General features: G+C 38.9%; 1 protein-coding gene across 1 annotated transcript; it reads left to right on the forward strand.

Moving 5' to 3' along the window:
* Window positions 1-1,044: 1,044 nt before the first annotated feature.
* Window positions 1,045-51,625, forward strand: ADAMTS5 (ADAM metallopeptidase with thrombospondin type 1 motif 5). The gene is made up of 8 exons (XM_027101839.1): window positions 1,045-3,026; window positions 14,274-14,406; window positions 26,304-26,471; window positions 34,872-35,155; window positions 36,612-36,795; window positions 37,170-37,345; window positions 39,287-39,462; window positions 44,934-51,625. Exons 1-8 carry the CDS (start codon window positions 1,920-1,922, stop codon window positions 45,499-45,501), a joined length of 2,796 nt encoding a protein of 931 aa, XP_026957640.1. The 5' UTR covers window positions 1,045-1,919; the 3' UTR covers window positions 45,502-51,625.
* Window positions 51,626-72,089: the final 20,464 nt, after the last annotated feature.

Raw genomic sequence — 72,089 nt, forward strand, 5'->3', positions numbered from 1 at the left:
AATACCACTCAGATACTAATAAACACCAGCCTGCGCCCTTCCTCCCCCCAAAAGTCTTCTTTTTCACCTAAAAGGAATTTCTGAGAATGATAGTAGGTCAGGGCCAAGGGTGGTGGTGGTTGTTTTAGGAGAAATAAATACATATATGGGTATTTATCATTTAAATATCATTTTAGACGAAGGAATAAAAGAAAAGTGTGGGCACTTTTTGTTTTTTTTCCTAATCTTATGGGGAGAAAAAAAAAAATAAGCGCAATTCCCTTTAAGAGTTAACTCTCCCCCCCCCCCCCCCCTGCCTTCTTAAAGCAAAGCAAAGGAAGTTCCAGTCATCCGGGATTAAGTGAAAGATCGTGGGCGAGGATGAAAGGCGCGCTTGAGGAAGCGGGGAGCCCGCGGCTCGCACACAAAGGCGCGGAGTTCCCAGGCCTCCCGCGGCCCTGTCCCGGGGACACGCAGCCTTCGGGGCGCAGAGACGCGCCAGGAAGCGCCCGCGGCTCTCCGCCTGCGCGGCCACTCTGCTGGTGGCTCGGAAAAGTTAGTCACCCGAAGACCGAACCTAGCGTGCATCCAAGAACGAGAGCGAAGAGTCCGAGGGATGCGGAGGGAGGAAACCGGTACCGGGAGAGCGGGGCGAGGGGGCGCACGGGAAGCTGAAAGCCCTTGGCTGAGGGATGCGGTTGCAAGGTCTACGAGGCCAGAGCGCACCGGCGTGCACAGGGCAAAAACGTGCTGCAGGAACTTCCTACCGAGGGAAAGAAAAGCAGGAGAAAAGGGGGCAGAGAGAGACTTGAAACGTCTCAGTAACTTTAAAAACATACCAAAACACCCCGTCAGGAGATGAGGTAAGCCGAGGTTAGCCAACCCCGATTGGTTGTGAAATATCAGACAAACCCCAGCCGCTGTGGCTTTAAATGAGGCCAAAGAAATCTTCTGTTTTTCTTACTCAAATACTTTTCTCCCCCTCGCCCTTGCTCCCTCCCCCACCCTCCTTCCACCTCACCGGGTCCCTTCCTCCTCCGCTGTCGCCCTTTCCTCGATCACCCCCCAGGCCCGCCCTCCCCCATCTGATTAGGCGCGGACCAGGAAGGGTGGGAGTGGTGGGGGAAGCTCTCCCTTTAAGAGGCAGCTTGCAGTGACGAATTGTTGAAATTGCCATTGCAGGATGGCATGCCGCTATAAATTCATTGTTCCACCTCCTCGCATCTTCACAGCGCTCGCGCTGCTCTCCGCGCTCGCAGCGGCCGACTGGGGATGACGGCGGGCAGGAAGACACTGCATCAGAAGGGACACGGACGCGCAGCTTCGCTGGCTCGCCGCAGGCCGCCCCTTGCATTTCTGTTTTTCTGTTAATTTTCTGTTAATTTTTATGGCTTTTTTTCTTCTCTTTCTTCCCTTCCTCCCGGTTCCAGTAGAGTCAAGGAAACCCACAAAATAAGAAAGGAAGCGGGCTCCGGAGCTTGGAACCCCTGCTGCTGGCGGGTCCCGAGCAGCAAGGGGGCTGGAGGCAGCACGCACCAGTTGCCCGCCTGGTGCGCGGCACCTTCCTTACTTTTCTCGGTGCCCCAATCCTGGCTGGGGTCGGATTGGGTTTTTTCCCCTTTTCTCCACAACCCGGCTTCTTTTTCTTTTCTCTTCTTTTTTCTTTTCTTTTTCTTTTTTTTTCTTTTATTCTTTTTTTTAATCCTCTTTCGGGAGCACGAATCCAAACATTTTCCAAACCAACAAAGAAAAGTTCGCACGCTGGCATCGCGGCCGGGACAGGCTGGCGCTGCTGCCGGGTCCCCCTCCCTCCGACACTTGACTCAACCTTGCAAGCAAGTGTATGTGTGTCCCCACCTCCCGCCCCGGTAACTTCCAGAGCGAATAACAAACCCCCATAAAGTCCCCGTCGCGCAGCCCCTCCCCGCGGGCAGCGCACTATGCTGCTCGGGTGGGCGTCCCTGCTGCTGTGCGCGCTCCGCCTGCCCCCGGTCGCGGCCGGCCCCGCTGCGGCACCTGCCCAGGATAAAGCCGGGCAGCCTCGGGTTGCTGCTGCGGCCGCCCAGCCCAGCCGGCGGCAGGGGGAGGAGACGCAGGAGCCGGCCGAGCCTCCCGGGCACCCTCACCCCCTGGCGCCGCAGCGCAGGAGCCACGGGCTTGTGCAGAACATCGACCAGCTCTACTCGGGCGGCGGCAAGGTGGGCTACCTGATCTACGCGGGCGGCCGGAGGTTCCTCCTGGACCTAGAGCGGGATGGTTCGGTGGGCGCCGCTGGCTTTGTGCCCGCAGGAGGCGGGCCGAACGCGACCCGGCGCCACCGGGGCCACTGCTTCTACCGGGGTACGGTGGACGGCAGCCCCCGCTCTCTGGCTGTCTTTGACCTCTGCGGTGGTCTCGACGGCTTCTTCGCGGTCAAGCACGCGCGCTACACCCTGAAGCCGCTGCTGCGCGCGCCCTGGGCGGAGGCGGAGGCCGGGCGCGTGTACGGGGACGGGTCCGCGCGGATCCTGCACGTCTACACCCGCGAGGGCTTCAGCTTTGAGGCCCTGCCGCCTCGCACCAGCTGCGAGACCCCCACGTCCCCGCCAGGGCCCCGTGAGCGCCCCCCGGCGCACAGCAGCCCGGACCGACGCTGGGCGCTGGCCCTGCAGCTCCCGGACCAGTCAGCTCCCTCGTCCGATGGGAGTCAGAGACCACAGACGTGGTGGAGGCGGCGGCGGCGCCGCTCCGTCTCCCGGGCCCGCCAGGTGGAGCTGCTCCTGGTGGCCGACGCGTCCATGGCGCGGATGTACGGCCAGGGCCTGCAGCATTACCTCCTGACCCTGGCCTCCATCGCCAACAAGCTGTACAGTCACGCCAGCATCGAGAACCACATCCGCCTGGTCGTGGTGAAGGTGGTGGTGCTGGGCGACAAAGACAAGAGCCTGGAAGTGAGCAAGAACGCGGCCGCCACGCTCAAGAACTTTTGCAAATGGCAGCACCAGCACAACCAGCTGGGGGCTGACCACGAGGAACACTACGACGCGGCCATCCTGTTTACTCGGGAGGTAGGTCCCGCCTGGGGGAGTGGTTCAAGCCCCGGAGTACGGAGGTAGGTCAACGGGACAGCCTTGTTGACAGCCTTGTTTCTCCCACAAACCGCCTGCCCCCATGGGTTTTCTTCCCTGCTTCTTGCAGGAAACCCAGCCAGCCTCCAGATCTGCTCCCGTATTCGGGATAGAGCCGGAGCAATTCAAGCCTTAAATGACCAAGACCTGCTCATACAATCAGTCCAACAGGCAGGATGTCTCCAGTCTGAGATACGCAGTCATAGATGTGTAAATGTGGTAAAATGGAGCTAGAATGCTTGGGGAAATGTGCGTCGTTAAATGAGAAAAGGGGGAAAGCAAGTTTGTCTTTGGAATCAGGGATCATCTACTTTCCAATGAACCCAAAGATATAACTTTGTCTAACCTAATGGCAAGGGCTGATGATTCATTCACTGTAGTCACTTTTACCCACCATCTTCCTTTGTAAACGTCCATACCTTCTTACTTGAACCCCTTTCAAGACATAAGTCAAGGCAAGGCTTTCCAAAGGAAGGACTTGTTTTCCAGTCTGGCTTCCTAATGGAGTTCTTACATACCCAGCTTGGTGGAATCTTGCTTCCTTGGATGGAAGGGATTGGGGATGGCCAGGAGGATATAGAAACCCAATCTTCTGAGGTTCCTTAGCAACTCCTTTGCCTAGTCCTCCAATGCATGGCAAGAACTGCTCCGTCCTCCACAGCTGCCAGTCAAGGGTCACATCCAGCTTGCATGTTTGGGTTTTGGATGAATGTTTCTGAAGCCCCAGTGCGGAAAGATCTGGGCAAAGAGTCAAGACATGAAGGAATGTTTTCCCAGGATTTCCCTCTTTTAAGGAAGGGGGTTACAGGAAGGGAAAAAATACTGATCTTTATAGGCCCAGAGGTTCTGGGAGGAACACAATATCTATGTAGACCGTCACAAAAGTGTGACATTCAGATACAGAGTCTGGACTGGTTTTGAGCTTGTTTTGCTCAGAGCTTTGAGCCTCAGTTTTCATAGCTGTACTCTGATTGGCGGGTTTGAGTCATGCTTTCACATGCCTGGTAAGAATGGACTTTGAAAGCTCATTCTTTAAGTGTTTGAGATCCATCCAGGATAGAGAGAAGGATTAGAAGCTTTGAAATATTATGCAAAATCATGGTGCAAAGGGAGCAACCAGAACTAGGACAGGAAATTCAATGATGGCTTGCAGGAGGTTTCAGAATCACATAGCTCCACCACCTAATTCTCCTATTTTTACTAAGGCACCTCTGGTATGAAGGAAAAGTGTTGATAAATTTGGAGTGGAGAAACACTTGTGGTTCACAGGGTGGACACAGATGTAAACCACATGTAAATAAAGATGCCGGAGGGCAGCAGTTTAGGGAGAAGTGGGCAACGCACAGTGCTTTGTACAATGGAAAACCTTTCTCTTCATGAAGTGATCTCCTGGAAACCATCCTTTAATTTTTCTGCACAACATTAATCTTTAAAACGGAAGAACATTCATTTTTGTAGCCTTCCATATGAAGTGAAGTTCTCCTGTAAAACTATCCCTTTTTTATTTGGTTTCCAAGTCTTTTTTTTTTCTTTCTTTCTTTTTTTGGTTCACAACTTTCCATGTCTGGATTTCTTGCTTTGCTACATCACTAGGGGCTGCCAAGAAGGAGGCTTCAGAGAGTTTATGGAAGGAAGTTCTCTAAAGACTGAAGAAAAAATACTTTTGTAGGCATACTACTGCAAAGTGTTCACTTTGAACATTTTCATGGTTCACTTTCATTTTGGAATAAAAATGCACATTCCATAAACATTAGTAGAAGACCCCGATACTCCCTATTTCCTGCCCCATAATTTTCCTAATTGCTTCTTAGAAAAAAAAGGAAAACTAGTCAGTGATTCAAAATGATCTGTCTGTTGCTTTTTCTGGATTTGTTTTTTGTTTGGGTAGTTAACGATTCCTATTTTCCAAGCTTTGAAATATATCAGTTCCTTTAAATAGATAAAGCAAGGGGGAAATAAGTTAACATCTATCTTAATTTTAATAAGTATTATAAGAACATTCATTTTTCAAACTAGTCTACACATGGAAAATATTTTACATGGGCCCTCCCTGGCCTCCTTGCCAAGCAGAAGCATACTTTTAGTAAAGTAAATCTCATTTAGTTTGTGGTTGGCCCTCTGGTATATACATCTAACTTGATGAGAACCAAATATTTGAAGAGCATGTGATTATGAATGTATGCACCTAATTTTAAAAATGCAATTAATTAGGGGGCTGAGGAAAATATTACAAGACTCATGTAGCATTCATTTGAGAGTACTTTAAAATATAATGTTAATCTCTGCCTAATACTTCAGAATGTGGAAACCAAGAGAGCTAGAGGAGAAATGATCTGAGATCTTCAGTTTCATGGAAATCAGATATCTGGGACCTAAAGAAAAACTTTCATGGCTATTTTTTTTTCAATGAGAAATACCCGGAGTTGGCACCAGGATCTACTTTTACATCTCTGTTTTGAATGTAAGAGGTACGTTGCTTAGCAGCCAGACGCCAAGCCATGAAATCCATGTTTTGATGGGCTCTGAGCACTGTTCAAATTCTGTATCCAGATGTCTTCTCCTAAATTACTTGTTTTTCAGGCATGAAGCAAATGTGTGAGGATATGTTTTCCACCCATGTTGTCTAGCCGAGGGCACCTTGAGCATTATGTCTAGGAATCAGCAGAATAGTGCTAGTAATTCATTTATCAAACTAACAGGCTTCACTGTCAGGACTGTACCCCAGCACAAGGCGCTGTCCTAATTAGGGAAATATAGCACCAGTCACTTTTTTGCAAGAGGAGCCATTTTCATTCCAGAGTGGCACTTACGCTGGAATTCATACCACTGCTACCATCAAACAGTAGAAATCTGATCTCCCCAGGATTTATGTTTGCTTTCCAGAATCCTTTTCTGGTTCCTGGCTTCCTCTTTTCTTTTAAGATAGTTTCCTTAAAGGCACACTCCTAAATCCATTTTGGAGATGATGCACTCTCCTTTAGAAACAAAACACCTACCTGCTTGAGAAAAAAAGTGGGAAATTGTTTAACATTTCCTGTCTGTGACCATACCACCCTGAACTTGCCCGACCTCGTCTGTTTAACATTCCCTCACCCCTGCACAACAAAGCTTAATGAAAGCTTTACTTTTTCATGGCTTGAAAGCATTGGATTGAAACTGAACCAGCTACGAGACTACATAATAGAAAAGGTTCATTCATTTTCATTAATCATCAGTGTGCCAGTTAACAGGCAATTGTGTGTCAGCTAACACCTCACTTCTATATTCTGCCTTTTTTTTTTTATTTTATATTGGAGTATAGTTGATTAACAATGTTGTGTTAGTTTCAGGTGTATAGCAAAGTGATTCAGTTATACATATACATGTATCTATTGTTTTCAAATTCTTTTCCCATTTAGGCCATTACAGAGTACTGAACAGAGTTCCCTGTGCTATACAGTAGGTCCCTATTGGTTATGTATTTTAAATATAGCAGTGTGTACATGTCAATCCCAAACTCCTAATCTGCATTCTGCCTTATAATGCTGTGGTGGGGACTCCACCCAGAATTAACAGCTGGCTCCTTGCAAGGTTATGACAATAGGGGGCCCTAGAGGAAGACTGGAAGCTTGGAAGAAGGAAACGGATGTGTTTTTTCTTATTTGCTTGTAGACTGAATCGACTATTTCAATCACATATTTGAGTTCAAATCCCATTTAAATTCAAAAGCAAGCCCTTATCAAGGGATCATAGCCGATAGGTCAATTCTAACCAATAGAAGGCTAAATGTCTAAGAAATGGGAAGACTGGGAGCAGATTCAGCAGCTCAAGTTGACATTTTAAAAATAAATTGTGGGGCTTCCCTGGTGGCACAGTGGTTGAGGGTCCACCTGCCGATGCAGGGGACACAGGATCGTGCCCCAGTCCGGGAAGATCCCACATGCCGCGGAGAGGCTGAGCCCGTGAGCCATGGCCGCTGGGCCTGCGCGTCCGGAGCCTGTGCTCCGCAACGGGAGAGGCCACAGCAGTGAGAGGCCCGCGTACCGCAAAAAATAAATAAATAAATAACAAAAATAATAAATTGTGAATTGAAAATTTCTGAGAGTAGGTCTTAAAAGTTTGCATCACCAGAAAAAAAATTGTAACTATGTGTGTGATGGATGTTAACTAGACTTACTGTGGTGATCAGGTTGCGATATATACATATATTGAATCATTATGTTTTACACCTGAAACTAATATAATGTTGTAAGTAAATTATATCTAAATTAATTGTGAAGAATATTACCTAAAATCTGAAGTCTATTATATGAGAGACAGTAAACCACAGCACACAGGACATACTGTCTTCCTCACTTTCAGCACCTGCCTCTGGGCATCTCCTAAGTGTGAGACACTCATTTAGGGAGCTGAAAGCAGCGAGATGGAAAATACCTGGTCCCTGCCCAGCCCAGCTTATCACAAGGGGAGAGGAAGCAGATATATGCATAAATCAGCTAATGTTAGGAAAACGCTAATAAATGCTGTAACTAAGCTATAAACAAAGGCTTAGAAAGGAAAAAGGAAGGAAGAATCAATTCTGCCTGTGTATCTTTATACAGGCTTCATTGTAAATGTAGAATTGAATTGGTCCTCGAAGGATGGGCAGATTTGATTTGGATTCAACCACCTTTTATTGAACATTTCATAAGATGCTATCCATAGTCATAAACCATTTTATAATTAATCCTTTCAGCGGTCTACAACCATAGTGACATTATCATAAGTTGACAGATAAGGACATTCATACAAAGAGAAACAGAGATAAACTTCTCAGAGTAACAGCTGACAGGTGGCTGAGAGGGAAGTTCGTCCTGTCTAGTGGTCTCTAAAATAAAAATATTACAGCAAATTTATTCAAACATTCAATATGCTTCTAATAGGCAAAGAGGGATGAAGAGGTTTGAAAAGTAACCCCTTTCCAAAGAACCTATTCTAGGAAACAGACAAGGAAATGAATAATTGTTATACAGTGTGATGACTTTTGTAATAAATGTGGTCATTAAATGTCATGGAAGTACATTGGAAGGTAGCCTAACCCATCTGAGTTCAATTTGGAAGAAAGAGGAGAATTAACCAGATCTATAAGGAGGAAATAGGCATTGCAGACACACCAAACTAATAGTGCAGTGGCCCAGAGGCAGCATGGTAATTCTGGGAAATATAGGGGTTTAGGTATGATAGGACAGATGGTATGAGAGTGGAAAGGTGATAGGTTAGTCTAGAGAAGATGATAACAACCAGCTTATAGAAGAAATTCTATTCCATGTGTATTAGTCTTCTGGGGCTACCATCGCAAAACTCCATAGACAACAGAAACTTACTTTCTCAATTCTGGAGGCTGGGAAGTTCAAGATCTAGGTTTCAGCCTATTTGCTTTCTGGTGAGAACTCTCTTCCTGGCTTGTAGACTGTTACCTTCTCACTTTGTGCTTACATGGTGTGTTTGAGGGGGCAGGGGTAAGAGAGAGTTTTCTGGCATCTCTTCTTAAAAGGACACTGATCCTATTAGATCAGGGCCCCATCCTGATGATTTAATTTTACCTTAATTACCTCCTGATAGACCCAATCGCCAAATATAGTCACGTTGGGGATTAAGGCTTCAATACATGAATTTAGACAGTGGCAGGGAACACGACTCAGTCGGTAGCATAAAGAGTTTAAATTGTAAATTAAATTCAGTGGGAGTCTATGGAAAGAGCATCAGAAGGAAAGCAGCAGTGATCAGAGGGGTGTTCTTGAATGAGCCTTCTGGCCTAAGTAGTTGGGCTAGAGCCTGCGGGAGCCTTTACAGACTATTTCGGTAATCTTCAAGGAGAGACTCAAGATGGTCTAAACTAAAGCAGTGGCATTAGAAGTAGAGAGGCAGGGGTCGAGTCAATAAGTGTTAAAAAGAAGTGGATTTGAGTAAATTAATCCCTTCTAGCAGGAGGAATATTGGGGCTAAAGTTTGGGCCAAAGAAGTTGGGGAGATATGCAGGAAATAGTGGACAAAATGGATCATAAAGGTGCAGTTAAAGCTGGCAAGGAAGCCTGGGTTGCATTGTGCAAGGTTTTAAATGCCAGGCTGAGGTTGGCATGCCTTTTAAGTTTTGCAGGAATGGAGGAATCCTATAAGATCTGGGTTCTAAAATGTAATTGACTGCAGCATATAGGTAGGGAAGTCACAGGAGACGAAAGGACCATTTAGATACCTTAGGTGATAGTCCAGGCAGGAGGGAACAATGGAAGGAACAAGAAAGAGAGGACATCTACATGAGGCATTTGGTAGATGGAGTCAGTGACTTACAGTGACTGATCTGATGCGGCAGGTGAGAGACAGGCAAGTTAATGATGTCACCAGGTTTCTTATCCATCACTTCCAGTTTCTTGCTTTCTGGAATTTCTTTCTCAGTGCATTTTGTATTTTTCTGTGCCTCTAGATTATTGAGTTTCACCAGATATACCACAGAGAGAAAGACTGTGTTATTTGTTACAACCAAGGAATTTGCTTGACCAAGTAGAGATTATGAATGTAAAAGATAAGAGTAATGTCGGGGGAAACACAGGTGATGATTTAACTGCACCTTGGTGAAGTAAGTTCAGGAATTGGAGTGTTTAGATATAGGTTTGAATTGCAGCTCCACCAGTCTCAAGCTTCTGATTTTGGACACTAATGACCCCTGAGCTTTAATTTCTCCATCTGTTAATTGAAGTGTTTTCCCTTAATCTCAACATGTGTGTAGCTGGAACAAACCCATAAACCACCTGGTCCAAGTTCCTAATGCTATTGATGAAGGAAAGTAGTCTCAAAGCATATAAATAATTCACACAATGAATCTAATTAATAGAGTTGAATTTAAAGCATCACTATCTCTTCTCAGCTTCCATCTCCATTCTCCAGAACGACGACTCTTCTGAGCATCTGTTCCCCTCAATCTCCAATGTGCTCCATCTTTCCTTTCTCTTCTTCTTATCTCATATTTACCAGGATAAGTTCCCTATCTTGGAACTCCGGGCCCAGGCTACCTTTCCAGCTTCCCCTGTTCATCCTCCACCAGGTCTATCCTGTACTCCAGCCACAAGAAACATGTTGTCATTTCCAAAACAGACCCTGCCTTTTCCCACCCCTGATATATTCACGAGTCTTTCCTTTTTTGAATACCCTTCCTCTAACACTGTCAGACTCCCTTTCATCCCTCAAGATCCAGTGAGCTCCTTTGAAACACCTTTATTGATTCCCCCAAGGAGAGCTTGGCAATTCCTCTTCTGAACTCCCTCAGCAACCTGTTCAATCTGCTTCCTTCTTGACACGTCTTGTTTTGCTCACTAGATCATGATGTTTCTTAAGGGTCAGGATCAGATCTTATTGTATTTATTCACCACACTGTCAGCACTTCACACAGTGTCTGGCAGGTTGTGGACACACAATAATTGTTTTAGGAATAAGTGTACCTGGATCCCTTGGTCCCTAATCCAGCAGAGCTCCATGTTTTTTGTGTTACCTAGTTGTATCCAGAAGCATGGACAGAGACTGCAGAACATGGGTCATTGTCATGGTTGGCCTAACAGACCCTATTAATGTAGTTTCTGCTGAGGTCCAAATCAAGATCTCTGCTATTGGGGGCTGCTGTTTAGGTAACCCTAAATCCCTCTTCACTAGGAATCTGGTAGACAGATAGGTAGATACCTGAGGCTAGTTAAACCCTCTTCTCTGCCCTTCCCTTGAGCTCTGAGCTTGTCCTTACCAGGGGGTAATATCTGCAGAAATAGAAGATGCTGCTATTTAACTCCAGATTCCCCCATACAAGGTACCCTGCCTTCATTTTGGCTGCCGTTACCACAGCTGTGATGATATCTGCTCTTATCAGCCTTCACGTTTCCTTCCTTCCCTCAGCGCATTTATGCTGCCTGAGAGACCAATCTCCCATCAAGACTAGAAATCCTGCGTCTCCTGTTATGCCTTCCACTTTGCACACTCATATCAGCTTAGTTCATTTTCCCCACCCAGTACCGACCACTGGGATTTTCCAAGTTGTATTAGCTTCTGGGCACCTGCTTCTCAAGGTAGCAGACTTTGCTGGCTCCCTCCCCGACCCCACTCCATCCACAAGAATAGATCTGATGTACTGTGAGTCCTCCTAAACTTCACGATAAGTCACAGATACGGCCATATTCATGATCCTCTAAATGACCACCCTTAGTCACCATGTCAGTGACCACCCTGTCAAGTCTTCGTTGGGCTTGCTGACTATCTCGGCTCCATTTTAGGTACATTGTCCCAGTCCTGGCTTCTGGCCAGGACCACACCACAAACCCACCAGTTAAATCTCTTCATGCTCTTGCAACCCTTACATTTTATTAAATCTTCCATTGCATTGTTGTCTACACGATATCAATATCATGATAAGATATCAATCCTGCATAAAAAGAACCATCTTTAACATAGCAGAGATATAACTTCTCTTCAGATTTACACTGACTAAGCAGAAGAATTCTTGAGAGCACTTTTATTTTGTTTGCCTCTTATGTGGCTACTGCATGTGATTTACATTTCTTTAGTATCCCCTGCTTCCAGATTTGGAAGATAGATGGATGGGTGGACAGACGGAGAGACAGACAGACAGACAGATAGATAAATGCTATTGCCCCAATGGTGTCTTTACCCTTTCTCTGAATTAAAAAAAAAAAAAAAATTCTATAAATTTCAAATAAGGTTTGCACCTGTAAATGTTGTTATAAATCACCATCAAAAAATAGACATGAATGTGATGTGCTGTATTCTTAATAATTTGATGCACAAGTTGAGTTTTAATGCAATGGAGTGAACATTGCCTCCCAAAGAAATACAGGCATTCGTTGTATAACTTGAGGAAGAAACCATAACTGAGCTGCCACGGTTTGAAATTGCATGAGTGAAGTGGAAAGGTTGCCAGTTTACATAATTACAGTTACAGAAATATAGTCTGTGGCTATGCAGTCAAGGGTTTAATCAGTATGATTAAAAAAATAACTGCTTCTGTTCATTATTTTGTCACATGTACAAATTTCCGTGGCAAAGGACCAAATGCATTTAATGCAATTCAAGGATGACAAGGAGGTTTGATGGGCTCTAATGAGCAATTGATTAGCAGTAAACAGAGAGAGATTAAGAATCCACATTAAACTCTATTCAGAACAAGAGGGCCATTTCCATTAGCTGTGGCTGTTCATCCGAGCTTATTAATGAAGTAAGAAGGGGAAACAATTCTTCGGTTTTGTTATTTGAACCCCAAATTGTGAAGATAAACATAAAACACGGTTTAAAAAAATATGCATGTGCAGAAATAACCCACAGTGTCCAGTAGTTCACTTAAACCATGACCTGGGCCTTTGGTCTTAAAGCTACTAAAATGACTGGGGGAAAAATGGATTAAAACATGTATTGTACTATATAATTATCTCAAAGACTGATTGTTATGCAAAAGTGTGTTCCAATTTCAATTTTAAAAACTACTAATTTGTTCTCAACAGCTGTAATTTGAGATCCCATATGAGGATACCCAGGAGACATTGGGAGGCTATTGTTGGTTTGGTGACTGGATTCACCAAGGCTACTTGGCTGAGATTTCTACTGTCTGCAGCTATAATAATATGGCGGCCACAGTGCAATTCATCACAGCTGGGATCTCATAATATACGAAACACAATAAGGACCTGAAAATGTACTAGGGAGATCGTAGGGTATCCCTTTTAAATATTATTCACCTTAACTGGACTTCTATGCAGCTTTTTATGCAGAGAAAAGTTAGAAGAGTGTGTTGACATTGACTAGGCGGCATTAGTTGTGTAGTAGTAATATCTCGTGCTGGCTTCCTGCAGTCTGTTGAGGTCTTGCTAGCATACAGCATATTAAAGGTATGTGACAATGTTCAGTAAGGCAAAAATCTGTATAGGATAACCATCTTTTCTCTTTGTCCTGGGAGAATAAAAATACTAGCTCCATGTCATCAAAAAAAAAAAAGTAAAAAATAAAATTATGTGAGGTCTACATTGCATCTGACTATATGTCAGAATTCACCTCAATTAAGCAAATGTTTGTTGAGTTCCTATTATAAGTCAGGCATTGTGGTAGTTGGAGATACAAAGATAATAACTGCAACAGAGAGAACACTTATTTCAACTAGTGAATAGTCATTTTTCACAGTAATTAATATTTTTTTAAAATTCTTCTGCAGTTATTCACTTATGGCTTTTGCTTTGGATAGAAATATATATACTGTCAATTAATTTTCATTGAAAACAGGAGTCAAATACAAGAAAGTCTAATGTCCATTAATACTCAAATAGCACTTAATGGAAAGCTTATCATTACAAATCTATCATGTCAAAAAATTTGGCTTATATTTTCTCTATATGCTTCGTGATTTAAAATTGTCTTGTTGATGTCTCTTTCATCTAATTTGATCATATTAACCATTAGCGAGGTGTGATCATGTTCCCCTTTGAGAATCTCTTAAAAGCTATGCAATTTCTCTCCAGGAGAACATGTATGCTCATTTATATAAATACAGTATATTACATATATTTTCTGAGAATTGATCAGGTTGAAAAACACTACATTAAACACTGTGGGAAAGAGTGTATACATTTCTGAAGACACAACCTATGAAATTACAACTCAATTTGGCAATTAAGAGATGATCTTTTGAGGAATTACCCTTATAGATTAAAATTTAGTTTCTTACCCAAATTACTGGGAAATTTATATTCTGCCATAAATAGGTGATTGCAATTTGCCCCTGTGATGGAAAACAAATTATTAGACTTGGCTTCTAATAAATTTAGCAGGAATTTATGTCAGAATATTAAGGCTTTCCTAAGCGTGACTGTATGTGAAAGTGATCCATGGCATATGTGCCTGCATATACACAGTACAGCTTTGTTAAGGCTGCGACTGCTATTGTAATGGACAAGCCACAATCTTATGACATCTTTTAAAATGTAATTGAGTCCCTTCTGTGCTTCTGGGACCCAGAGAAGCTTAGAAGAGTCAATGCTATTAGTTTGTCTTTGGAAGGTTTCCAGAGCTGAGCAGGTGATACCATAAACAGATCCCAGTGTTGACATTTGGAGTGAGCAAGGGGCTCTACAAGGTGGCTCCTTCTGGATGTAAATTGATTTTAATGATTTCTTTCTTTCTCCTGGGCAGGATTTATGTGGGCATCACTCATGTGACACCCTGGGAATGGCAGACGTTGGGACCATATGTTCTCCCGAACGCAGCTGTGCTGTGATTGAAGATGATGGTCTCCATGCAGCCTTCACCGTGGCTCACGAAATTGGTATGCAGTGTCTTTTCTCTTCCCTGGCCAAATCAAACACTTGTAACAGCTGCAACAGGAACCAAAATACTTGGCAATTAATTCCAGATTTCTCCTGGTTCAGATGCAGCATTGGGGATTACATTTGTTTATATTTGTACCTTTAGGGTTAACTAATAAGAGGGAAGGAAAACAAAGTTAGGCATACACAGAAGTTATTTCCTTTCTGTCAGTGCCATTTAAAAGTTTAAGAGAAATTCACTAGTGCTACTGTCTTTTGAAGCATGCATAAAGGACTCAGACAAAATTTGTCACAGTTGACAATGGAATGCAGAGATGTTTGCCTTAGAAGTTACTCTATTGATTCATCCAGGGCTAATCAGTTTACACAGAAATTCATCAGGTTTTATTCCACTGTGAGTGATAACAGTCAGCTCCTGGAGAAGGTAATCAATAGATTATGGACAACATTCCTGTCTTGTTTTTAATAGCAAAGCAAATGAAACAAAACCTAACAGTTACCAGGGTTGGTTTTAAAATGTTATTTACCTGATGACATTAAGAAACTCATCTAAATCCTAAAACTAGAAATTTAGGACTGAGTTAAATATGAAAAATATCCCAGCAATTAGGAATATGTGTTTCCTAATAATTGACCTAGCTACTAGGTATATAAGAAGTTAATTTAGTACTTAGGATTAAACGTTAGAATTATACCCATCTGGGCTCAGTTCTTGCTAAAGTACTTTCTACCTGTGTCATGCTGGTCTGATTATTTAAAGTCTCTAAGCTTCAGTTTTCATATCTGAAATATAGGCATAATAATGCCTATTTCATTGAATTATTTCAGGGACCAAGTTGGGTAAGTTACAGATACCAGCTGTTATTTATATCCATATACACTTCTGTTTATCTTTTTAATTAACTAGTTCATTTACTTTTTTTTTAAATTTTTTTTTGCGGTACGTGGGCCTCTCACTGCTGTGGCCTCTCCCGTTGCAGAGCACAGGCTCCGGACACACAGGCTCAGCGGCCGTGGCTCACGGGCCCAGCCGCTCCGCGGTAGTTCATTTACTTTTTAATGTGTCACATTTTAGCATTATCTTTTTGGAGGCAAAGTATGGCTTGATAGTTATTGTACTTTTTTGCTGTATTTTATTAAGCAGATTGTTTTCTTAAGCTACAACCATAATTTTAAAATAGAAATTAAACTTTTTTCCCATAATTTTAGTAGGCAAAGAACATTTCACAATGTGTTGATTTTTGCCTGCTATGTTTTCTTTTGGGACTTAAAATAACTTCACATCAAAAGTGTAACTGTATAAGTCAGTATATTGGAGCAGTAAAATAGAAATCAGCACTTAAATGCCAGTTCACATGTATTAATCATGATCTTAATGCTCTTAACTGACACTCTTCTTACCATCTAAGCAAAAAAACACAAACATAACATCTTAATGTAAATAACTGTCCAATAGCATCACTGATAACAATTCAATTTAATACTTTATTAATTGAGCATCTTTAGCTTCAAGATGGAATCCCAGCTCTGTCTCCATGGTCTCTTTTATCTCAGGAAAGAGATTCAGACAATGAGTCTCCATTTCTTCCCTAGAAAGTGAACTAATAATGAATGAGGCATGGCTCTCTGGTGGCTGCACTAGAAGACCTGGTATGTCTGCAAGTGTTTTACAAACACAAATGCCATTTGAGCTTTGGGGCTGGGATTATGTCTTCACCTCTCTCTTATTCATGCCTATTAAACTCACTGATAAAAAATATAGCCTAACATTGATCCTTCATTGATATTTATTACATATCTCTGTATGTGCACGAATAAGTGGGAGAAACACAAGAGCCACCCAAGGCAATATTCTGATTTTGCAGCAAAGCTAAGAAGAATTAGTTCAAATACTCAAGAGCATTGTAGTGACACAGAGACGATTTAAAAAGTACACCAGTAATTAATCACCATTATTCAGAGTGAGAGAAGTTCCATAAGAGAAGTTCTAAGCCCTGGGTAGGTAGAGGTTGGTTCATCTCACACTGAGTAGAGGAATGATGAGAAATAAGCAACAGTGCTGCAGTGAACATTGGGGTACATGTGTCCTTTTGAATTATGGTTTTCTCAGGGTATATGCCCAGTAGTGGGATTGCTGGGTCGTATGGTAGTTCTATTTTTAGTTTTTTAAGGAACCTCCATACTGTTCTCCATAGTGGCTGTATCAATTTACATTCCCACCAACGGTACAAAAGGGTTTCCTTTTCTCCACACTCTCTCCAGCATTTGCTGTTTGTAGATTTTCTGGTGATGACCATTCTGACCGGTGTGAGGTGATACCTCATTGTAGTTTTGATTTGCATTTCTCTAATGATTAGTGATGTTGAGCATCTTCTCATGTGCCTCTTGGCCATCTGTATGTCTTCTTTGGGGAAATGTCTACTTAGGTCTTCCACTCATTTTTTAATTGGGTTGTTTGTTTTTTTGATATTGAGCTCCATGAGCTGTTTGTATATTTTGGAGATTAATCCTTTGTCTGTTGATTCATTTGCAAATATTTTCTCCCATTCTGAGGGTTGTCTTTTTGTCTTGTTTATGGTTTCCTTTGCTGTGCAAAAGCTTTTAAGTTTAATTAAGTCCCATTTGTTTATTTTTGTTTTTATTTTCATTACTCTGGGAGGTAGGTCAAAAAGGACACATGTACCCCAATGTTCATTGAAGCATTATTTATAATAGCCAGGACATGGAAACAACCTAAGTGTCCAACGATAGATGAATGCATAAAGAATACGTGGTACATATATACAATGGAATATTACTCAGCCATAAAAAGGAACAAAATTGGGTCATTTGTAGCGATGTGGATGGACCTAGAGTCTGTCATATAGAGTGAAGTAAGCCAGAAACAGAAAAACAAATATCATATATTAACGCATATATGTGGAATCTAGAAAAATGGTACAGATGGACATATTTGCAGGGCAGGAATAGAGATGTAGACATAGAGAACAGACTTGTGGACACAGGTGGGGAAGCGGAAGGTTGGATGAATTGGGAGATTAGGTTTGACATAAATACACTACCACATGTAAAATAGCTAGCTTGTGGGAACCTGCTATATGGCACAGGGAGTTCAGCTCGGTGCCCTGTGGTGACCTACATGTGGGGGGGGGGGGGGGCGGGGGAATCTGGGAGGAGGGAGGTCCAAGAGGGAGGGGATATAGGTATACATAGAGATGATTCGTTTCATTGTACGGCAGAAACTTAACACAACATTGTAAAGCAATTTTACTCCAATAAAAAAAAAAAGAAGAAGAAAGAAAGAAGCAACAGAGTGGAATTGTGGCACTGACCGCCCATGAGATCATGAGCCCTAAATCCTGACCTTGTGAAAAAGAGATTACAGATTCCATGAAGGAAGGGCTGTTCCTTCAGTCCTCTAGTGATCCATTTTTACACATTGACAGCCTCTGGTTTCTTTGTAAAGAAACCACTGTGGCAGTAAATGCAGCTTCTTTGAGGCTGCATTGATCCCCAAGGCAACTGGACTGGAATGAAGAACCTTCCAGCATCATCTTTCCCAGCCCTCCTGAGTTCCTAAACCAAGAGGTTATGCAGGCAGGCAGCAGTCAGAGAGGTAGGAAGCCAGTTGCTAATGAGAACATTTTATTAAAACTGTATATGTACAATAAGAACTTTTCTTTTTTTTTTTTAACATCTTTATTGGAGTATAATTGCTTTACAATGGTATGTTAGTTTCAGCTTCACAACAAAGTGAATCAGTTATACATATACATATGTTCCCATATCTCTTCCCGCTTGCGTCTCCCTCCCTCCCACCCTCCCTATCCCACCCCTCCAGGTGGTCACAAAGCACCGAGCTGATCTCCCTGTGCTATGCGGCTGCTTCCCACTAGCTATCTACCTTATGTTTGGTAGTGTATATATGTCCATGCCTCTCTCTCGCTTTGTCACCGTTTACCCTTCCCCCTCCCCATAGCCTCAAGTCCATTCTCTAGTAAGTCTGTGTCTTTATTCCTGTTTCACCCCTAGGTTTGTCATGACATTTTTTTTCTTAAATTCCATATATGTGTGTTAGCATACGGTATTTCTTAATAATACAAGAATAGTGGACATAGTTTTATAAGAGAACAACGTGGGAGAAATGTGTGTTTCTTTGCAAAAAAAAATCATACCTAACTCTTTGATGTCTGACTATGCTCTGCGTTCCCTTTAATTTCTTGTTTGGATCATTTCTATTTACTTCTTTAGAATTCTCTGTAATTCATTCTCCAATCAAACAGTGCCTACTTAATTTCCCTTTTTGCATTACATGTGCCCTAATCTGAGAAATTTAAGGTCTGGGAATAGGGGGATATGGATTTAATTTCCCTTTTATAAAGGGATCTGGCTTTCATTCACTTTGTTTTCTAATTGCTTTATTTTTCTTTAATTTCACTTTTCGCCTAAATATTGTGAACATGTGTCATAAAGTATAAGCCTTAAAAATTGTAAAGATAACCTTACAAAATATTTCCTAATCATCTGTATACAATTACAGAGCTTTGCTTCTGCAGCCAGTGTGATCTTGGGTAGTGCAGCTTGCTATTCTGTTTCTAGCGCTTTATTTTTAGATTGTTGCTTGAAGCCATCAGCTTGAATTAACTATGCTCTGGATTCTAATTCTACGCTGTTCTTCTTATGTAATTTCCTCCCTTCCCTTTTATTAGACATTTACTACTTTCCAAATTTGGAGGTTACATATCCAGGCTACATATGGTGATAAAATGACGTTGTGAAACCTCGGTTTTGCCAGAGTGTTTTGAATTCGCTTCAGTCCATTCCAAAATGAGCAATTTGCTTCATGCATACAGTGTAAATACATTCCTGTGCTCAAAACATAAGCTGTGGAGAAAATTTCCAGGCTGTTCCCATGATCTTTCTACTTTATTTCTTCTATAAGAAGTGGAATGATATATTTGATTAATACTTTTATTAACAGATTTAAATTCCATTTCACATGGAATGTCCCACTCACTGCTTCCTCTTTCTGTACATAGTGGTTTAGAATACAAAGTCATTATAGTTGAATAAAAAGTTTTTTTGTTCTTTTACTCCCTTCATCAAAAAATGCCCCTACGTTGAGAATTATGTAAAATGTCAATAAACAGAGGCAAGCCTGAAGTCCTTATCTTGTACGTTTTCTATCCATGATGTTAAAGTCATAATGAAGTGACTTAAATGAACAGTTCTGAAAAGTGACTCTTCACGTGCCACATGTAAACGGGAGCACTTCTTTTTTCCTGCTAGTTCTTTCCCAAAAAAGAGCTAGATTCTGGAGATGCATAGTCAACTGATGTCAATACAGGCTTCTGGAAAATAGAGTTTGATGCGTCTAGACTCTGCCTAGACAGTAACAAATTGTCTGCCATCTTGCTATGTTAGGGGCACGTCAACACTGAGTAAATTGTTAGGACGTTTAAGAAAGTTGTTTGAAACTATCAAGAACTCAGTCCCCCATCCCTGGACCTTGGGTGGAGGTAAGAATTTTTACAATCCAAATGTGAACTGTAGCAAGTTTCAAGTGAATGTAAGTTTACATTTGGAGTTTATATTTTTAACTTGTCAAACTTTTATTATCAGCTTTCAATAATAAAGATTTCACCTGCTGTACACATGGCTCTCCAACATAATAATTTTACTGATGTTAGGCCAGCTTCTAATGTGCTAGGGGGAGCAATCTGATTTTATTTAGACTAATGAAATCCATAATTTGCAAACAGGCCGAAGCTTAACCTTAGAGTAGTTAATTATAAAATGTGCTAAGTGAATCTCTCCACCATGAAAGTCTCCAAAATGCTTCCTAAGCTAAAATCAGGCAAAGTGTCAGGGCCAAATATTCAGCTGGAGGCTTAGGAAGTGGTCGAGACACAACAGTATGGCTGCATATGTTTTGCTGCAGTTGGAGCGATTCTCTGCGGTTCTCTGGTTATGTTGATCTGCATGTGACTCTGCTCCCACCGATGATTAGATTAAACGAGCCCATGTTTTGAAAAGCTGCAGAGGCCCTGGAAACACCATACACCAAAGCCAAGTGCACAGAATCAGATGTCAGGACTGACTGTGAGATGTGAGGTAAAAGGAAGCTAGGTTTAAATTGGGTATTTACCCTCAAACCCATAGCTTTAATCAACATGAACTGAGCGTTTTTTTCTGTCCAGTTTGGAGCAATGCCACACTGTGTCTTTCTTGGCCCCCAGATGAAAGGTGGGAATAGGTCTTTGCTCCAGGTCCGGAGGCAGCATTGAAAGATTTAGCGTTTAGTATCAGTTGGTTTGTTTTTAAATCAAATCCCAATTCGTATTTCTCTAGGGGAGGCCTGTAGATTGTCTGTCATGTGTGTGGAAAGCCAACAAGTTGAAGGTGGCATAAAATAAATATATCACACACTTAATGAGTGATTTTTCCTTTATGAATAGAAAATTTTGCCTTCTCTCACAAATCAAGAGTGTCTAGTAATATCAAAATTTATCAAAGACTAGAATACCCATAAGTAAAGTTATAACAAAACCAAGATATTAGTGAGAACAATGAAGTTAACTAACTATCACTGGGTATTTATGTTTGTCAAGCACGTATTCTAAGCACTTTGCATCTTTTATATCCTTTAAGCCTCACAAAATCCCATGAGGTACGTACTATTAATGAGTCACCCAAGAGGGGACGCTGATACACAGAGAAGTTTCAAAACCTGTCTAAGGGCAACAACTAGTATACTGCTCGGGGAAAATTTGAACCCAGTTCATCTGGCTATAGAGCCCAAGATTTGGACACTATCCTATAATGTGTGGATATATATATATATATCCTAGTGTTCCTTTTGAAGGAGATAATCCTGAATTTGATTCAAAAGGTTATTGACACAGCTATTTATAAGGTGAAAAAATTTGTTTTCTTCCTTCTAAATTACATCCTTGATATAATGTTTAGCGTTTATGTTTAATGTTTTGAAATGGAAGTTTTAAGAGTTTTATCACTGCTACATAAGGATTTGCGTTTGAATAGACACGTAGGATCCAATTATTGGAGCTCCTGGTTTCCTTCACCAAGGAGTCTAGATTCTGATCCCATGTGAGCTTTTGACTCTCTTTTCAACCTCTGGCAAGACCTTCCTGCATCTCAATAATCTTAACTGGAAAATTAAGTAAAAATAAAAACATCACGTCATTAAGAGACAGATGCTTCATCTGAGCAGTGCTTTCTTAAGTAAACACATGACAGAGCTTCTTGTGACATTTTTTAAAGATGTGGTGCTGTGTCTCCTTGTCTATTGGTCAGTTTGGGGTCAGGAGACAAGAGCTTGAAATTCTGTTTAATTTACAGACCAAAGTTTAGAAAAACAACCCAATTTCCCTCCTGAGGTTAATGTTATAAGTCATCCCTAGTTGTACGGTAATAACTGAGTTGGATAAGAAGCTGAACCAACATTTTCCTTTAAAGTAATGTGTCTTTACCCGGGTGTCCATTATCTCAGATTTTAGAACACCAGATTCACTTGTGAATTTAAGGAGACAAGATGCTTTTTAAATCTACATTGTGAATGTCCAAGATGAAATTTATTTAATGAAATGTCACCCATTTACCAATTTTAAAAGACGATTACTGTCCTAGAAAAATTATCAGGAGACTAATTGTTTGCTATTTCTGAGCTAACACTAAACTCAGACTCCTACCCTACAGACTTTGCTTTAATGTAATTTACCATGAAACTCATTTCCTTAGCATAATTCAAATAAACTCCTTCCTGAGGTTATTTTGTGTGATGGGCACTCAGCAGGACTGTTGTATTTATGACATGATTTAATATCTATTAATATATGTGTATATGTATAGCTGATTCACTTTGTTATAAAGCAGAAACTAACACACCATTGTAAAGCAATTATGCTCCAATAAAGATGTTAAAAAAATTAAAAAAAAAAAATAGGTCAGTATTTTATACAGAAGCCCGTTTAATTTACACCTTGAGTTTTACTAATGATTTCAAACAGCAACACACAATTCTGGAGGCTGCATCACTTGGGAAAATACTGAATTGGACCCCTGCATTACTCTCTAAATTTTACTGTGACTTCTGTAATACTTAAAAAAAAAAAATTTAGTGTGTGAATATACAAATGCCATTAACAAACTCACCCACTACATAACTGTGTTTGGTCCTTAATTCTGTCGGGATTTTAGGCGAGAAATGGCTTCCAATAACAGGAGTCAAGAATTAAAGATTCACTAAGAAAGATATTATTGTAAATAAGATTGCCTAACTTCATTAAGGCCAACAAACCGCTCTTCAATCTTTTGCACGTCTACTGATTACAAATGGTTCCAAATACAAATGCTAATGCTTCCTTGCAGTGAGTCTTTGGGACCTCTGCTTTAAACCCAGACCTTGAATTGTGGTCCTTAATCCATATCAGCCCTGTCCTCTCACTAGGATTTTTCACATCCTATTTTACTAAGGTAGCTTGGTTGAACTTCCTCAGATCTCTTCCTTTACCTTTTCCAAATTGACTTGAATCTTCCTCTTTTCCTATACCTGGACTAGAGAAAGAAGTATCTCCTCTGTCTTTCAAGGGAAAGAATCGCCTTTCTCTGTGGCTTTCTGGAACCCCTTGCCCTGACTCCTCCAAGACCTCACCCCTCAACTAACTCTGGTCTGCATTGCTCTAAAAACTCATCATAAAATACATTTTGATTAAAAAACAATACATTATTTTAGGAGTTGTCAATATTTTCTCCAACATTGTTTTATTCTCTGTGGCACACATGTTTAAATCTCAGCTGCACTAATCCTGCCCAAGGCTGCTTGTGGGAGAAATCCTTAATCTCTAATCTTTAAACATTTCTGTGGATGATTTAGGAACAGTCTCTCACTGGAAAAGTCACTCCTAGGCAATCAGTGACATCGTGATAAATTCTGATTAAGCTCTTCACAGCATTTCCTTAAAATGTGTTGTTGTCAGCCATGACATTACATTTGAAATTTCCTAGATTCCAGAATTTTCTCTGTTAATAAGCTTTGAATATCATAATGTGTGATCTCTAATGTAAGTGTCCCTTGAAAATAGCATATGCTTTTACATGTAACTTGTCATTTCAGGGTTCAAAGATATTGGCAGATTTCAGACTGACATTAGGTGTCCTAGCTTAATGATTGGGGGAATCACATTTGAAAATGCCATTTCTTTGGCCGCTCACAGCCTTTAGTATGCCTGTCACGTCTCTCCAGAAGAGCTTCCAGACATCACTCACATTGTTCTTCCATTTCAATTCCTCTTCAGCTCCTGAAGGGAAATCACATGGGTCTCTCTTGCTGTGCCCTGGTTCCAGCTCCTGTGGCACTGGCTGCCTGTTTCTTTGGGTGCCTAAACGTTCTTCACATTGCCCATGACTCTCTTTGTCCTTGGGAGAGCATACCTCTCCCAGCCAGCTGACAAGCTTTCTTCATGGAAAACAGAACTTTCATCCTCCCTCCAAGGAGTCTGTCTCTCTCAACTGACCCTCAGGCAGTCCCTTTCTGACTGACTCTTGGAGATCTTACAAAATTCACATCTCGTCTCAGCTCTTGCTAAAGTGGAACTGAGATGTGTTCATGCCCAGAATGGCAATCTTTTCTGATGGCCGTCTAAGCATTTCTTGTATGTATCTTCAGCAACAAGTAAATTACATTGATAAATTAGCAATTTAGGGGCCAGAGAGCATGCCAAAAGATTCATTAAAAGAGACCAAAATATCTTAAAATAAATTGCTTTGCTTAGAAGATTGATATTTAACATTACAGGCTTCACCATTCTGTATAAAAGAAAAAATGGAGGTACTCTCCCAGGTCCCTCAAAGCGAATTTGGTGTTTACCACCTGGCTTGTATTTAAATCGGAAATCTAAAATTTAGCCTCCAAATGAAGGGAATATCTCTTGATGCAGTAATACAAAGGCATAAAAAAGTGCTATTTATTTAGATACATTTGGAGGAAAAGACTATTACTCCATTAAATAAATATAAATATCTTATGAAATCGAGTGCAAAGATCACATTTTTTAAAGTAGAAAACCTGGATTCATATTATAGAGGTCCCCTTAGGCCACTTTCCCTTCCTCTTCTATGCCAGGGGGGAAAAAACTCAAGTATGAAGCTTCCACACTAATGCCACAGTGTTAGCTGATAAACATTCTACATTCTCAACAGTGTGTGATGTACTAAGTAACTTCTAGCAGTTTTGAATAGGACATGAATGAAAGGTTCTATTCTTCTGTGAGTGCGGTGAAAAACTCAACATACCACCCCAAAATTGGAGGAGCTGCTTCCAGTCTTCTTTTGCATGTTACTTGGAAGATATTTTACATACTATGATGCACATTTATGCTCCTGATCAAATAGAAAGTGAGTGGTGGTGAGAGGGTTTCCCACAGAGAACTGACTAGCCTAGTAAATGCTACTTAAGTACATAACTGCATAAATAGCATCAAAATGTGGAGCCTTAGAAGGTCACCGAGCCCTGGCCACTTAACTTCAACCACAACATCAACCAGCTGCTCAGTGGACAATTTTGTTATGAGGTGTTAGTGATTTAACAAGTTGGCCAGCAGTAGTTTGGCATAAAAAATTTCATCTCTGTTGGGTTTTACTGTTGCTCACTGGACTTTTTCTTGGCAGAATGGACAAAGTTCCTGCCATTGGCATTTAGGAACCCAAGGAGAATGCAGTAATCACTTTTCTGTGGTATTTTCCACATTCTTTTTTGGTGGTTTGTGTATGATTCTATAAAGCTTTGCAGAAAACACTACTAGGATGACTTGTCTACCTTTTTAGAGTCTCTCCAAACTGTTGTCCTGGATTTCTTTCAACAATATTTTAAATTTATTGCAGAATGCATTATACCTTTAGACTATGTGAAAATTAATCTTATGTAATCAAAAAAATTTAGTCAGATTATAAGAATGGGGTACGTACTCTGTGAAATAATACCTAGCTTGATAGAATGGGAACGGCAGTGTGGGATTGCACAGAGCATGTTTGGTAGACTTAAGCACAAGCACCACCTGAGTAGTTGTGGACAATCACTTACCTTCTCAGTATTTTCTTTCTCTCCAAGCGCTAACACTCTGTAATGGGCATCTTGGTGCTTTAGACATTTCTTAAGTGTAAGTGAGTACATCTTCAAAATATACCATTTACCTGTGGGACTAGTATACCTTCACAACTCACTAAATAACTAAAAGAAATGGGAGTGAAGCAAGCTTACATATGCATGGAAACAGAAATTTACTTGAAATCTTTTTTTTTTTTTTCTCCTCTAGTCATCTCTTTTATGGCTACCTATTTACTTGGCCAAGAAAATAGAAGTCACTGACATTCAAATACCATCTATTAAATGTTTGTAACTTGCAGAACATTGAGTTAAATACAGATTTTTTTCAACAGTGGATGGCGGGGGTAGGCTGGGGGATGCTCTCTGATCTCCTGCGGCTTATAGTTTGTCAGAGAAGATGGAAAATTAGACAAGCATTCAAAATAATATGTAGTGAGGGCTATGACATAATCCCACAGTTGCCTTGCAAATTCTAGATTCTAAATAAGGCCTGTTTCTACATATCCTTGAGCATGTGTGATCCAGATGGATTATAGGAACATCTATTCTAGTGTAATTTTTCAGTTTTCCTCTAAATATTCACCAGAAGTGACCACTCTGACTACATGCAGCTTTAATTTACCTGGGGGTCCAGTCTCTGTGTGAAAAGGCAGTTAAAATAAACTCATATACAATTGGGAGGAAAAAAGTCAAGTGCTAGTATAATTGCCACAGAAAAGTAGAAATACAAAAATCACTCATTATTTGCACTTCATTTGTTCTGTCCCTTAGGACATCTTCTTGGCCTCTCCCATGACGATTCCAAATTCTGTGAAGAAAATTTTGGTTCCACAGAAGATAAGCGCTTAATGTCTTCCATCCTAACCAGCATTGATGCATCCAAGCCCTGGTCCAAATGCACCTCAGCCACCATCACAGAATTCCTGGATGATGGCCATGGTATGTATAGTTCCATAGGCTCAGAAACAAAACTTGGAATTATTGCAAGTTGTACTTCATTATGTCCTCGTGATGTTCACCTTACCCTCTAAGACAGTAGTTGCTTAGAAAGTGTCAGAAAAAGGAACAAGGGGACTGTCTGTTGGTGTGTAATGCCAATGTCCTTGGTGGCATTATAGCAATGGTATTTTTGCTTTTGAATTACAAAGTTCAAAGAGAAGCAATGTGGGAGACCACACAGAATGCCTAGCCAGTGCCCTGAAAGCCTGGCTTTTATTCCCTCTTTCACCACTAGCTTACTGTGAGAACATTGGCAGATAATCTTGCTTCCCTGCTATTAATATGACTCTCAGAATTATTTGTTACATCCTTATTATAGGGGTGTGGTTAAAATGTAGGTGACAGTTCTGTCAGATTCTCTTTATGGCGACATAAAACCAAGAATGGAAGCTCTTTAGGTTTGCATTCACTAAAAAGTTTGGTTTCATCCTGACAGCCTGTTTTCCTGAAAGTGGAGTGAAAACTGCAGAACAGGAATAGAAAAATCAATCTGAATGGTGAGAAAACAGTTTAAGAATTTCAAAAGAAAATCCTTGGCTTTATCCCCTAAGTACAGTTCAAGAGCACAGCACATTTTATTAAGTTCTGCAAATCTAGGATTAGTGCTGTAAATTATATAAAAATACTAAGGAAGTCACAGTTTTAGAAATAATAAATTCTGACCCTTAAGTAATCTTTGAAACAAGCTGTTGCTAATTTCCTAGCATTCCTTGTTACCTTAAAATATTAGAAACACAGGAGAAGAGATGAGGTAGAGTTGGAAGAGATCTTCAGAGACCACAGAGTTCAAGTTTCTCATATTACAGAAATGGACATCTTCTCATTCCTTTTTTTTTTTTCTCTTAAAACATGTCTCTTTCTAAAACTGGTGGTTGAAGTGAATGTGACAGAAATTCTTGATCATGATAATTGTTCACAAATTTATCTCATGATGTATGGTTCAAAGTTAGATAAACAGAATCTGCAATAGCTGTTTTTCCTTGTTCCACAAAGTTTATGGCTTGAAATTTTTGTAACTTCATAGTGAGTTGGCCATCTTGAGCTTTGGCTACATAATTACACAACAATTAATAAATTCAGTTTTTTTCAGACAAAAAGAAATTCCACTACACAGTTCTTTGCTATCTTGTAGCCAAAATGTTCATAAACTCATTTTTGCTATGTTAATGGTGAACTGGTAATGCTTTAGTTACTCTCAGCTACTTACATTTACTATTCCTGAAAACAATCCACACCCATCTTGCTTTAAAATTTCCCTTAATACAAAATAAATGTTCTTTGTTAGTTGAAATGATGGCCTAATATCTTGATGATTCAGAAACAATATCAAGAATCAATGTATTAGGTTTTTCCTAGACTAATATAAAGTGGTAATTTTCTGTTTAGTTAGCCCAGTTTAAAATGCTGATTAAATGCTGATAGAGTCCTGGAGTGAATGCTTACCTAATTACCTGCCTACCTACATTGATCGAGTCCATATCTAATAACGTTCCTCTTGGGTGGAATCTTAGTTTCCACTCTTAGTATTACTTTTACTGTTTTTCTTCAAGTTTCCTAAAAATGGAATAACATTAATATTTCATTTCAAAATCACACATTACTCATTCCAAAAGGTTGAGCTAAACTTTGAATCACTAAATGAACAGATTTAGTTGCTAAGGCAGCAAATACTTATGGCTAAAATTGAACCAACTTTTTTTTCCTTGTGTAAGTATTAGGTCAGCTAATTACAATGCTGTGCAGAATTTTGTTCCTATTGCCATATTTCTGGAATGATTCATTTATTTCATGTTTGTGGAATTCATGATTTTACTTTCCATGCAGTAAAGACGCTCCCAGTATTGTTTTCATTTTTTAAACATTATTTCTGTATTTAAAAGAATCTACACTCAGATTTTTTTTAAATTTTACAACAAATTTTATACATCTTTCTGTGTCTACTCCAAAGGATCTCATGGTAGATAACAGCCAAAACCATACTTTTGCTAGAAATAGGTCTTATTCATTTGCACTGAGGAAATCACATCTGAACTCCCCATTTATATGTTAAATAAATAAATAAATTCAGTTACCAACAGTTGTCAGACAGGAAATTCTCATAATATATTCATTCATTCATTCCTTTCATCATGCCTAGGCTCTCTCACTTTTGAATGTGTTGGTTAGGCAGTCTTGTGTTTTAACTGCCCCATCCCACCAAAAACTTCAATTTTATCAGTAGCCTATAGTGAGTAAAGAAATTTCAGAATGATGAGAATCTAAGAAAGGCACTGTAGCTGTGACACAGTGGCAAAGTTCAATTACATTCATTTCAAAACAGACGCAGAACTGAAGCTACAATACTCTCTGTAGCACTGTCATTTACACTTGAATTTAAATAATTTAATAACGTTTAGATTGCAACCAAAAGCTGACTTAAGTCAGTTAAAGCCAAAGTATGACAATAGGAACTAATCAACAGGATTTTCAGATGGTGGCAGTTCTGACATTTCAACTCCAGATCTTAGGAGAGAACCAAGGGGACAGTCAAAGCCCAAGATGATGGAAAAACAAACAAAAACGCAAACAGAATACATCTTTGTTCGAAGACTAAGCTGATATCATATCATCAAACCTTTTCAATTTACTCGTAGGGAGCTACTCACATTTGCAAGCAGAGCCCATTCATTCATATGTAGTAGAAAAAGTTCTACTATTTTTCTGTTCTAATTTTCTAGGCCACTAACTATTTAGAGCAAAAAAAAAAAAAAAATATTAGTCATTTGGGTGCATAGGGGATGCCAGACAGGTAAGCTGAGAGAAAGAAGTAAAATCATTTGACAATAAGAGAGAAACCAGAAGAGCTGTAAAAAGTAGCCCTGAAACAGTAAAAGCACAGTGGTCTGGCACCATGTTCCAGAAGGTCAGAAACCCTCTTACCCCATTATTGTATCCTGCTGAAATCCCTCAAGATTTCAGCAGGATACAATAATTGATACTCAGAAAAGAAGTGATTTTCTGTCATTTAGGAAGGTTAAATTAGGACACTCATATAAAAGGCAGCAAAGCTATTGATGTTTTTAGGTAGATAGTCTCATAAAATGGATACAATTTTTAGGTGGTGTCTAAAGACTACATTACCTAGAGAATCCATTTATGTAATAGCTTATCTGTCTTGCTCCCACCTCCAGCAATGCTGGAGAAATGATGTCTTAGAGTACAATTAAATTTGAATCATTTCATTTGTTTTTAAAATTATTAGCCATAAGTAGGCAGACATGTGTAGCACTCTACCACTGCCAAATTTAAATTTCTTAATATTGAGTGTTTCCCGTTTTAGTTCCAACAAGAAATATGCAGCAATTAGGTTATGGTTGAAAAGTCAGTGTGCACATTCTAAAATAACTGGGCCTGCAGATTTGTGATTCAGAAAGGAAGAAGCCATGTCTTACGGAGACTACCTCCTCCAACTCAGCCTGGCCAAGATACTTGCAGACTTCCTGCAGTGTTTATACAAGTTAGCTCTAGGCAAGCTGGCTAGGAGTATGATCCTCAAAAATAAAGGTAAGCACTGGCAGAGAAACTGTTCAGCAAAAACAGTTATTAAATTTCTTTTCTCAAATGTTTAGTAACCATGAAGCCAAAAACAATAGCCCTGTCTGCTGGATCCCTCAGTTCACAGTGCCAGGTGATAAGAAGGACCACTGCCTAAGCAGACACAGCTCAAGAACACCCAAGACACAGGCTGCTAAGGAAAATCTAAAGACAGCTTTGAAAAATTCATATTTAAAGAGCTAAGTTTACAGCCACTTACTGAACACAGAACTTTGGAGAGAAAGTGGTATTAGAAAACCAATTCTCTGAATCCTTTGTTAAGTGTAGACAGTGAAGCTAGTAATAAGATCTTAACATTCAGTTTTTAAGGCCCTACTCATAAAATTCAAGGCCCATGATGGTATTCTCTTTATTTTCACAGTAAATATGTTCTTTAACATGGTCTGTGAGTAAAACATGTTCTTTAAGTCCACAGTGACCCATATGTTTAAAAAGCTATGCTTCATCCTTTAACACAGAGAATTTTTAATCGAATTTCCTTGGCATCACATCTGCTAAACAGTGTACTACAAACAGATCCCTTGAATTACTTTGGTCAGCAACCACTGTCTGTGCCTTTGTCATTGCCCAAGTTAGTTTATTCGTCACTGAACCCATAATGCATCAGTGACTCTTTTAAACATGCAAATAAAGACCTTAGAAAAGAGTTGCAAGACCAGGGAGATGATGCTAAAAGAAGAAACTTTGCAATGTTGTGAGCCTTCTTTGAATGAGTTTCATTAGGTATATTCATTGATTTTTCCTAGGCCAAGGATATTTGGACCAATTCGTTTTCTGTTTTTTTGCCACACCATGCAGCTTGCGGGATCTTAGTTCCCTGACCAGGGATCGAACCCGGCCCCCGGCAGTGGAATCGCAGAATCCTAACAACTGGACCACCAGGGGATTCCCTGTTTGGGCCAATTCTTATTTTCAGTGTGCGTGTATTAAAAAGGAAGAGAAGACAGAAATAACTACAGTGCTAGAAACGGGGCGGGGCGGGGGAATGAGAAGAATAAAGAACAACCAACCTTCATCTGATGTTTCATTTATCATTAATATGAAAGACAAACAGTGCTAGAAGTCAGATATAAAAGAACAAAGATTTTTCTGCTCCATTTCCTGGAGGCATGGCATACCTTCCATCACCCCAAGTGTACTTTGTGGCCATGGAGAGACTACCACTTTCTTTCCTTTATTTATCCATCCCAGATCACTGGCTCTTACTTTTTAAATTTTCTACTTTACTTATAACCTAACAGTTAACTTAGCATTTAACTTAACATGGATGGTGAAACCAAATATGTGATGTGCACACATTTTCATTGTCTTTCTTTTAGAAACAATCCATCTATATACGCAGAATGTTAAAACAAAAGGGAGGAAGGAAGGAAAGGAGGGAGGGAGAGAAAAAGGAGGGGAGAAAAGGGAAAAGAACTTGGCAATTTTGTGGAACAGAATAAACAGACAAAATGTCAGCAGCAAAGCCCAGACAGGATTTCAGGCTAAGATAAATTTTAAAATATGTGAAGATATGGTTGAGAATAAAAGTAAAACAGATTAAGAAAAGTCAACAATAGATTGGACACTTTTAGAGGTCAATATAAAAGATTCTAAAAGACTGATCCATTTCCTCTCTCAGCCCTCCCCCAAATTGTACATATTTTTTAGACGAAAAGTGTATATCCGACCCACTATTACTTAAATCTTAAATATTTCATATCGTGAGATTCGAAATCAGGCTTTATATTGATTTTTTTATGGTTGTCCCTTGGCCCAAGTCTTCCCTTTGGTAGCACTGTCTGTACCTATTTTATTGCCAAAGGACATAATTCAACATATAGATGGAATGGATAGACTGTAGATTTCACTGTTAACAGAAACTAATGCAGCAACAAATCCTAATGTTGAGAGCATTAAAGTAATAAATGAATAGCAAATCTGAATAAATCATTTTATTTTAAGCAAGAAAAGTTCATCTCCAAATGACCTCTAAGGGAAAACCGTAGAGCTAAGATATCTCTCTTTTTTAATAGCCAAGTAAATATGTTATACATTTTTAAAACTTATACTTTGGTATTGAGCTTCATAAAGAGAGGCCACGTCTTGGAGCCTCCTTTGTCATAAGCTGATTCCAAATTGCATTGTACGTTTCTTTTCACACATCATACATCATCAGGGAGGTAGAGGAGGTATCAGTGACCGCATATCCATGGAGAGGTGCTGAGTTATTTCAGCTTGGGAGAAACGAGGTCGACCCATGCCACATGCACCCACACATGTTAAAGACTTCCCAGCTAATATTTAGTTACCCAGTCTTACAGTCTGTGCTTTTCAGTAAAATTAAAAAAAAGAGAAAAGTTTCTTCAAACAGCACTTTTGGAGAACTGGAAAGCATTCTTGCTGCCTCAGAGATCTGTTGACAGTCTTCTACCATCAGCAATCCGCTATGCATTCCCTGGTTTACACAGGCTCTTTTTTACGTAGCAAGGAAGATAATGCTTTTCCCGGAGTTCCAAAGGGCCTCATCTCACTTTATCTTCTAAACAAAGCTTAGTGAGGTTTTACTATCATTCCTTCCTATTGACTTGCTGTTGATGTTTTTCTTTTAACTTAATGTTTTTCTCCCCAAGTTCTCTTTGGCTGGATACTGATTTTTAATGCTTTTTCTGGCTTGCCTTAAGAAGCTTTACCTCTTCAAACGTTCTGGCTCAGAAGTTAAGTAGGAACTTTGCTCTTTATTCATTTTCATATAATGCCTCCAACACAGATTGACAAATTTCAAGGTATTCGCTTTGAAGAAACTTGAGTGTAGTTGTAAAAACATTTGCAGTATACTTAAAATGTGCTGAATATTCCATTTCTCAGTGGAAAGTAGGATTTAAACATGGTTTTCTTTTGTTGAATAAAAAGAATGACTTGAATACATCTGAAATGTTGTTAAATATGTTGGGCATAGTACCAATAGGATTGTTTTCTATTTTTCTGGTCCCCCCTTATAGCTCTGTGAGCTAATTTTACCCTTCCAGTGTCACAGTGAGGAGAGAAACATTTCACAGATCTTAAAAATAAATTAGGGAGCAGTTAACTAATTTGGCCAAGAACACTCAGCCATTTAGTATTTTGCCAGAATTAAACTTTAGACCAACTGTTTCTTCCTTTAGCTACCATTTAAAGGATCCCTACACATGCCTGCCCTTTAGCAGTAAAATAAGCAATCTATCCACATGCTCAGCAGAGGCAGGATGGGCCTCTGAGCATAAAACCCTAACAGCTATGGGACCTTGGGTAACTGATCCATCTTTATATTCCTCAGTTTCCTTATCTGCAAAATAAAACAATGAAAGAATCTGCTTCATAGTGTTCTCGTAAAGATTGAATAAGCTAATACCTTTAAAGAACCCGTGTCCCCTGCATCGGCAGGCAGACTCTCAACCACTGCGCCACCAGGGAAGCCCCAATTATTTTTAATATTGTTAATAATCAGTGTGTAAATCTTAATATCGAGTAGACAGAAAAACACCAGAACTGATGGGCAATATGTAAGCTCCTGTATGAAGAGAAGTTGTTGAAGGAGTTAACTCACTGGGAAGGGATTTCTTAGGGAAGCTTTTTGGGGAAGGTGAGGCACATTTCAGCTTCTGAATTTGCACTGTCTATGTCAGCTTCTACTGACCTCCCCCCGCCATCCCTTTATAATCCCCACATCACTACGTACTGAGAGCACCAACTTGTTTGTGACAGACACACTCCAAAGACCCAACAAATACCAACTGCATTCAATAATTGATACAAAGGGGAGAAAAAGGATGCAAAGAGTAAAAACATGGGCCTAGTCCCAAGTTATCAAAGATGTTTTCTTTTCTCCTCCCACTACTCCTGATATGTGATGCTTGAAAGCTCTTTATTAAAATTCTTTCGGTCTAAGAGAAAGACTTTATTTCCTTCAGTTTATTGGGAGACCTTTAGGGGCAGATCTGGGTCATTTTTCTGTATCCCTAATATCTAGTATGTTTGCTAGAACATTGTAGGTGCTAAGCAAATGCTGGTTGAGTGCAGGAATGAATGAGGCATCCACTTGTTTATTACTTATGGAATTAATGGAAAGGTGACATGCATGGGGGATGGGTCCCCCCCGATGCAGGGGACACGGGTTTGTGCCCTGGTCCGGGAAGATCCCGCATGCCGCAGAGCGGCTGGGCCCATGAGCCATGGCCGCTGGACCTGCGCGTCCGGAGCCTGTGCTCCACAGCAGGAGAGGCCACAACAGTGAGAGGCCCACGTACCGCAAAAAAAAAAAAAAAAAGAATGGGGTAGTTGGAGGTGGAGAAAGGGATATAGAAAGGGTGCAAGGACAAACTCTGTTTCTCAAAGTTGTAAACACCTATTTATTATTATTGTTGTTGTTATTGTTATTATACCCACTATCTTATTTCCTCTAGGTCCAACCGAGTTTCTGTTAGTCCCTCAGCACAATGACTATTTTCACAGCTAATTATTATGAAATAATTTTATTTAATCAAACCACTGCACATCATTATGTATACCCCAGAGCACATCATCCATGGGAAATCCTAGTGGGTGCTGGTGAGCTCACAGAGGCGCTCAGCCTCATCCACAGGGAGTCCCCTCCCCAGGGCATCACACTGCAGATCTGTAGATGCATCGTGTTTCAGCACCAGCTGGAGTCTTGCATTTTCAGATCCATAATTTTCAAGGTTTGAAACAGAAACACAGAACAGTGGTCAATCTTGGTTATTCTTTTAGGTAACTGTTTGCTAGACCTGCCACGCAAGCAGATCCTGGGCCCCGAGGAACTGCCGGGACAGACCTATGATGCCAGCCAGCAGTGCAACCTGACCTTCGGGCCCGAGTACTCGGTGTGTCCCGGGATGGACGTGTGCGCCCGCCTCTGGTGCGCCGTGGTGCGCCAGGGCCAGATGGTGTGTCTGACCAAGAAGCTGCCAGCCGTGGAAGGGACACCATGTGGAAAAGGGAGGATCTGCCTGCAGGGCAAGTGTGTGGACAAGACCAAGAAAAAATATTATTCAGTAAGTGATTTTCTTGTCACGCAGGGCCTGGAGACCTAAGGTCTGATGTACCTTCCTGTGACACCTGTGGGGACTGGCCACAGAAGGCTCTATTTCCTAGTTAAAATATTTTTCCTTGAGGGATCTATTTACAGCTCCCTCCTTTACCTGCAAGAGCCATCCCCAGCTGTCAATTACTGGAGAAAATGCAGATCTCAGGTTATATCCTGTAGCAAATAAGTAGACAGCCCAGATTCTGTCTAATTGAGACCCCACGTAGGGCCCCAAATTACCGCTTGGGAGTTTACTTTCAAACTGCTCGTAAAGTTATTGGAATACATTTATTTAAATTCGGTAAGGAAGTAACAGCAAAGCTGACACGTGGTCCTCATGCATACTTGGTGAACTCCAAAATGGTCACGCTTTCCCCCTCATGGCAAGTTAATCTAACTTCAGGAACTATAATAGCCACACCTGCTCCAGGGAGACACCTCCTCCCTCCCTATGCACCCGGTCCAGCTTCATGTCAGCAACTGACACCTTCACTGTCAAGGTCCAAGCAAAGCATTTGTTCCCTCTCACTCATAACATTTTCAAAGTCCCTAGAAGAGTGTTGCCATAGGCGTGTTGCCTGTGCCTTTCAAGACTAACACACAAGCAAGCATCCTCAGATACCCTGACGCAGACACCCTGACACATACAACCAGAGGAAGTTCTTCAGGAATTCCCTCGGCAAAGGCGTTTCTAATATCTTCCTTTTGGAGTCTCTCAGCTTCCTGCTGCCAGCCGTGTTTCTATAGCAATAAACCGGGGATGTCATAACAGGACTCTTCATTCCCTGTGATGTGGGTGCATGTGATTGGGTGCTCTTCAGTATCTGTCCCATTTCCTCTTTACAGGGTGTAATGAAGCCAAGCCCAGGTCAGATACATTTATGCATGTGGCAGAGGATCTGTCACAGGTGGGACGTGTGATGTCAACAAAGGGGCTGCAGAACTTCAGTGCTAAAGAGGGAGAAAAGATGGAAGCATAATCAACCTGGAATCATACAGAATCTTTAGCATCACACAGTTCTTTAAAGATGCAATATCAGGGTGGACACAATGTGAACCGTGGTTCGGTGGTTATTAACAGAAATGTGCGGTATCAGAAGGTCCAGAGAAGCCACGAGCAACCCTTGCAGTGTGCTCAGTACTTAGGGTGAAGTGTTCAGACCCTTTAGTGCTGGGGGGTGGAGGACAGAAAACGTGGATTGCCAAGATTTGGAATCACATTGTAATTCCAGAGTGTTCAATACCTGTGACCGTGTTAAATTCAGTGAAAATTTAACTGTGATGAAGTGTCCACCGAGCGACTGAATTCAAATGATTTCCAAATGTACATTCCACTGAGTCATTGAATGCATGTGATTTCCAAATGTACATTTTGAATGTTTTCCTCCCTTCTCAGTTAAAATATCTTCTATTTTCTGTTTTAGACATCGAGCCATGGCAGCTGGGGATCCTGGGGTTCCTGGGGCCAGTGTTCTCGCTCATGTGGGGGAGGAGTACAGTTTGCCTATCGCCACTGCAATAACCCCGCGCCCAGAAACAATGGCCGTTACTGCACAGGGAAGAGGGCCATCTACCGCTCCTGCAGTGTCTTACCCTGCCCAGCCAATGGTACGCTGCTCCCAAGTGTCAGCAACCATCATGTGTCGGCTGTAATTTTTATTCTAGCAGTAATAAATAGCAGAGGCTGGAGAAATAGCCTATTAATCTTGTACTGCACAGTTCCACCAGTATGCAAATCAATAACAAATACATGAGTGATTTTTAAATTATTATTATAAACAACTGAGTGTTCAGGGAGTAGGAAGAAAATAATTGCTGTTTTCAACTCTGTGTTTAAGATAAAAATCCTTCAACACTGGTGTAGAGAGACTCTGGGAAAAAAAATATATCATCTATCATCTCCTTAAATGTATTTAAATGAACAAGAATATATCTAAGTTTCAGAACAGAGAGAGTAATAATGTGACATGTTCGATTTTTAGGTAAATCTTTTCGTCATGAGCAGTGTGAGGCCAAAAATGGATATCAGTCTGATGCAAAAGGAGTCAAAACATTTGTGGAATGGGTTCCCAAATATGCAGGCATCCTGCCAGGAGATGTGTGCAAACTGACCTGCAGAGCTAAGGGCACTGGCTACTACGTAGTGTTTTCTCCAAAGGTAACTGCATGCAGACGGTCCAGAAACAGTAGGCATCCATGGAGGAAATTATTTGGTAGAATGGAGCCTGCACATACCAAATGTAAACAGTCATTATTTGGGGGGGTGGCTAGGTTTTGGAAGGTTTCATTTTCACCTCTGTAATTTCTGTATTTTCAAACTTGCTACAATGAATCAAAAGGATTTTGTAAACAGAACAAGTAAATGTTTTAAAAGCTATTTTTGAAAAAGTGTAACTCTCTGTCAAGAAGGTGAATTGCAAACTTAACTTCAAAATAGTATTCCCTAGGTACATTTGTAAAGGGGACTCTAAAACAAGAAAGTTTTCTATTTTTCTGTCATCTTTTACTGAAGAATTTCTTTGGTGATTCATGAAGATAGATTCAAGATCATCATCCCTGACCTAGACTTTAAAGTGTCTTGCACCTTTAAAATGAATCAATGTCCTTTTAGTTATACACATTTATAATATATGCATGTGAAATTATCCCTTGTTTTCCACAGAAGAGCATTTTCTAACTTATTGAAGTTTCATTTCTCACAAGCAACATTATGCGGCAGTTAAAACAGTTTATCTAATTCGCAAATAGGTGCTATATTTAAAACCATCTCTGTAACTGGTCTTCAGATATTTATGACATATTATTGAAAAATAAGTTAATGTCCAAGTTATGTAACATTTAAAATGTTTTATCTTTTTATTGAAAAATAATACATTTTCATTTAAAAATATTATAGAGAGATAAAAGCAAAAATATTACCTGGAAATATAATCATTTAGAGAGCTGTTAACCTGTTGAAGAATACCCTACCTCACTTTATATACACCCTCATATACACACACTTATATGAAAGAGTTTTGTATATACACAAATACAAAATATGTATGTTTACACATATGACTATATTATGTTACTTATACATACTTATATGCACAAACCACTGAGTCCATATACATAGTATTTTGTAACTAGCTTATTAAATATATGCTAATTCTTTTTTTTCAAAAATATTCAGTCTCTTCCAGTAAGTACTTTTCTCTGACCTTCCCAGACTTCTTTTTTACACAAAATTGTCTCTACTTCAGTGTCTCACAGTTCAACACAATAGGGAATGCTTTCCAACCGTTACAAGGTTGTGACTGTCCAGTGTAGATTTTCAATTTTGTTACAGTAATAACAATTATGCACAAGACAGAAATAGAGTCACAGATATAGAAAACAAACTACCAAGAGGGGAGGGAGGAAGGGATAAATTGGGATTGGGATTGACACATACACACTACTATATATAAAACAGATAACTAACAAGAATTTACAGTATAGCACGGGGAACTATACTCAATATTCTGTAATGACCTATATAGGAAAAGAATCTAAAAAAGAGTGGATATAATGCATATGTATAACTGATTCACTTAACTGCACAGCAGAAACTAGCACAACATTGTAAATCAACTATAAAATTAATTAACAAAAAACAATCGTGTAAACAAAAAGGATGTCTGCGTTTGTGAGCCTGCTCGTATTCTGCTCTCCACACAAGTGACAGACAGTCCCACACTAAGTGAAAGATTGTTTCTAGCAATAAAAAGGCAAGACTATACCATGGGAACGTGTTACCCACACAGAAATGGAGACTAGGACCTCGGGTCTCCTAACACATTCGGAATTAAGCTCAAGAGATAAAGAAGAGAGAAAGGGCATAACCCCAATCTATCCCAGTTCTTCTTTCTGCCAATATGTCAAGAATTTTTCAGTTGGATACTCCTGGAAACTATGGGTTGTTTTTTTTTTTTTTTTTTTTGGTTGTTTTTTTTTCAAAGTACCAGCCATTCCAATCAAACTTAAAACTCCCAAATTAGAACTTGCAATTTTATCAGAGAACCCACCTACGCAGGCCCAAGTGTTTCCCACTGCTAACGTGTTTCTCATTATTCAGGTGACCGATGGAACGGAATGCAGGCCATACAGCAATTCCGTCTGCGTCCGGGGAAAGTGCGTGAGGACGGGCTGTGACGGCATCATTGGCTCGAAGCTGCAGTATGACAAGTGCGGAGTGTGTGGAGGAGACAACTCCAGCTGCACAAAGGTGATTGGAACCTTCAATAAAAAAAGGTAACGTGAGAGAACGATTGCCCTTATCTGATCTGAACGAAGCTTTAGACTCTTGCAAAATTGATAAAGGAGAACTCGTGTTACATCATAAGCTATCTGTGGGAGGACATCTAGCCAGGACCTAGTTACACATTATGAATATGAGAAGTGAAGGGAAGGAGAGGACATGAAATGAGCTCTGCATGCCGACTGGAAATCCATGGCACCTCTGCGAGCAGATTAACTGCAGTAGCCGTGGGTCCAGGTTTTACAGAGTGTGAAAAAGGCAAAGAAAAAATCTGTGACATTCCACTTTAGCCATATCTTGCAGATCTGTTATTTCTGAAACACCATTTAGGAAGAGATGGCTGGTTTCCAACGTAACTACTGTTTTGTTTTGTTTTTTTACAAATACATTCTCATTAGGCTGTAGTTTTATTGAGAAAACATTTCTCAATGCAAAATGTAAGTTATCTGCAGTAGTGTAGATGGCAAGCCTGTTTTTGAGACAGCTATCCTGGTTTATATCTACTCTGTAAAGAATAATGTCAGTTTTCTGCTTCCTCTTATGGTCCTGATTACACTCTTGCTTTACCACTTTCTGGCGTGAAATATTATACTATCAGCTAGGATGGCTGAGTCAGCTAAAGAGTCTGCTGGAATGCAGGATTGTTTTTCCTCTTCACCAGACCACTCTTATGCTAAGTGGTCTTGGTCAGGTTCACCTGTATTCCTGATATATGTGCTGTGTTGTCTTTAACTGGAGAGGAATATACAAACCAAGTCAACAATAAGAATTTCTTAAAACAATCGCATGCCATGGTAATGTAAAAAACTAGAAATGACCTTTGATATGATAAAAAAAAAAGTATGGCTGGAGAATTTATTCTGTATTAAAATATGCATTACTAATCCTATTTGCTAGTGATATAATAATTATTCATCTAATTGTGTTGTGCCATCTAGGTCAAAACCCCTGCAAGTCCAATTATATCCTGTGTTTTAATATATTTCAAAGGTTCAAGGCTCCTTAGAAATGATCCAGTCTAACGTTTTGCTTTACAAATGAGGGAATTGGGACTCTGAAAGTTTAAGACTTACCCAGTTTTACTTGGCTGATAAATGCCAAAGTAGAGGCTATAGCTTAGGTCATAAAAGTAGGATGCACAGGCCATTTGTAAAAAAGAAAAAAAGAAACCAAAAAAGAAAGAAGGGTAAAAATTCAGGAACCAAATGAGAAATAAAATTATTTTTTTAAAAAATAACACCTTACCTTATGTACTGTATGCTGTGTATCCTTCCTACATCAACTTATAAACCTCTTTTTATAATGCTAAATTTAGCATTAAGCTTTTTTATTTACAACAAATATCCGCATATTTGATGTCACCTGAAAAGGGGAAGGAAGACATTCATGATAGCAACAAGCAGGATCCCACATAACTGCTTGCAAATTGACTTGACCAAGATTATAGTATGTGGTACAAATGACCTGTTTGAGTATCCTATATAAATTATCTTGGCCTAGTGTGATCGATAAAAGAGAACATTGATCTTGGAGCTGGAATATTTGCAATCACGCTCTGGCTCAGTAATTCACTAGCTATGTGATCTTTGAAGAGTCACTCAACTTCTTTACAATTAGCATCCTTGAGAGTAGAATGGAAATAATAGTAATTATCTTGCAAATGAATGTTGCTGTGAGGACCAAATGAGATAATGCATATTAAACTACTGCACTAAGTTCAAACCTCTTCACAAATATGATCCAATTTTAATTCACTCCTCCCTCAATTTTCTTCGTGTCAGTAAAGGGCAACTCAGTCCTTCTACTGCCTAGTACCAAAACTTTGGCGTCATCTTTCACACCTCATTTTCTCTCACACCCCACATCCATCCATCTGCACATCCTCTCAGTCCTACTTCCAACATATGTCCAGAATCTGTTTGCCCCTTACCCCACAAGCAGAAGCACTGCCATCTGGTAGTCATTGTCTCTTGCCTGGACAAATCCAGCGGTCTTCCCACGGGTCTCCTGGCCCCTGGCCCCTCACAGACTCTTTTTCACAAAGCAGAGAGAGCCATCACTTTATCACCTAAGGCAGATGGTGGTATTCCTGGGCTCAACCCTCCAATGGCTACCTTCTCACTTAGAGTCAGTGTCCGAGATCTCTTCATAACCTGTGAGATGCTAAAACATTTGGTCCCTGCCCTGCTCTGAGTCCCTTCTACACTGGCCACTTCCCTTGCTCTGCGCTAACATACTGGACTTCCCAACACTCCTCAAACATGGCAAGTGGCAGCATGTGCACTATTTCCTCTGCCTGGAACAATTTTTAACATTTAATAAGCAGTGCTTCCTCTAGAATTCCTTTAGATGTCTGTTAAATGTCACCACTACCCGCCCCCCAAAAAGGTGGTGGCTTCCATAAGTGAATAGGAGCATCTCTCCCCCATCCTCGTCGTTCCTCTATCTTCTTACTCTGTTTCTTCACAGCTCTTAATCAACAGATATTGTCACATATTTTGTTTGGGGGTCTAAGCCCCACCCCACTAGAATGTCCCTTCCATGGCAGCATGCTTAGTATGTAAGAATGCATGTATTCCTTCATGGCAGGTACTTGTACTAGGGAGATAGCCCTGAAGAAAAGAAGATTCCCCTGCCTTGCCAGCCACACTTCATACTTCATAGTTATATGAAAACATCTGCGTTCATTCATGGTAGCCAAGGAAGCTGGTCAATGTCTAAAGTGTAAATAATACCAAGAAGGGTGCAAAGAAAATGAATAAAGAGTACAAAGGGAAACTATTTTACTAAAACATCAAGAAATCAGAGCATGACTATTTACAATAGCCAGGACATGGAAGCAACCTAAGTGTCCATCAACACATGAATGGATAAAGAAGATGTGACTCGTATGTACAACAGAATATTACTCAGCCATAAAAAGAAACAATAACTTGAGTTATTTGTAGTGAGGTGGATGGACCTAGAATCTGTCATACAGAGTGAAGTAAGTCAGAAAGAGAAAAACAAATACCTTATGCTAACACATATATGTGGAATCTAAGAAAAAAAAAACGGTTCTGATGAACCTAGGGGCAAAACAGGAATGAAGACACAGATGCAGATGTAAAGAATGGACTTGAGGACATGGGGAGGGGGAAGGGTAAGCTGGAACGAAGTTTAGAGAGTGGACATATACACACTACCAAATGTAAAATAGCTAGCTAGTGGGAAGCAGCCGCATAGCACAGGGAGAGAAGCTTGGTGCTTTGTGACCACCTAGAGGGGTGGGATAGGGAGGGTGGGAGGGAGACGCAAGAGGGAGGAGATATGGGGATATATGAATATGTATAGCCTATTCACTTTGTTATACAGCAGAAAATAACAGAACATTGTAAAGCAATTTTACTCCAATAAAGATGTTTAAAAAAAAAAAAGAAAAGAAATCAGGGCATGAATCCTCATACTTCCCAGTGGCTCTGGAAGCTCAGTTTGAGGCCTGCGCAGTGCTGAGAGTTCCCAGCGATTCTCGTGAACATGAGTCAGACTCTAAGAACAGGATTAAAAAAAAGGCTCTCCCGTCTAATTCCCTTACCCTATATTCTTTACTTTCTTGACACTCTGTTTGGTATCATTTAAACTCTGAACGTCACCAGAACTTATTTTAACTGTTATGAAGTACAGTTGTTGGAGGGAAGGGATTCATGCAATGGGGACTTGGTAAAAGGAGCATAAAGTGTGAGTGGAGAGGCCTAGAACTGCCACTCATTAGCTCTGGAGTGAACTTGTGCAAATACTTTAATACATCTCCACGTTACAGACTTTTTAGGTAAGATGGAATGTTTTCTCCTGGCTTTGTTTGAAGCCATTGTAGAAACATCTCATCTCTTAATATTAGATACTTCAAAAAAAAATCCTGTGACAGAATCTAGTCCAAATGTATTAGAAAAATTAAGATAATGAATCAAATTAGGGAATTCCGTGGCAGTCCAGTGGTTAGGACTCCGGGCTTTCACTGCTGAGGGCCCATGTTCAATCCCTGGTCGGCAAACTAAGATCCTGCAAGCTAAGTGGTGCGACCAACAAAAAAAAAAAGCTAATGAATCAAATTGAATAGATAAGCAACATCATCAGCATTGCGTCTTCTCTCTTCAACACAGTAGGAAGCTCTGACACCTGTCTGGCCATCATGGTGGGTCAGATGCCCAATAGAAAGGGGCCTTCCCTGGGGATAAGCCTCCTCTCCAATTCAGAGGAAATGTTTGAGTGGGTAACACATTTGGATTTTACATATATGAATCTGTTATCCCGTATCCTCTAAACTTTAGTAAGAATTCAGAAGTGAATAATTAAATTTCACACACATCCGTCAAACTGCACAAGTAAAGTATTTGTTTCCATTTAAATAACTAGGAAAGTAAAACATATGAGGACCTTAATGTGAAATTACTTAGGCAAAGATTTGGGCAAAAGATGACTCCTCCCCACTGGTCTAGTCCCTTGGTGCTTAATTAACCTTTCTGTCCTTGTGTTTTCTGCAACCTTATGGGTATCAGAGATATTTATGCCTTTGCCCATTTTCCTGAGCAGATGTGGGTCATTAGAGATCTATTTCACATGTCACTCACCATAAAGCATCGCTCAATTGACTATAACACTTTGCAGACCCTAAGCTTTCAGGGAAATTTGCTAAGGCATTAAGGACTCTTTTGTCCTTTGATGATTCTGGTAAGCTACGGTTACGCAGTTAAAGAATTTTATGTTCTATTTTCTGTCTTGCCCCAGGAAATCCAGAGTTTTAGTAGAAATGGAGTCAGAGCCTCTAACCTGTCTATAGCCCAACAAATAATTAAATCCGTGGTTTCCCAACTAGTCTGCACCTTGGAACAGTGTGGGGAACTCTAAAAGGACTGCTGCCTATGACCCATCCTGAAAGATGGGGATTTAACTGTTCTGGCATCTGGGGATTTAAATTTGTAGGCTTTGGAATTTTTAAAAGATCCTCACGTGATCTTAATATGTAAACAAGCTTGAGGAACGTTCATTGAAAGACTTCTATGAGATTAATTGAGGGTAGATTTTTGCTGGTTTGTGTTTACGGGCATTTTGTGCCAGAAAAAACCTAAAGTAGCTTTGTAAAGATGATAAGATTTGATAAGGATGTGTAATTTTTGTGAAAATCTTTAACTAAAGGTAGTATAATTTTTAAAACCAAGGCAGGTTGCTAACATCATCCTAATTTTGAACATCATAATACAAATGTATACAATGTGATAGTCTGACTGCAATTTTATTATGTTCTAAGAAAATTAATTTTTGAAGGCAATTTAAAATGAAGCTTTTTAGTACATTAAAACTTTATATTAAGGTAAGGTGAGACTTTTAGAGAATTTCTATTTGTTTATCCGTTTGTTAAGCATTTACTTACTTTTCTTTCCTCCCCTTTCTTTTTTTCTCTCTCCCCTGTGGACATTCCTGCTTCCAGCAAGGGTTACACTGATGTTGTGAGGATCCCGGAAGGCGCGACTCACATTAAAGTCCGACAGTTCAAAGCCAAAGACCAGACTAGATTCACTGCCTACTTAGCCCTGAAGAAGAAAAACGGTGAGTACCTTATCAATGGAAAGTACATGATCTCCACTTCGGAAACCATCATTGACATCAATGGAACAGTCATGAACTATAGTGGTTGGAGCCACAGGGATGACTTCTTACATGGGATGGGCTACTCAGCCACGAAGGAAATTCTAATCGTACAGATTCTTGCAACAGACCCAACTAAAGCCTTAGATGTCCGTTACAGTTTTTTTGTTCCCAAGAAGTCCACTCCAAAAGTAAACTCTGTCACTAGCGACAGCAGCAATAAAGTGGGATCGCCTACTCCACAGCTGCAGTGGGTGACGGGCCCTTGGCTCGCCTGTTCTAGAACCTGTGACACGGGCTGGCACACCAGGACGGTGCAGTGCCAGGATGGAAACCGGAAGTTAGCAAAGGGATGTCTTCTCTCTCAGAGGCCTTCTGCATTTAAGCAATGTTTGCTAAAGAAATGTTAGCCTGTGGTTATGATCTTCTGCAGAGACAACTGGATGATTCATCACTGACACAGTCGTGGTGAACACGAGGTCAACCGAAAGCACGGAAAGTCACACTTCAGGGTCATTGTCAACAGGAGTCCGATTATGGGCAGAATCTGCTCTCAGCGACCAAATAAAGATGTGCACTGCTTCATGGGACAGTGGTGACCTTGGAGTATAGAAAAACTTGGGAGTTATTGAACATCCCCTGGGCCTACAAGAATACAAAAACACTGATGAATGTAGGATCAGGGGACATTTGAAGATGGCAGAGCAGTCTCCCCCTTGTCACCTACCTCTTACAGAATGTCTACAAAGGCATCGTAATCATTTTCGTGCATATTATTTACACAGTAGCTTATTTTTACTGTTTGTAAATACATTCTTCCTTGGTATGTCACTTTATATCACTTGGTTCTATTAAAATATATATATATATATACATATATATATATATATTTCTATAAAAAAGTGTTTGACCAAAGTAGGTCTGCAGCTGTTTCCACTCCTTCCAGTTTCTAGAAAGAGCTGTGGATGTTTTACTGGAAATTAAGAACTTGCTGCTGTTTTAAGAAAGATTTAGTATATGTTTAGACTACAGGAGATAAAATTTTCGTCAAAAACCGTTTTGACAGCAAGAATCTTCTGAGAAATTCTGAAAAGAAAAAAGAAGCTCAATATATCTAGTCATTTAAATACATACAGGGGTCCATTTATTTAAGCCTTTGACTGCCTGTATTTTTTCAGGCAGCCAGCCAAACTAATGCATAATTAGGAGGTAGAAGAAATGTTTGTGTGTGTGTGTATGTTATCGAGTCTAAAAATTAGTTTCCTCCTGTTAGAATTTAAAAAGAAAACAAATACATGCTTCACCATATTTTCAAGTTATATTTTCACAACTGCTTTCTCTTTCTATGGTTCCCATCTGATATCTCACAATGTGTAATATACATTCAGAACACACAGCAAAGAGTTTTCTATCACCTTCAACACTGGTATACCTCTTACCAGCGAGCCTTTAAAATGCATTTTGTTTTTGCTTGTTTGTTTTGTTCAAGGGTTCTGTAGGACCTACAATGTTTTGTACTTCTTGTTGACTTGGTAGTTAGCCATATCTAGAAGTGGTTATCATTAATGTGGCTAGTGAAAAAAAATGGTTAGTATTAATAATACTGTTTCCACACCATAGGCAATAATTCCTTGCATTGTCTTTTTTTCTTAATCCAAGTATACTTATACTGTACTTAAGATTTTTCCCAATTAGAAAGCATTTGGTTGTACCAGTAAGTATTTGAGTGATGAAATGTGATGGTCTTTGCAAAGTCTGCTCTTATTTCCATAGCCTGTCTAGCTAGGTTGTGAGTTAGAATAGTTAGACATGGAAAACTTTTACAGTCATCTGCATAAAAATCTCATAGACAGTAAACTGCATCCCTCTACCCCATAGCTCAGAAAACCTAAGATATTTCATTTCATTTGGTTTTTCTTTTTCTTTGTGAAATATCACAAAGCTACTTGTTTTTATAAAATTTTATAATAATCATACCAAATGTGCCTATTTGTAAAGATTTGCATATAAGGATATTAGGGAACTATTGTTTGAGTTTCCTTACGCTCATGAGAGTTTATTTTTATTATAAGATATTTTTAATATAAGAGGATTATGTAATTGATCTTGCTATATAGCACATTCATTTCAATAGACCAGGGGAATGGATGTCTCACTGTTTTAAGTATTTTCATAAGAAATCATTAAGAAATCAAAACTGTTAATCATCCTTTGGATTTTCATAGACTGACTTTGCTTTAGATGTGGTCCTTTTTTCTTAATAAATTACCAGTTAGAAAAAGGAGGCCTATACAAGACTGGTAACCTCCATTTGATAAAGGTACCAGATATCAGGGACAGGGAGCAAAGCTATTCATATCAGTCAGAAAAAAAAATTAAAAATAAAAATCACACCGACCATTGACTATGCAGAGAGAATTAAGAGAAGGACCAACTTTACTTTTTCCAGTATTCAGAATAACTCGAATCAAGTACTTAAACTATGAGAATTTTTTTTTTATCTTTTGTGGTTATATTGACAGCAACATTAAAAAATAATTGAAGAGCAAACATGATTGTGTCCTACTCTGCTTCTCCATACTGTATTCATAGATTTTTAAATATGATTTACCAATGATTCATTTTTTCCCCAAATATTAAAGTTTTACACTTCTCATGGGAGCAACCCTAGAGAGCTTAGAACAAATAAACCACTATTCCATGCTTTTAAGGAGTTTCCTTTAGGGTTTTTTGTTTTGTTTGGTTTGGTTTGGTATGGGTATCAACAGACTGACTAAGGAATGTATGTCTAAACTCCTGAGAAAATTTATAGACTGGAAACTGAAATTCAGAGAAATGGAGTGTTTGGTAGACATAGAGAATGATGAGCAAAGGGAAAATCCTCTATAATGAAGATAATTCAGTTCAGTTTCACATTGGGTTATGCCTTTTACCTTTCCATAGTTACATCTTGAATAGAGCATAGGATTCAGGATGCTAGGGGCTACTTCCTAAAATGAAAAAAAAAAAGAAAAACTTGTCTAAAAATGCTCAGGTTGGTAAGAATCTAATCTCACTCACAAAACTAAATACTCCAGGTTGTTTCATTAAATACTAAGGGAGCCCAGAAGAAAATAGCATTTATTTCTTCGGGAACAGAAAAAAGTCAAACGAAGCCCTCCCTTATTGTTTAGAGCTTTAAGGACATTATTTTAATTTATTCAGCAAATTCAACTTCCTCTGCCTTCCTGTGGAAACAGTTTTAGCACATTAAGAATGAAGGGATTAATCACAAACAAAAAAAGTTGCAGCACTGAAAAAAAAAGTAATTTATTGTTTTTGCAACTGGTATGTGAATTTGTGTGATAAAATTATTTATTCTTATTTAACAAAAATATGTGCAAATTCTTCTATATTTAAGATGTTTTGCTGTTGTCCTACTTTTTAATTTATGCTTCATGTTTGTGTATAAAGTACACTTTGTGAGTTTACATAATATACGGCACTGGTTGCTTTTGTATTTTTTTTTTACAGAAAGCTTTCTGTGTGAAACAGGTGTATATGTATATATTCCTCATGTATTCTTATTCTGATACTATTCCTTTTCTTTCTAAGTAAGTTTTAAATTTAATCTTCCATGGCTAGTAGTGTTCATCACTTGTAGTTATTTTAATAGGTCTTTTGGATTCCATTTAATACTAATTTTTCCAAGCTTCAGATAAGAAAAGCATTTATTCAAGCAACTAAGGTCTAAGTTTTAAACTAGGATATATAGGTAGCCTGGAAGCTTCCCATAGAAGCTAAGACACAATTCAAAATCAGGTCCATGAGCTTCACTGATGAACTTTGGACAAGGAGCTGTTGATACATCACAGCCTCCAAGTGATATCAATGATAATAAAACCAAATAATGTCTTTTGCTGCTCTAGAAACCCTCCTTAAAATTAGTATCATTCAGTCTCTAGTATCTTTAAGATTCTATAGATGAGAGTAAACAAAGTGGATTTAAATGATTCAAATGTTTGTAGTCATAACTGTTTCACCAAGGTTGGGATCTCCATTGATACAATATGACTTTTTACTACTACAAATTAATCTCTTGGAGGGATAATAGGACTTGGGACAAGCAGGGACACCTCTGAGCACACCAGCTTGCTCCTGACTATGATTTCACAGTCTGGTCATAGCAATAAGGCAAAGCACCTTTGGATACACAATTGACTAGATCAATCTCTGGTTCTGATGTTTCTCCCCTTTACTCCTTCCTCATTGGACAAGGTCATTGTAATGGTTTAGGTGAGGACAACAGCCAGAGTCAAAGAAGTTCAGGACTTGTGCTATAACTTAGAGTTCACTGTTTGTGAAATAAGATTGAATTTAATAATGGCTGGATTTTGCTAATAGTTTATGGCTGAGTATGAAATCTCATTGGTATGATTGGTGACTATTAGTAATCTATTAGTAGTTAAACTTGAAGCCATAAAAACACCTTACTTTTTTTTAACATTTCAAAGGTACAAAGTAAATGAATGACCTTGAAGACAGAAATGGCCATCCAAAACTATAATAGAACCAAGTACAGGGTCAAGGTGATCTATCATATAGACACACAGAAAAGGAATTTACATGTTTTCTCTATTATTTTTCTCATTTGTCAACAACATGTAGTTTTAGGTTGTCAAACAGGTAGATCAACTTAGCTCAATAGCCCACTGAAAAATACAATCTTTCTAATAGCTCCCTGTTATCATGAACTACAGAAATGACTGCTCAAGTTATAACACATGAAACACATCAGTCTATACCACATAATTTTGTGTTCTATTCAATTAATGTATGAGAACATATTGAAACACCAACCCATGCATTAGTGAGCCAGAAAATGAGAATATACGTAGTGTTTAGATCAGAAAAGCTTTCAACCTGGCAAATATTTTTCCGGTGCCATTATATCATAATTTTTAATGCAGATTTTGTAGAAAAGATAAAGGAATCTGTTGTTAGAAAACGCTGGTTTTAAAATGGAGTAGGACTGAAACATACACATTCATTAACCCTGTTAGTTGCACCCTCTTAATATTCTAGCACTAAGAGTAAGTTTGCTGTCTGTGGTCCTTATCTCATAGCTCCACTGGCTGATCCATGTGTACTGCCATAGGTCAAATGAAAAAAATAAATAATGGCCCATCATCCTATAAGGCACTGCCACATCAGAGTGACCCAAGTCTAACACTGTGAGGAAAACTGTGATTTATAAATAAAACAGGGCATTTTTTTCTTTTACTTTTCCTTTGGCACATCCAATGAACAATTGTAATCTTTATCAAGGTGCTAACATTTTCAGTGACCAACTGCCAAGTGTGGTATTTCTGAGTTACTATTTTATTCTACATGATTTTTCAATTTGCAAGAAAGAACTCTAAGCAGTTTGTCAAGCTTGGGCACCACTTGATACTCAAAGTTTGGGAAATTGTATTTAATGGTGATTCAGATTGGCAGTGTTTAGTGACATAAGCTATATGTACATTGAGGATGCTTAATGTGACGTCCAAACTTGAAGAGCATCAGGTTGGTGTAGCCCACTTTTAGATGTCATGTTCCATCACATACTAAGCCATCAGCGTTCCTTTCAAAGAAACTTGTCTGTTTCTTATACACAAAGGAACTTCTGTGTATATTTAGCTGGACTTTAAGCTTTGCAATATTTTATGTTCACACATACACTTGGCTACTATATCTCCATCTTTTCTGTAACAATTCACAACATATGAAAAACACTCACCCCATGCTGAGTATATCTAGGATAGAATATAATACTGTGTGTGACTTTGTGAAACTAGACTTTGGATTAAGAAAGTCTCCGGATGGTATTTTTGCATCACACACTCCAGCATGACATAAATGTAGGAGTCAACAAATACTGCTTACATTTTAGTGTGACACATTGATCAGAGCAAATCATGCACTTGCTTTGTAAATAGACTGCAGATAACTAAACAGATTGCGGGAATATGTTCGATTTGATGTAGGCACTGGCACGAATATTTGGTTTCTATATTAGAGTCTGTGAATCAAGTCAGGTAATAACAATAGGTAGAACTGAGATTCTTAAATCTTGAAAGATGCTTTCAAGGTAGAGTAAAATATTGAAGATTTACGTGCTGTATACAAGCAGTAAAATGTAAGCTGCTTTCTACACTCAAATTTCCAGAAGTGTTGGCATTTTTCAGTAAATATAATGCTGTTGGAAAACCAAAAACAATCTTGGAAAACTAAGACGGGTCTTGTTTCAAATGTCTCTTCAGCTTTGGCAAATTTCAAATCTGAAATGACTATTGAAAGCATTACTGTGTCTTGTAGCCTGCATTCCACAACAACTCTGTTATTCACGTAAACCACTTGAACTGAGACTTTTGGGACCTATACTGTAATATTTTTCATTAAGGAACAATATCTTATTTTGTAAAGCATTTCCCCTATGTGTGACTTTAAACTGTAAAATTAAACATTGGCTTTGTGGTTTCACTGGGCATAATAAATGTAAATTGTAAACTAGGTTAAAGTATGTACTGCATATAATATGTTTTAGAGGTGGAAACTATTGTCCATTTATTTTTAATTTTCTCATAACAGCAATTGGACCAAGCCAGGTCTTAATGAAGCCCTAGGTTCTCTATAATTTCTCCCATTCCTCATTCACATTGGCACAGACAATTAATACTTTTTCTCTCTTAAAATACAATGAACTATATTGCTTCAAGTTCTTCTTACCAACTACCACCTGCTAAGTCTGTCTAGTGTCAAACTTCTGGTGTTAAATTAGAAGCAGCAAGCAATATAATCTACCTGCTTCATCCTTTCTTTTTTAAAAATGAACATATTCTAGATATAAAACTAAAGAGCCAAAATAATGCATGCATGGAAATTCAAAAAGAATTGATATCCACTAGCAAAAGCCTATTTATTAATATTTGGTATCAAATTTATAGTATTAGGATTCCGAAGGACAAGAATTCCTTCTAAACCTGAAATCATTACTATTAGTATGTATTGCAAACATTGAATTTCTCTCTCTTATCAAATAGTATTTCAGAATTGTACATTAAATTTTATTCTTGGTAGGATGTATACTTTTGAAAGAAATAATTTAAAATGCTTAAACATTTAAAAGCATGGTATATAATAATTTGGTTAAGATTGGTTGAACATCTCTTTGGGTCAGGCCCTGGGTGAACACGTCACAAACTTTCTCCCAGGTGTTTCTCTCCATGACCCCTATGGCATTGGTCTTAAGATCCCAACATTGCAGGTGGCTCTCACATCATCGTAACTGTCAATGGTCATCTAGGTGTCACCAAGTGCCAGGCACTGTTATAATCACTTTAGATATTTATTATCAATTATTGGCTGTTCAAAACACTAGGAGTCTTAAATCCATATGGACCAAGAGTCTGAGGGAGGGATTGCAGGGTGGATGGAAGAATGTGTGAGATTGGGGAGATGAGGGGAAGTATTTAGATGTCCTAATGTGTGGACCCTTGAGTAAAAGCAAGAGTGGTCCTAAAATTCCTATTAAAATGGCAGGGAAACTGGAAAATCGGGCAAGCAGTGAGAGTAGAGACAAGAGCTCAGCGTGTACAAAGAGCTATTGTGTAAGGAGAGAGAATTTGATGCAGAAAACTAGTAAAATGGCTGGAAGAGGGAAAAAAAAAACTTTGGTATTTAATCTTACAAACTCCTTCACACTAATAATGAGCTGGTTCAGGCAAGGTCGAAGGTGTAAAAATGGTCCTGGGGGTAGTTTTTAGATTAGGAGTAAAATGAACAAAGAAGATGGTTCAAAATGGAGCAACAGACGTTTGAAAAGTCCAAACCATCTTTAATTCCTAGATTCTGTGGGGTTTTTCTTGATATATTATTGTTGTATCTGTTCAATTAAACTTATGTTTTCCCACGGAATGAAAGATATATATGTCTTAATGTAGACACAAGCAAAGGAGCATAGCTCTGTTTTTCCCAATTTTCCTCCATATCCATCTCATAGGTAAAGAGATTCGAATTCCAGAACGATTCACCAACTGGGGCAGTTCCCAGGGATGGAGGAAGATAGTAAGCAGTCCCAGAACCTCACTCTGACTTGAATTTCATTAACTTTGCCATAATATTGATTTCTGTTTTTATTTCTATATGCCCATAGCACTTTGCCTCCCTATTTCTGCTTTCATTGGAGTTTGCCTTGGAGTTTCAGACCTTTTGTTGTTGTTATTTATTATTAAAAGCATCTAGATCTTGGAAAGCAGGAAAGTATATTCTTAATCATTTGTAGTAGACTCATCCCCAAAACAGTAACTGAACTAGTTTTAGGTGTAAAGAATTTTTCATCTACAAAAGTGTTGGGGACCACTAACCTATTCATCTTCCAAATAAGTCTGGTACCTACTAGACATTGTAAAGAATTTATCCAGAGTGTCCCTTTAGTCTTGAGCCTTTTTACTATCTCTTTCCTATTCAAAGGTGTTTTTTCTTGTTCCTTGGATTTTTTTTTTTTTTTTTTTGGTACACCTATGTTCATAGCAGCATTATTCATAAGAGCCAAAAGGTGGAAGCAACCCGAAAGTCCATTGACAGGTAAATGGATAAACAAAATATGATAATACATACAATGGAGTATTATTCAGCCTTTTAAAAAAAGGGAAATTCTGACACGTGCTACAACGTAGATGAACATTGAGGACATGTTAAGCAAAATAAGCCAATCACAGAAGGACAAATACTGTATCATTCCACTTATGTGAGATAGTAATTGAATTAATGGTGGTTACCAGGGGCTGGTGGGAGGAAGGAATGGGGAGTTGTTGAATGGATACAGTTTCGGTTTTGCAATGAAGATAATGGTGGTGATGATTATGCAACAATGAAACTACTTAATGCTATTGAACTGCACACTTAAAAATCGTTAAGATAGGGTCTCCCTAGTGGCGCAGTGGTTGAGAGTCTGCCTGCTGATGCAGGGGAAACGGGTTTGTGCACCGGTCTGGGAGGATCCCACATGCTGCGGAGCAGTGAGGCCCGTGAGCCATGGCCGCTGAGCCTGCGCGTCCGAAAAAAAAAACAAGGTTAAGATGGTAATTTTATGTTTACTTTTACCAAAGTTTTTATAAAAAAAACCTCACAGCCTAGTCTGGGGTGGGCACACATGAAGGAGCCCACATTTTCACCAAAAGTGGTTTATCAGAGTAATGGCCTGCAGGAGCCCTGAAAGGACGAGGGAGGCCCTGAGGAACTTACATGTATTTTGCACCTATATTTGGGGGGAGGGGACTGACTGGAAATGGCACAAGGGGCTTCATCCATTCCTTGATTTTCTTCCCGATTCAGATAGAAAATGTCTCAAAGACTCACTGGGGTACCTGTGGGAACACTGGTAGTGTATTTGATGAGAACCTAGAAAGGGGAGATTTTTTTAAAATTTAACTGTTATAAGTCAGCAAGTAGATAGGATGTTGACACATGAAGGGGCAGGGCAGGGAGGACATCTAGGAGCAGTGGCTGGTACAGCACCTCGGGATTTGCAAGAACACACAGCTTCCATGAGGTTTGGGAATTCCGCCAATCACAATCCACTCTACTTTGATTAAAAGACGATCATGCCGCTTGATGTAGCCTCTCCACCAGATTTGACTTGGACTTACTTGTGGCTCTTTCCAAAAATCAACTTTGCCCTCAGATAAGAACTTATACAATACTGAGAATATTCCAAAGAATAACGGCACCACCCCTGGAAGCTTTAAAACAGAGAGCCACTGAAGTATAATCCCATAGGGGAGCAAGGGGAGATCCCTGGTCCACCAAGACGTGCAAGCCTGGAATGTCAGGGGTATCCCAGAAAGAAACACGCATAAAATGGAGCTTCACGGGAGGGGCGCAACTCTTTGTGCCCGTCCTGGGCTCCTTGGATCTTAGTTGTGTTGTTTTAGGCAGTTTGAATATGGGAGCTCACTTAGAGCTGGATGTTATCAGACAGAAGATACAAAAGACACAAGAGCCTATTAGGTGGAACCCTGAAGAAGTGGCCAGAGCTGTGACCACTGTGGGTATGTCAGACAGAATATTAGTCCACAGGAACAAGCAATAGATATCCCTTCCCTCGAGATGATGCTAATAGTCGCTTTTGAGCTCCTCCACTGCGATCACCTAAGTCCAAACCACCAGCATTTTCCACCCTGAATGATAACAAATGCTTCCTGATGGTGTTTCCTGCTTCCTTCAGCAGCCAGACTGATCATGCAAAACCGTAAGTCAGATCATTTAACTCCTTGGATGAATATTCGCCAATACCTTCCTACCTTACTCAAAGTAAAAACCAGTGTCCTTTTCATGGCTTTTAAAGCCCCCAAAAATCTGGTTCCTGCCTCCCCTCTGACTTCCTTTCCTGTTTTCCTCACCCTGGTCCAGCTGCTTTACCTCCCATCTGATTCACTAAGTACTGAGCAGAACTCTTTGCATAGAACATTTTTGCCCTTATAAACACTTACTTCTAATCTTCCCTCAAGTCTCTACTTAAATGTTGTCTCTCAGAGAAGCCATCCCTGACTACCCTAAATCAAAGAGAACCATCCTTCCTTCATTTTTCCTCATGGCACTTATAATCACTTGAAATTTTATTACATACTCATTTGTATATGTCTGATGATCTATCTCTCTATCTATACAAATGCACATACTTTAAGGGCATAGTCTTTGTTTTTTCCACTACCATATCACCAGCTTCTCAGAAGGTACCTGGCATATAATAAGTACTCAATAAGTACTTGTCGAATGAAGGAAGGAAGGAAGGAATGGATAGCAATCCAGGAAGATAATCATCATTAAGGGGATTCAGAAAATGGTCAAAGTTATCTTAGCAAGTGGGGAAAAAACATGGTAATGAAAATATTTTAAACAGGTAACACTGACATTTTAGACAAAAGGCAAGCCAGGGTTAGGCCAGGGAAGTAGGGGAGCCAGGGTAGATGGGTGGTAGCAAGAACTCAGCTCCTTGGTTCCAAGACAGATCTTTAGTTCCTAGGATGGAATATTGAAAAGACAGAATTCTAAAGATACCCCTCCATAATTCCCATCCCTTGATTATTCAGTCAAACACTAACCCAGGTACTGCTCTAAAACTATTTTGCAGATGGAATTAATGTTACTAACTCCCCTAACTTAAAATATAGGAAGATTATCCTGGGTTAACTGGGGGTCTTCAAGTAATCACATAAACTCTTAAATTGAGAAAAGAAAGGCAGAAGAGGAAGCCAGCGAAATTCCAAGCAAAAGAAGGATTCCATGCACCATGGCTGACTCTGAAGATGGAGAAAGGGAGCCAGAAGCCAAGGAATGTAGACAGTGTCTAGAAGCTGAGAATGACCCCTGGCTGACAGCCAGCAAGGAAACAGGGACCTCAGTTCTACAACGGCAAGACACTGGATTCTGGCTACAATATGAAGGAGCCTGGAATTAGAGTCATCCTCAGAGCCTCCAGAAAGGGATGCAGCTCTGTTGACACCTTGATTCCAATCTGGTTATACCCAAAGCAGAGACCCAACAGAGCCATGCTGAACCTAGACATCTAGAGAACTGTAAGATAATAAATTAGTGTTATTTTAAGCTGCCAAATGTCTGGCAATTTGATATGGCACTTACAGAAAATGAAAACAAGGAAAGATCCCAATCTAGAGTGGAGTATTAGAAAGTCTACCAGTTTAGACCCTTAATCAGAATGAACAAGGTTAAGAACCAGTTCTTGGGACTACATTATGAGAAAGGGGAACACAAGAAAAACACAGAGTCCAACCTGCTAGAACGGGCACAAAGGCTTGAGGTCAGACCCTCATCTAAACTAACTTTGTTATGGAGTCACTTGGGCTGCTGGACAGTGATCCATATATACACCCTGACTCAAGGACAGGATTAGCTAAAAGCTTGCTGGGAAATGAGAACCTGTAGCCACAGTGATAAGAACAAGCAAAAACAGGTTAAAAACAGGGGCAAAAGGGATAGGAGTTCATGGAATAAAGAAATCTATTGCCTGGAAAAATGTTTTCCAAAATGCAGCTAAGAAATCTTTTGTTGACAATAAATAAATAAAGGTTTTGATCAAATAAGTTAAAATTTTAATAAGGATGTTCTGATTTTGTATTGCTATTAACAAACCACCCCCAAATTTTGTGGTTTAAGACAACAGTTTTTTGAACCTCATGATCTTGTGACTCAGGACTCAGTTGGGAGATACACCTCAACTGGTGTCATGTGATGAGATTCATCTGGTAGCTGGACTGGACTGGAGGGTCCAAGATAGGTTCATTCACATGCCTGGTATCTTGGCAAGGACAATGAGAAGGTCAGGTTCAGCTGGGACCCTCCTTTTTTTGTAGTCTCAGGCCTTTCCCCATGGTCTTTTCAGCAGGTTGTGGTCAGTCTTCTTACGAGGTGGCTCAGGGGTCCAAGAGTAGGTGTTTACAGAGAACCAGGTGGAATCTACAAGGTTTCTTAAGGCAAAGACTTTGAAGTCCCAGAACATTCTTTTTTAACACAACTAATTAAAATTTTCACAATGCGTGATTCAGCAACATTCATAGATCCTTCCTTGATTCATCCAAAGTTGAAAGATTATACAATATGCTGTTCTTTGTACTTATCAACCTTTTAAAGTTAATTCTTCTGTGCAACCATGTCATTTATACACACAAATATATGGAAGTTTTCATTTCAGAAACAACAATGTTTAGAATTACAAAGCCTCATTTGAGTACAAAATCAGTGACTTACAGACAATAAGTCACACAGTCTTGTAATTAACTTGGTGTACCAGCCCTAACTCTGGGGAATCTTTCTAGTTGGTTGGGGAAGAGGAATTGATTTTTATTGTTTTGTTTTGTTTTGTTCTGCTTTGTTTTTGTTATTGCTGTTTTCCCACTCTGCTTGCTTTTCCCTGAAAAAACATTTCAATGTGTCTAAAAAGTTGTCATTCTGTGGACCACGAGTGTCTGACTTAAGGAGGTCTCAAATTTAATATTTCAAAGAAAGTTTTGAATATCAGCTGTACATGTGGAATTGAATAAATAAATATTTAGTTTCTAAAATATATTAAGCCAGATGTATACAATAGAATAATAAATTGTTCAGTCATCTGCAGGTCATTTCATAAGGAAGTAAAGTCCTTCTAATTAGGAGGATGAAGACTTAGGAAATGTGCTGTTTAGGAAATGTGTATAACACCTTAATTTGGCTCTATTTAATGCAGCCACCATCAAGTTCTAGCTCCTTTAAAGTGATAGACCTCACTCCTAATCCTATCAGTTCCTCTGCCATTGGTCCTACAGAAGGCTAGTCAGAGACTATGGATGAATCAATATGAACCCATCAACACAGACTTTAAAAGGCATCTACTGCTGAAAAGGGGTCAGGAGTTTATAGAAAGCACAGCTTGTATGTTGCATCTTTCTCCTAATGAAAGAACAAAACTGTTTCAATATTGGTGGAATATTTCTGTAGCCCACTATTTTTATTCTTATAATCCAGAAGAGATAGAGTCCTAAACCTTCTTTGGATTTTGACATAGACAAGACTCCAGTATGTGAGTCCGGAGACAGAGTTTGACATGAAATCTATGACTACCATTGCAGATGCAATTTTTTTTTTTTTTTTTTTTACTTTGGGGTCATAGGAAGACAGAGATCTCTCCAAAATAGGCCCTTTCTGGTTGTTCTATTTTCCTGAAAATAATTTTTCTCTCAGAGTAATTTTCTTTGGATCTTCCATTTATCTTTTTTTTAACCTATATTGTATAAGAAGTTTAAATTTCTTGAGACAAATACCACTTTAAGACCCTGATTAAAATTATGGTTTGTGCACACAAAATATTATGTACAATTTCTAGAGAATTCGTGGACCTTTGAAGCTAAACAAGAAATCCAATGCAACAGAAAGAAAAATAAATATGTCATAAATAGAAATGTTCTAATAAACAACTTTTTGCGAGTGAAAATTTTGCTGTTAAGATTAGAATATATTTGGTATACACTGATAAGTTTTAAAAAATATTTACTGATCACTTAAATAATATAGCTTGTAATGATATCAGGGTGCAATAGTAAATAATTCACAATTCCTCAAGGACCTAAAGCCAAGGTGCATATAGGTGACAAAGAAATTGTATTGCAGTGTCACAGTTTCTCTGATACAGTTAAATACAGTGTCAATCGTGTAATATAGTTGCAGAAGAGCAATTAAGACTCTTGAAGTGTGTTAATACAGTTACATACAATGATTGTCCTCCTATTCTGCATGTTGCAGACACTGTTAATGTTAACATATGCCACCCTCCCTCCTTGCTCTATGTTAACAATTGTAGGGCAGACAAGACTAGGTCATTGAGAAGCTGAACCAAAGCCAACAATCAACCATCTTTGGAATACTTGTTTTGTGAGAACATTTTTTTGAATGTTTAAATCCTTACTGAATTTTCTGTTTGTTGAGACAAAAGCATTTCTCATTGACTAAAGTTCCCATTTCAATCCTGGGAATACTAATTTAAAAATAATATAAACAGACTGAAGCTCCTTTAGGAGAAAGAAGTTGAAAACTGAAGGAACTTAAAACTATGTCCTAGAGCTTCCCTGGTGGCGCAGTGGTTGAGAATCTGCCTGCCAATGCAGGGGACACAGGTTCGAGCCCTGGTCTGGGAAGATCCCACATGCCGCGGAGCAACTGGGCCTGTGAGCCACAACGACTGAGCCTGCGCATCTGGAGCCTGTGCTCCACAACAAGAGAGGCCGCCATAGTGAGAGGCCCACACACCGCAATGAAGAGTGGCCCCCGCTCGCCGCAACTAGAGAAAGCCCTCTCACAGAAATGAAGACCCAACACAGCCAAAAAATAAATAAATAAATTTATTTTAAAAAAAACCCAAAAAACTATGTCTTATTTTGTATAGTTAGAAAAAAAGTTGGAAAGGGACTTTAGAACAAAATAGTATAAGTTTTCAAATAGTTGATGGGCTATCATGGGGAAGAAAAATTATAATTATTTTACATAACAAGAAGAATAGAATTAAAACCAATGAATTGGTCAAAGTAAAAACCAATGTAGGCAAAAGTTTCTACCAATCTCACACTCTAATTTTTCTTCCAAACACAGGTGCTCTAGAAGTACCATAACTGTAGAGGTTTATTTTTACCATTACCCTTCCCCAATGACTTTTTCCAGAACTGTCGGTGTATGCTTTGGGGATATGTATATGTGTTTTATATATATATATATATATATATATATATATATATATATAACTTGTAAGTATGTTCAATAAATATTATCTTATTATTCCCTTTCATCCTATAGACTACTGTATACTTCATGACACAATGTTGGCCAGTTATAAAAGCCTAGTTTTACTTTTCCCTAGTACAGTAGTTCTTATTACAGGGAAATCCACCCCTTCCTCCAGGGGGATATTTGACAATGCTTGGGGATATTGTTGATTGTCACAGTGCAGGGGCCAAGATGCTACTGGCATCTAATGGGTAGAATCAAGAGATGCTTCAAAGTACAGACCCACCCCCCCATAACAAGGAATTATCCCATCCAAAATGTCAATGGTGTTGAGGTTGAGAGATACCACCATAGTAGATGACTCCCACCCTGCTTTGCCTGTGGGATACATATTCTCAAGAAACTACTTCTTACTTTCTAACTAGATGTGAGTCAACATGTCTGTGACTCTTTTCTCCCTAGTGCTATGAAAGCTGGAGCAGCAGCAGCTGGGAGCCAGTGCTTCATTTTGGAACATTGGCATTTTGTGTGTGTTTCTTCATAAAAGAACCAAATAACCTTAGGTAGGTTATGAGCTCTGGGCATTTGCGGGACAATTGGTGGATTATGCAGGTAAGCATGGCATAGACTGATGACAGGCAATTACTATAAATCACCCTTAGTCTGACTTCCAGCCACATGCAACCGATTGTAAGAAATGGGAGGAAACTAGCCCTGGTCCATCCATTTTAGAAAATGAGTATTGTGCCCAAAGCCAGGTTTGCACATTTTCTGAATGAGCTAAGTGGAATGTTTCCCATATAGCCAAGTGAAAAGAATTGAGAAGAATGAAAGTTTTGTTCCTTCAAGGGCATTTTTAAACAATGTTTTATTTTAGGTGCAAATAACATATATATTTAAACAGTAACTGCTGTAAATGAGCATGTTTTAATTTCTAGGGAATTTTAGAAATACAAAAACTCTAGGAAATGCAAAAACATGGTAGTACAACAGACAATCCGAATTCAGTTTTCCATGAGTCACTAGCTATAGATATTGGTTTTTTGTTTAAGAATAAGAGTTAGATAAAGGCTTATATATGAAGATTCATGCCAAAATACACATTCTCAAACTTGGGCATTCAAAATAGCCCAAATGATATTCTAATTGACCACAGAGGGAAAAAAACGTTTTTGTTTTTATTTTAAATCATACTAAGTGAACTAAGTTGAACAGAGAAAGACAAATATCATATGATACCGCTTATCTGTGGAATCTAAAAAAAAGATGCAAATCAACTTATTTAAAAAACAGAAACAGACCCACAGACTTCAAAAACAAACTTACGGTTACCAAAGGGGATAGGTGAGGGGGGAAGTGTCCATTAGGAGTTTGGAATTAACATATACACACTACTATATATAAAATAGATAATCAACAAGGACCTTCTGTATAGCACAGGGAACTCTACTCAATATTCTGTAATAACCTGTATGGGAATAGAATCTGAAAAAATGGATATATGTATATGTATAACTGAATCACTTTGCTGTACACCTGAAACTAACACAATATTGTAAATCAACTCTACTCCAATATAAAATAAAAATTAAATTTAAAAAAGTTCTTTTAAAAAATTTTATTTCTTTTTTTCAACCACAATTTCCTAACTTAGAAAGGAAATCACCAATATCACAATAGCTAGAAATATGGTCAAAACCAAAAATGAGCCACAACGCACAATATCTGAGAGATTAGGAAGAATGAGAGAGAGAGAGGGAAGTTCACAAACGTTGTTAAGAGCAGGTAAGATTAGGGGAGGACACACTATGAAATTCTTCTTACATTTTCATGAAGTTATTATTCATTTTTAGATATATACAGTGTACTTGCCACTGGGTCCCATCCTGCCAAACCAGAAGGATTCCTGAGGTTCTTGTTTATTTCTGCTGTTCCAAGTCATTACCTTCCACCTCCTAAAAGACTCAACACCACAGCTTTCAAGTCAAGGCCAAAGACACTCCATCTTTAGAAGCAAGTGTACAATTTTAAAAATGATTGCACTTTGATGTGCTTTGTTTTTCTCACACAGAAATGATTTTCAATCATAAGAGTCAGTCTTGGCTCAAGGCAAAACGTGATACGCTATGACTGGTATGTTAACACACACAAGCCATCAAAACTGAGGACCATCTCTGAAGTCAGTCAGAAAGAGAGAAACAAATATCATATATTAATGCATATATGTGGAATCTAGAAAAATGGTACAGATGAACCGGTTTGCAAGGCAGGAATAGAGACAGAGATGTAGAGAACAAACGTATGGACACCAAGGGGAGAAGTGGGTGGGGGGTGGGATGAATTGGGAGATTGGGATTGACATATATACACTAATATGTATAAAATAGATAATTAATAAGAACCTGCTGTATAAAAACTAAATAAAATTAAATTTTAAAAAAAATTTAAAAAATAAAAATGTGTTACCTTGGTTCTGACTCCCTGTGCACGTGACAGAGATCGGAGAGTGAATAATTCCTTTTTGTCAGTTCAAAGCTAAATTCTGGAGGCAGCATGTTTTTCCTGGATGTCTAACTAAATCTTCTTGGCTAAATTTACTAGGTCAGAGCTACAAACCTCCAAAACACTGTTGCATTTAGTAACACAGTGGGTTCTCATTTGTGGGGATTCCGCACTTTGAAGAGTATTTACAGCTCAGTTCTTCACCCTAGAGGGCCTGACTCTGGAATCCAGCAGATGATGGCTACTCATAGCATTCCAAATCCAGCCAACTTTTCCAGCCACACGTCCAACTATCATATCTGATCATACGCACCTATAATTCTGCCACAAAACCTGCCTTTTTTCTTGAATTTTCTTTGTGTGCCCAAGTGTCTGTCCTTTTGCCACGTTGTTCTTTCAGCCTGGTTGCTTTTCCATCATGCCTCCCAACAAAACCCTTTGCAGTTAAAAGTCGTATTTTTCATGAAGACTGTACAGATCTACTACACACACACACACATACACACGCAAGCGTGCACACACACACACACTCGCAGTCAAAATCAGTTACCATGTCTTCTAAATGCCCACATTTGGGTCCCTATATTATTATACTCTTCTATTTTTGCTTCTTTCCCTACCTCACTGATTTTACAACCCCACATTGAATTATAAGTCCTTTGAAGGCAAAAACCCATGTTTTCAAATCCTTATATTTGCAATCACTGCCAGCTTATTGTCTGAATGACTGCATGAGTGTATATTTGAATATTAGTTTGGACAAACACTATAGATATTCATTTATAATACTAAATCTAAATTTTTAAATGCAATGGCTTTATGTAGATTGTCGATGCTTTGTTCTCATAGGTTTTTTGCATTCATTCTGATTTTTTTTAATGTAATACTAGATATTCTTTTTCTTGATTATCGAATCTTTTATGACACCCCACCCCCTCCTTAAGTTTTGGGTTGCTGACAAATTCTTCACTCACCTCATCAGAGACCTGGTTCTGAGACGGAATCTCCATGACATCTAAAATAACTGTTAAAAAGTTAGTAAAATATGTTTTTTGTTTTATTTATTGTCCTCAATACTAATGAAATCTGATATCGAATAATAGGAATAATAATATAATGTACAGTTTAGAGGATTAAGGGAACTTTAAATCATATCATCCACCCTCTTCATCATATAGATGAAGCACCTGAGGGCCAGGGAGTTTAGGAGAAAGTGGTCCAGGCTTACACTCTCACTTCTCTTTTTGGTGGTAATGCCAGGTCTTCAGGTAGCTGTTGGGATCTGTGGCTATAAGCAAAGTCCAATAGGCTTCCCTGTACACTGGACCCAGTTCAAAGTCCTTGTCCTTATTAGTAATGCTTTGTATCAGTCTGAACTCAACCAATCTTGGAATGACAATACATTCTAAAGTAAAAAAGACACAAAGAAATAATCGTCAATTAGAAGCAATTTTGGTTTATCTCATTTGCTGTTTGGCTGTCACAAGGGTATGTATTTCCTTGGAGGATTTTACAATATAAACATTACAGGAAAGTAACAGCATTTCCAAGAAGGAAGGAGAAACACAATGATTCATTGCCTTATTGAAGATTTCTCTTCTACCAGATAAGGAGACCAAGACTAAGTGAAAGGAAATTATTTGTGGAGAGACGTTCTTGCTCTAACTTGGTGGTTCTCAATCTCAGCTGCTACAGTCACCTGGAAGCACTTTTTAAAATACCAATGCTCAGGCCTAGCTCCACACCAATTAAATCAGAAGCTCTGAGACTGAGGTCCAGGTATTGGTATTTTTTTTTAAATCTCCTCAGGAGATTTATCATGCATCCAGGGAAATAAAGTATTTCTGCACATCTTTGTGGCAGTGTTCTCAGTCCTAATTCTGTATCTTCTTATCATAGGCTGCATGCTCTGGTTAGTTTTGTTTTTAGATACTCATGTTTGATGACTATCCATACATGATTTTGGCAATGAAGAGGACAACCAGCACCAGCCCTTTCCATAAACCATTTGAATTTCGGGAGTTTGTCTCTCTGAACCTAAAAGCCAAGAAAAGGAACAACATGCCTTGCTCATTTTGTGGCATATGGCAGGGATTTATCTGGTGGGCACCTGGTGAGTTTGCATCTTCTTCAGCACTAAGAGTAGGTTGCTATGACCATGTGAGAATCAGATGCAGTTCACAACCCTTCTCCAATCTTCAGGGTGCTCCACTTCTCATCTCTGCCTGCCTCTAGCTTCCTCTACTTCCTGGCCTCTTGTGTGCTGAGACTAGTAATCTCTGAATGAATGTCAAGAGAGAAACAGATACATATAGAAGAAGTGAGAAAAGAACTGGGCTCTGGATTGAATTAGTTTGGATCTGAGTACACTTACAATTCAGAAGTTAATGCACCTACTTGCTCTGGTGGCTTCTTTCTTGTCCGAGTTCAGAGATTGGAACCTAGCATACAGAGCCTAAGACCAAGCTTTTCAAATCCACTACACCAGAGATGCCAGAGATGCAATTAGAGAAAATTCTGCCCTTGTTCTCTTCTTGTGTTTAATTTATAGTGTTACTGCCACTCTGGGTATCATTATGGGCATTTTCATGGGAAGTTAAGATGAGGTATATTATTAAGCATGTCTAGAGTGCTAACCCTAAAATCCTATTAACTTTGATAATCAGAAAAAATAGAATATAACTAGAATTCTTGTGTCTGCCTTCCATTCTGTACCATTAGATTTAATGTATGATATCTACTTAGTTTCAGGCTAGAGGCTCCCAACTAGTATCCCTGCCCCCTTCTCTATGCCTTATGCCAGATCACAGGATCTGAAGCATCTCTTGCATCTTGTCACTGATGAACCTTAGGCTCTGTTCTTTCAACAACACTGGCTCCAAATGCTCAACCTACAGATCTCAGTAAGTTTCCAACATCCCTGAGCCCTAGTTTCCCTTTTTTGCATAATGGAAAACTTGACATTCCTATATAATATATAGCACAGAGGAATAGCTTCATAAACTTTTGATCTTTCTTCATTTCTCCTTTCTAGCTTACCCACTTTCTCTTCATGGAGCGATATACTTAAAACTGTCCATGTCTACTAAGTGCCAATTATCCAAATAAAACTTAGTCCTGGCATTCCAGGCCATGCATAAGCCTAATTTTCACACTTTTTCTCCCCCTTTGCCTTTGTCCTGCACCATAAGGCCACCTCACTCATCTAAAATGATTTGGCCCTTTACCCATATCCTTGCATTCAAAGATACCATCCCCTCTGTCTGGAACGACTCTACCCCATCCTTTTGTTATTGAAATTGTGCCCTTTCCCTAAGGGCCAAGTTAATTGCCACTTCCTCCAGGAAACTGGAAGGACCTCACTCCAAAGACATTCTTCCAAATTTAGAGACTGAAATTTATCCCTTGCCTTTTAAAATCAAAAGTCAAATAAACCAAGAACGCACCAAAAACTTATTTAAATTCACAGTGGAGTCAACCAATGGACGCAAATAAATCCCCCAAAAGAAAACATTCTAAAATATGTTTTTAATAAAAAATCTGATTCTCCATTCATACATTTTTTTCCTTTTAATTGTAAAACGTCAGATAAGCTAAATGCCATTTGTTTCATTTTAGCTTAACTTTTTCTCACTCTAAAAGAACGGCATGTGTTTACATTAATTCTCTATGTAGACGAAATTCTTAGATCCTTGAGGGGTCTGGTATACATCCTGTTTGCAAACTAAGATTTCTTTATGAATGAAGAATAAAATGTGCGTACACAGGCCTGAAACAGAAACCTCACTTTGGGGCACTGCTATTAGTTCCAATCTTTATAATCGGCATCTCTGAAACGCTCCACTTTACAAAGTACAAAGCCTGTTTTCATAGTTCTCTCATAAGCTGTTTTCCCAATGCACTCCAATCAGTTTGATGCCAGTGAGTTTCTGTTGTGTTTATTATATTTTGTCTTCTTTCCACCCAGGCTCCCACCCCCAAATCCCACATTGTGAGCAAGCCTTCGAGTAACGAAAAGCTTATTAGCAAATTTTCCAGCAAACAGAATTTTTTGGAACTTTTTCCACCTTTCGTTGATGGGCTTACACTGAAATAAACCAGTCATGTTTGTGTTAAACTTCTAATGGAACTTCACTTCCAGTCACATTTCATGAACGGCAAACTGAATATACCCACAAAATCAACTCGTGAGTAAAACTAAAGGGAGACAGAGGCACACTGAGTAAAACAGAAAGAATATGAGAAGGAAAAGTTGGGAAAGAATGATTGCTTAACTCTTGTGACCTCCGGTGACAAAACTTTAAAAAATATAGTTTTCCCTAAATTGAATGTGAATATGTGTGTATCTGAGAGAATTAAAGACTTTAGAAGTTAAAGCCAAATTTACGTCCATGTAAATCATTCCATAAAATTGGTGTCCACAAATGACACCAACACATTGATAAATCTATTGTTAATGTAAGTGTTAAAAGTCACAAAACGAAAAAAAATGAGATTACAATGAACTGAATTCGAGTACTAACTAGACTTATCCAGACGAATTAAGAAGTACACAATGATAAAGCTTTACTCAAAACATTAAACAAAATGGGGCCTAGACTTCCTTTCTTCCACAAAGTCCCCAGGCCCCAATTGTGCTCACCTTTTTAGTTTTTGTTCCCACACCATGCCCTTTCATTTTTTTTTAAATTTAATGTCTCTGTATCTTTCTTATTACCTTTGCAAAAAGTACGAAAGTACTGTCAACTACAAATTGGCACTTGCCATCTATCTCTACAAGGATTAAATCATGTGCTGCTGCAGCTGCTGACCTTCAACACCCCCTGAAAGGAGTTCAGGTGGAGAGCAGAAATGAGGCACTCTGCGCTCTGGGAGAAACTGGCAGAACAGGTCTTCAGATAGTTAGATATTTTCAGGAGAAGATTTTATGAGCCCAATTCTTGCATCTCCTCATATTTAGAAAAACACTAACATCCTTCATGGTGATGTACACTCCTCTTAACTAGCAGTAACCTTCCCGAGACTAGCAGAAACCTTCCACAAAAAAATGTGCTCAATTACATATACTCCCCCTTCACCAAAATCACATATATACTGACCTTCCCCCCCTACCTCTTTGGAGCAGTTTCTCAGAGCTAACTGAGATGCTGTCTCCTGGGCTAGAGTCCTCATTTTGCCCCAAATAAAATTTAACTCGCAACTCTCACGTTGTGCATTTTTTATCAGTTGACAGCATTACTCTGAACTAAGGTAAGTAACTTAGTAGCAATAGGAAAATTAGAAGGAAAAAAAAGCAGCCAGACAGAAAAATAATGACTTCCAAGTAAAAATGCCTTGAAAATGGTCACATCTCCATCCTTTAAACCACAATTTTACATCTTGGCTCAACCTATAATCATTTATTGTTAACTTCCCTGAATGTTGACCAAAGATGTAAGAAGACTTGAGAAGATGATCAGAATATTACATCCTGATCCTAGATAATGCTAATGCCTACCATGTTCTAAGTACCTCAAGATACTTCTAAACCTCAAGTTACTACATAAATGATAATTTATTTAGTAAATTGATAAATGATAGTAAAATGATAATTCTTTACACATAAAATTCTTTACACATAAAATAGTACCGTGTATATTTTGTAAATGCTTTCAAATACTGCATCATCTTTTGTCCTACTGACCCAAGTTGAGTGTTGATTCAATGCTTTATTAATTGAATAAAAATATATTGAAATCACACAAGAATCTATGATGTGTATTATGGACCTAGGAAATGAGAAGTCAAACTAAATATTATGTTGGAGACAGTGGTTGGATTGCATGCAGTCAAATCAGAGCTAAGAACCAAGCTTGTTGGAAGAGTTGACACACCAGAACAGCTGGAGTTAGCTTATTTACCTGTGGAAGAAAACACATACACAGAGAGGTGACCAGAAGCTGATGATGCCAAAACTACTTAGAAAATTTGTGGTCACCTGCCCTGTTGCATTTTTATAGGAAGAGATCAATAATTCATGACTAGAAGTAAAATGACCTGCCAGTGCTGTTAACAACATCCTTTCACCTATTGATTCAAAGGGATCAGGTCCTTATTCATGTCCTCACAACACTTCACATTTCCATGTCACTTCAGCATGCTCTCCTATGGCAAGCATGGTACCATTGTCCAACCTCGCTATTGGCTTCCTCTCCACCACAGACACTGACCAAAATAAACACTGCTTTGAGTTTCAGGGACTCGCCAAGTACATAGGACTTCGGGTCCTCACTAGGAAACCTGGAATTTTCCAGCCACAAAGCCCTGTGCTGTCTTTGTGATGTGCTGGTCTGATTTGGAGCAAGAACAGATAGGACATAAGGAGTGAAAGCAGATAAAGAAATCAAAATGAGACTGTGACAAATGTTAGAAGCATTGATTAGACATCACTTTGAACCACAAGGGAACTCTTTAAAGTTTTGTTTGGGGATAGAACACTATTTAAAGATTCCAAAGTGTAACACTGAAACTCATCTTTACACATTATATGCCAGGAAACTCATCTTTATACATTATATTCCAGGAAAGAGGCACTAATGTTTAGTTGGTCCTTTTGTGTTATTTACCTGCATGGCAAAATATTCATGAACAGAGGAAAGAAGTTTAGATGCAATACAGGATTATTTTGCTGATGTTCTGATTTTTTCGTGCCTTTTTATTTGTGTTGGAATCTGATGCGAGAATATTATTCTAGTATATAAAATAAGACAGAGGCATGAAAAACTTCCAGCGGTACTAACTCATTCTAGAGAACATGAATTTTACTCTTAAAACTATAAATGAAAAACTGAAACAAACAGAACACATTTAGCTGTTTTGAGGCTGCTTTTGGAAATTTGTTTGCTAAAAGGTTTTATTCTCCTTTATTTATCCTCAAAATTGAGACCATACTGTGATACTGACAGTCAGAGCTATCTAATGATTCCCTAAATAAAAGCTTCTGTTACTAATTCCACTTAAGACCAGCATATATGAGGAGCCTGTGGGTTTTGGAAATAAACTACCCCAAATTATTGTTTCAACACAGGTTTAAATTTCAAAATAGATTAAAATTTTAACAAAGGACTGCCACTTCTGCCTGTGACACAGTCACAGGAGCTGGACTTGCCTTCTCATTATAAACAATGATAAAAACTGACAAAATACGCAAAACTACTGTTTTTAGACATTGGACAACTGGCAGTCCAGGACTGTGTTACCTGAGAGAAAAGAAAAAAATGAGGTGAATTATATGATCACTGCAACTTTCTTCCTGAAAGCACTTTTTAAATTTCAAAGCAAGGAAAAGGAGTCCAAGCAAAGCATGGCAGTCCTGCTGAATTGTTGGGGCAGAGACTAAAGTTCGAAGAGGCTGAGAAAGCTGGATATGCAGGGCAGAGTACAAAAGTTGAGAAAGCTCCCAAAGAAATAGCTCCAGGAATCTGCATGGGCCTCTTGATAATTTGGCTGAATACTAAGCAATACGTGAAGGGTAAAACTAAGAAATGCATAGGGTATAATGCCTATGAAACTGGGCAAAAATAATAAACTACAAGGGAGCTGTTAACTGAATAAATCAAAAGCTCCCTCAGGGCTGAGGGACTATTTTGTATCGACTACCCAAATGCAAGAAACCTTGTTGAACCCCTGAGGCATTCAACAGAGACCCCAGAAGAAGTCTTCATTGCAGGGCTACTCTGTGTCACTCTGAGAAAAGCTAAAAGGTAAGTTCAAAATAATCCATAAGCAACTAAATTTCCTGCTAAAATATACTTCAATATTCTTTAAATGAAGACAGAAAATTCCATATACATATCAGCATAATATTTACAATGTCTATAGTCATATAAAAAGTTACTGAACATGGAAAGAAGCAGGGAAACATAGCTGATAATCAGGAGGACTATTGCTTATTAATTAACTGAGAAATGACAGAGATGATGCAGCTAGTAGACAAATACATTAAAACAAGGTTATAAATATTCTTAAGGATTTAAATGAAAATAAGAACCTAATGAGAAGAGAAATGACAGATTAAAAAAATGTAATTTATAGGGCTCACAAACATAATATCTGAGAGGAAAATTTAACAGGAAGGACTTAATAGCAGATTAGAGACAAGACAAAAAGGATTAATAAACTTGAAGACAGAACAATAGAAATGGAAACTGAAGTACTGAGGGGAAAAATTGAGAATTAAATAAACAGAACCTCAGTTACTTGCAGAACAATTGGACTTCCAGAAAAGAGGAGGAAAAGGAAGATTAAAAGAAAAAAAAAGAATGGCCAAAATTTCTTCAAAATGTCTTTAAAACCACTTTATAGAGGTAAGATTGACCAACAATATTTAATGTATACAACCTGATGAGTTTGGAGATAAGTATATACCCATGAAATTCTATGTCATAAACATACCTATCACCCCCAAAACGTTCCTCTTTATTTATTCTTATTATTTTTGTGATAAGAACACAAAATAAGATTTACCATCTTAGCTAATTTTTAAATATACAGTACTGTATTATTAACTTCAGGCACTATACTGTACAGCAGATTTCTAGGACTTACCTTGCGTACCTGAAACTTTGCACTCTTTGGCTAATACCTCTGTAAATCCACAGATCTAGGAAATTCAAAAAATTGGATAAAGACAAAGAAAACCAAAAGAAGGCATGTCTTAATCACATTATTGAAAACCAGTGAAAAGGAGAAGCATCCAAAAAAAAAATTGTTTGGCTCAAACGTCTTCACTGGTGAATTTTACTGAACATTGTAGGAAGAAAATAATAATCTTACATAAACCCAGAAATGACAAGAGGAGAGGACAATTCCCAACTTATTTATGGTGCCAGTTTTGCTCAGATTCCAAAAACAGAGATATTATAAGAAAACTACCAATTTTCTTTATAAATATAAACACAAAAATCCATGCCAAAGATTAGCAAATCTAATAAAACAATTAAAAATTAACACAGAATGACCAATTGGGATTTATCACAAGAATGCAAGTTTGGTTAATAATTCAGTAGACACAGATGTAGAGAACAAATGTATGGACACCAAGGGGGGAAACTGGTGCAGGGAGGTGCTGGTGTGATAAATTGGGAGATTGGGATTGACATCTATACACTAATATGTATAAAATGGATAACTAATAAGAACCTGCTGTATAAAAAAATAAATAAAA

This window comes from Aethalodelphis obliquidens, unplaced genomic scaffold (genome assembly GCF_003676395.1).
Source record: "Aethalodelphis obliquidens isolate GAN/ISIS:26980383/991018 unplaced genomic scaffold, ASM367639v1 scaffold1, whole genome shotgun sequence".
NCBI lineage: Eukaryota > Metazoa > Chordata > Mammalia > Artiodactyla > Delphinidae > Aethalodelphis > Aethalodelphis obliquidens.

Bases quoted from the DNA above. Each gene is read 5' to 3' on its own strand.
- ADAMTS5 (XM_027101839.1), top strand. From the start codon at position 1,920: ATGCTGCTCGGGTGGGCGTCCCTGCTGCTGTGCGCGCTCCGCCTGCCC. The intron at 26,472-34,871 runs GTATGTATAGTT...TTATTCTTTTAG, and splicing joins ATTCCTGGATGATGGCCATG to GTAACTGTTTGCTAGACCTG. The intron at 37,346-39,286 runs GTAACTGCATGC...CTCATTATTCAG, and splicing joins ACGTAGTGTTTTCTCCAAAG to GTGACCGATGGAACGGAATG.